This window comes from Patiria miniata, unplaced genomic scaffold (assembly GCF_015706575.1).
Source record: "Patiria miniata isolate m_02_andy unplaced genomic scaffold, ASM1570657v1 HiC_scaffold_1, whole genome shotgun sequence".
Classification (NCBI taxonomy): Eukaryota; Metazoa; Echinodermata; class Asteroidea; order Valvatida; family Asterinidae; genus Patiria; species Patiria miniata.
This window is the reverse complement of record NW_024037047.1, coordinates 16,262,418-16,334,506: the sequence shown is the minus strand read 5'-3', so window position 1 is coordinate 16,334,506 and position 72,089 is coordinate 16,262,418. Positions and strand designations below refer to the sequence as shown.

General features: G+C 39.3%; 1 protein-coding gene across 1 annotated transcript; it reads left to right on the top strand.

Annotated features, from left to right (window-relative positions):
* The first annotated feature begins 46,097 nt into the window (after nt 1-46,097).
* On the top strand, nt 46,098-66,214 carry LOC119730866 (apoptosis regulator BAX-like). The gene is made up of 5 exons (XM_038203930.1): nt 46,098-46,266; nt 59,874-60,105; nt 62,917-63,052; nt 64,206-64,316; nt 66,110-66,214. The coding sequence occupies exons 1-5, from the start codon at nt 46,098-46,100 to the stop codon at nt 66,212-66,214; spliced, it is 753 nt and encodes a 250-aa protein (XP_038059858.1).
* The last annotated feature ends 5,875 nt before the right edge of the window (nt 66,215-72,089 follow it).

The window sequence follows — 72,089 nt, the reverse complement described above, 5'->3', positions numbered from 1 at the left end:
ATTGTTTAAGTTATCTTCCAAAAGTACAATTATTACTTAAATCCCCTTAAAACAATGAACTTGTTGAAGTAGCCGTTATTAAATGTAGTCAATGTATAGCTATAGTTAGTCATTTAAACTGTTACCTGAAGATGAGTATTCCGTGTTCAATGTAAAATAAAATACAGTACCAAAATAGCCAGGACTATGTACAACCTACAACCCAATACAATGACATCAAAAGTATGAATGCAATTTAGAAAATTCCAAGTTGTAATTTACTTAGCAATATTCATTTCATGTCAAGAAATGTTTCTAACCAGCTTTATCTGTTCCTTGTTTTTGAAGCCCAATTTTTTTTTAAATCATAACCAGCAGGAGGCTTAAGTACGGTGCATCAACGTTAACATGACATTGGGAAATATTATTACACTTACAGGTAGGCCTACATATGAATAGTACAATTGGGCTGCTAAAGATCTGGGTCAAGCACGTAAACGCGCAACGTGTGGTTAAATTTATGTGTCTACAGATCATATAACTTAGCGTACACTTTATGTTGTATTATCCCCCTCAATGCCATCATGCTTTTAAATCGCGTCAACTTAATTGAAATGGACGTCCATAGAATTTAATAGGCCATGGTCAAAAAAGTGTGCCGCTTTTTCTGTTGACAGTTTTTTTCCTGTTGACAGTTATTTTCCTGATATTCGCCTTTAGGCAACAGTTTATAATCTGGACGCCAAACTGGCCAAATTGCTGGACGATCAGTACCAACCGAACTTGACAAGATGTCCAACCTTGGAAGACCTCTATGTTGCAAATCTGAAGAGCATTCGATGGTATGAGTCCCGGTCCCAAACCAATTTGTAGCGTGTGCTATCCCCTGGCATCCTGCAAAAGAAAATACTCAAAGCAGCAGCTATCCTTTGCAAACATATCTATCTTTTAAATGTATTCATTTATTTTTAGCTGTTTCGGTTACAACAGAAACAGCTCTTGTTTTCGTTAAATTTTTTTTTTTTTTTTTTTTTTTTTTTTAGCTGTTTCGGTTACAACCGAAACAGCTCTTGTTTTCGTTAGTTTTTTTTTTTCTTTTTTTTTTTTTTTTTTTTTTTTTTAGCTGTTTCGGTTACAACCGAAACAGCTCTTGTTTTCGTTAAAGTTTTTTTTTTTTTTTTTTTTTTTTTTAAGCTGTTTCGGTGACACACCGAAACAGCTCTTGTTTTCGTTAAGATATTTAGCTGTTTCGGTAACACACCGAAACAGCTCTTGTTTTCGTTAAGATTTTTTTTTTTTTTTTTTTTTTTTTTTTTTTTTTTTTTTTTTTTTTACCCCCCCCTCCTTTTTCAGACTTTTTCTCCATAGGTTTAACACACGTTTCTTCTACCAATCCACTTTGCCACTTTTTTAAATCCGATTCATTTCAGACTTGGTACATACTTAGACCACCACCCACAGATGGTCCTAGAAGAAATTTGTGATCGTGACGTCATCAGGTGTCAGGTTACGTCACATTAAAGATGCATTTTTCCCCATATGTTTTGTACACGTTTTAAAACACACCAGTTTGGCATCTTCGTAAATCCGATCGACTTTAAACTTAATTCATACTTAGACCACCAACCACAGATGGTTCTAGACGAAATTCGTGATCGTGACGTCATCAAGTGTCAGGTTACGTCACATTAAAGATGCATTTTTCCCCATGGGGTTTGTACATGTATTAAAATGCTCCATTTCGGCACTTTCGTAAATCCGATCGACGTTACACTTGGTACACACTTAGACCACCACCCACAGATGGTCCAAGAAGAAAATTTGTGATCGTGGCGTCATCAGGTGTTCGGTTACGTCATATTAAAGATGCGTTTTTCCCCATATGTTTTGTACACGTTTTAAAACACTCCACTTTGGCACCTTCGTAAATCCGATCGACCTCAGTCTTGATACATTTTTAGACCACCACCCAAAGATGGTCCTAGAAGAAATGCGCGATCGTGACGTCATCAGGTGTTGGGTTACATCACATTAAAGATGCATTTTTCCCCATAGGGTTTGTACACGTTTTAAAACACTCTACTTTGGCACTTTTGTAAATTATGCGATCGACGTTAGACCTGGTACACACTTAGACTACCACCCGCAGATGGTCCTAGAAGAAATTCGTGATCGTACCAATGCCGAGATGGGTTATAGATGAAAATTCATGTGATGTCATCATCAAATGTCATGTGACGTCCCTTAAAGGGGCATTTTGTTCTTCATAGGCCTATATTTACAGACATATATGTTCGATTTGGTTATAACTTGACATGTACGTATAATGTGCTGTTATAGATGACATTTTTAGTGACTCACTGATTGTTCATCACGTGCACAGAGTATTTTGAATATCCGAAACAGCTTGTGTTTGTCCACAAACACATCTCTAGTTTTTTTTCTTTTTTTTTCTTTTTAGCTGTTTCGGTTACACACCGAAACAGCTCTTGTTTTCGTTAAGATTTTTTTTTTTCTTTTTTTCTTTTTTTAGCTGTTTCGGTGACCCACCGAAACAGCTCTTGTTTTCGTTAAGATTTTTTTTTTTTTTTTTTTTTTTTCTCCTTTTTCAGACTTTTTCTCCATAGGTTTAACACACGTTTCTTCCACCAGTTCACTTTGCCACTTTTTCAAATCCGATTGATTTCAGACTTGATACATACTTAGACCACCACCCACAGATGGTCCTAGAAGAAATTCGTGACCGTGACGTCATCAGGTGTCGGGTTACGTCATATTAAAGATGCATTTTTCCCCATATGTTTTGTACACGTTATAAAACACTCCACTTTGGCCTCTTCGTAAATCCGATCGACCTCAGACTTAATACATACTTCAACCACCACCCACAGATGGTCCTAGAAGAAATGTGTGATCGTGACGTCATCTGGTGTTGGGTAACGTCACATTAAAGATGCATTTTCCCCATAGGGTTTGTACACGTTATAAAACACTCCACTTTGGCACTTTTGTAAATCCGATCGACGTCAGACTTGGTACACACTTAAACTACCACCCACAGATGGTCCTAGAAGAAATTTGTGATCGTGACGTCATCAGGTGTTGGGTTACGTCACATTAAAGATGCATTTTTCCCCATAGGGTTTGTACACGTTTTAAAACATTCTACTTTGGCACTTTCGTAAATCCGATCGACGTTAGACTTGGTACACACTTAGACTACCACCTACAGATGGTCCTAGAAGAAATTCAGGATCGTGACATCATCAGGTGTAAGGTTACTTCACATTAAAGATGCATTTTTCCCCATAGGGTTTGTACACGTTTTTCTTCAAATCATACTTTGGCACTATATGTCTGATTGACTTTTCACTTGGCAGATGACATTCGAAGTGACTTCATCAAGTGTTCATCACGTGCACAGAGTATTTCAAATATCCGAAACAGCTTGTGTTTGTCACAAACACATTTCTAGTTTTTAGCTGTTTCGGTGACCCACCGAAACAGCTCTTGTTTTCGTTAAGATTTTTTTTTTCTTTTTAGCTGTTTCGGTGACACACCGAAACAGCTCTTGTTTTCGTTAAGATTTTTTTTTTTTTTTTTTTTTTTTAGCTGTTTCGGTGACTCACCGAAACAGCTATTGTTTTCGTTAAGATTTTTTTTTTTTTTTTTTTTAGTTGTTTCGGTGACTCACCGAAACAGCTATTGTTTTCGTTAAGATTTTTTTTTTTCTTTTTTTTTTTTTTTTTCTCCTTTTTCAGACTTTTTCTCCATAGGTTTAACACACGTTTCTTCCACCAGTCCACTTTGCCACTTTTTCAAATCCGATTGATTTCAGACTTGATACATACTCAGACCACCACCCACAGATGGTCCTAGAAGAAATTCGTGACCGTGACGTCATCAGGTGTCGGGTTACGTCACATTAAAGATGTATTTTTCCCCATATGTTTTGTACACGTTTTAAAACACTCCACTTTGGCCTCTTCGTAAATCCAACCGACCTCAGACTTGATACATACTTAGACCACCACTCACAGATGGTCCTAGAAGAAATTCGTGATCGTGACGTCATCTGGTGTTGGGTTACGTCACATTAAAGACGCGTTTTTATCCATAGGGTTTGTACACGTTATAAAACACTCCACTTTGGCACTTCTGTAAATCCGATCGATGTCAGACTTGGTACACACTTAGATTACCACCCACAGATGGTCATAGAAGAAATTCGTGATCGTGACGTCATCAGGTGTTGGATTACGTCACATTAAAGATGCATTTTTCCCCATAGGGTTTGTACACGTATTAAAACATTCTACTTTGGCACTTTTGTAAATCTGATCGACGTTAGACTTGGTACACACTTAGACTACCACCTACAGATGGTCCTAGAAGAAATTCGTGATCGTGACATCATCAGGTGTAAGGTTACTTCACATTAAAGATGCATTTTTCCCCATAGGGTTTGTACACATTTTTTCTTCAAATCATACTTTGGCACTATATGTCTGATTGACTTTTCACTTGGCAGATGACATTCGAAGTGACTTCATCAAGTGTTCATCACGTGCACAGAGTATTTCAAATATCCGAAACAGCTTGTGTTTGTCCACAAACACATTTCTAGTTTTTTTTTTTTCTCCTTTTTCAGACTTTTTCTCCATAGGTTTAACACACGTTTCTTCCACCAGTCCACTTTGCCACTTTTTTAAATCCGATTGATTCGAGACTTGGTACATACTTAGAACACCACCCACAGATGGTCCTAGAAGAAATTTGTGATCGTGACGTCATCAGGTGTCAGGTTACGTCACATTAAAGATGCATTTTTCCCCATAGGGTTTGTACATGTGTTAAAACACTTCATTTCGGCACTATTGTAAATCCGATCGACGTTACACTTGGTACAGACTTAGACCATTACCCACAAATGGTCCTTGAAGAAATTCGTGATCGTGACGTCATCAGGTGTCACGTTACTTCACATTAAAGATGCACATTTTCCCCATATGTTTTGTTCACGTTTTAAAACACTCCACCTTGGCACCTTCATAAATGCGATCGACCTCAGACTTAATACATACTTAGACCACCACCCACAGATGGTCCAAGAAGAAATGTGTGATCGTGGCGTCATCAGGTGTTGGGTTACGTCACATTAAAAATGCCTTTTCCCCATATGCTTTGTACACGTTTTAAAACACTTTACATTGGCACTTTTGTAATTATGCGATCGACGTTAGACCTGGTACACACTTAGACTACCACCCACAGATGGTCCTAGAAGAAATTCGTGATCGTACCAATTCCGAGATGGGTTATAGATGAAAATTCATGTGATGTCATCATCAAATGTCATGTGACGTCCCTTAAAGGGGCATTTTGTTCTTCATTGGCCTATATTTACAGACCTATATGTTCGATTTGGTTATAACTTGACATGTACGTATAATGTGCTGTTATAGATGACATTTTTAGTGACGTCAATGATTGTTCATCACGTGCATAGAGTATATCGAATATCCGAAACAGCTTGTGTTTGTCCACAAACACATCTCTAGTTTTTTGTTTTTTTTCTCCTTTTTCAGACTTTTTCTCCATAGGTTTAACACACGTTTCTTCCACCAGTCCACTTCGCCACTATTTTAAATCAGATTGATTTGAGACTTGGTACATACTTAGAACACCACCCACAGATGGTCCTAGAAGAAATTTGTGATCGTGACGTCATCAGGTGTCAGGTTACGTCACACTAAAGATGCATTTTTCCCCATATGTTTTGTACACGTTTTAAAACACTCCAGTTTGGCATCTTCGTAAATCCGATCGACTTTAAACTTAATTCATACTTAGACCACCACCCACAGATGGTTCTAGACGAAATTCGTGATCGTGACGTCATCAAGTGTCAGGTTACGTCACATTAAAGATGCATTTTTCCCCATAGGGTTTGTACATGTGTTAAAACGCTCCATTTCGGCACTTTTGTAAATCCGATCGACGTTACACTTGGTATACACTGAGACCAATACCCACAGATGGTCCTTGAAGAAATTCGTGATTGTGACGTCATCAGGTGTCACGTTACTTCACATTAAAGATGCACATTTTCCCCATATGTTTTGTTCACGTTTTAAAACACTCCACCTTGGCACCTTCATAAATGCGATCGACCTCAGACTTAATACATACTTAGACCACCACCCACATATGGTCCAAGAAGAAATGTGTGATCGTGGCGTCATCAGGTGTTGGGTTACGTCACATTAAAGATGCACATTTTCCCCATGTGTTTTGTACACGTTTTAAAGCACTCTACATTTGCACTTTTGTAAATTATGCGATCGACGTTAGAGCTGGTACACACTTAGACTATACCACCCACAGATGGTCCTAGAAGAAATTCGTGATCGTACCAATGCCGAGATAGGTTATAGATGAAAATTCATGTGATGCCATCATCAAATGTCATGTGACGTCCCTTAAAGGGGCATTTTGTTCTTTATAGGCCTATATTTACAGACCTATATGTTCGATTTGGTTATAACTTGACATGTACGTATAATGTGCTGTTATAGATGACATTTTTAGTGACGTCACTGATTGTTCATCACGTGCATAGAGTATATCGAATATCCGAAACAGCTTGTGTTTGTCCACAAACACATCTCTAGTTTTTTTTTTTTCTCCTTTTTCAGCCTTTTTCTCCATAGGTTTAACACACGTTTCTTCCACCAGTCCACTTTGCCACTTTTTCAAATCCGATTGATTTCAGACTTGATACATACTTAGACCACCACCCACAGATGGTCCTAGAAGAAATTCGTGACCGTGACGTCATCAGGTGTCGGGTTACGTCACATTAAAGATGCATTTTTCCCCATATGTTTTGTACACGTTTTAAAACACTCCACTCTGGCCTCTTCGTAAATCCGATCAACCTCAGACTTGATACATACTTAGACCACCACCCACAGATGGTTCTAGAAGAAATTTGTGATCGTGACGTCATCTGGTGTTGGGTTACGTCACATTAAAGATGCATTTTTCCCCATAGGGTTTGTACACGTTATAAAACCCTCCACTTTGGCACTTTTGTAAATCCGATCGACGTCAGACTTTGTACACACTTAGACTACCACCCACAGATGGTCCTAGAAGAAATTTGTGATCGTGACGTCATCAGGTGTTGGGTTACGTCACATTAAAGATGTATTTTTCCCCATTGGGTTTGTACACGTTATAAAACACTCCACTTTGGCACTTTCGTAAATCCGATCGACGTCAGACTTGGTACACACTTAGACTACCACCTACAGATGGTCCTAGAAGAAATTCGTGATTGTGACATCATCAGGTGTAAGGTTACTTCACATTAAAGATGCATTTTTCCCCATAGGGTTTGTACATGTTTTTCTTCAAATCATACTTTGGCACTATATGTCTGATTGACTTTTCACTTGGCAGATGACATTCGAAGTGACTTCATCAAGTGTTCATCACGTGCACAGAGTATTTCAAATATCCGAAACAGCTTGTGTTTGTCCACAAACACATTTCTAGTTTTTTTTTTTCTCCTTTTTCAGACTTTTTCTCCATAGGTTTAACACACGTTTCTTCCACCAGTCCACTTTGCCACTTTTTCAAATCCGATTGATTTCAGACTTGATACATACTTAGACCACCACCCACAGATGGTCCTAGAAGAAATTCGTGACCGTGACGTCATCAGGTGTCGGGTTACGTAACATTAAAGATGCATTTTTCCCCATATGTTTTGTACACGTTTTAAAACACTCCACTTTGGCCTCTTCGTAAATCCGATCGACCTCAGACTTGATACATACTTAGACCACCACCGACAGATGGTCCTAGAAGAAATTTGTGATCGTGACGTCATCAGGTGTTGGGTTACGTCACATTAAAGATGCATTTTTCCCCATAGAGTTTGTACACGTTTTAAAACACTCCACTTTGTCACTTTTGTAAATCCGATCCACGTTAGACTTGGTACACACTTAGACTACCACCCACAGATGGTCCTAGAAGAAATTCGTGATCGTGACATCATCAGGTGTAAGGTTACTTCACATTAAAGATGCATTTTTCCCCGTAGGTTTTGTACACGTTTTTCTTCAAATCATACTTTGGCACTATATGTCTGATTGACTTTTCACTTGGCAGATGACATTCGAAGTGACTTTATCAAGTGTTCATCATGTGCACAGAGTATTTTAAATATCCGAAACAGCTTGTGTTTGTCCACAAACACATTTCTAGTTGTTTTTTTTCTCCTTTTTCAGACTTTTTCTCCATAGGTTTAACACACGTTTCTTCCACCAGTCCACTTTGCCACTTTTTCAAATCCGATTGATTTCAGACTTAATACATACTTAGACCACCACCCACAGATGGTCCTAGAAGAAATTCGTGACCGTGACGTCATCAGGTGTCGGGTTACGTAACATTAAAGATGCATTTTTCCCCATATGTTTTGTACACGTTTTAAAACACTCCACTTTGGCCTCTTCGTAAATCCAATCGACCTCAGACTTGATACATACTTAGACCACCACCCACAGATGGTCCTAGAAGAAATTTGTGATCGTGACGTCATCAGGTGTTGGGTTACGTCACATTAAAGATGCATTTTTCCCCATAGGGTTTGTACACGTTATAAAACACTCCACTTTGGCACTTTTGTAAATCCGATCGACCTCAGACTTGATACATACTTAGACCACCACCCACAGATGGTCCTAGAAGAAATTTGTGATCGTGATGTCATCAGGTGTTGGGTTACGTTACATTAAAGATGCATTTTTCCCCATAGGGTTTGTACACGTTTTAAAACATTCTACTTTGGCACTTTTGTAAATCCGATCCACGTTAGACTTGGTACACACTTAGACTACCACCCACAGATGGTCCTAGAAGAAATTCGTGATCGTGACATCATCAGGTGTAAGGTTACTTCACATTAAAGATGCATTTTTCCCCGTAGGTTTTGTACACGTTTTTCTTCAAATCATACTTTGGCACTGTATGTCTGATTGACTTTTCACTTGGCAGATGACATTCGAAGTGACTTCATCAAGTGTTCATCATGTGCACAGAGTATTTTAAATATCCGAAACAGCTTGTGTTTGTCCACAAACACATTTCTAGTTTTTTTCTTTTTCTCTTTCAGACTCTTCTCCATAGGGTTTGTACACGTTTTTTCTTCAGCAAGGGCACTGTGGCAGTTTCTTAAATTGCATCAACCTCAGACTTGGCACACACTTAGACCACCATCCACAGATGGTCCTAGAAGAAATTCGTAATCATGACGTCATCAAGTGTCAAGTTACGTAACATTAAAGGTGCATTTTTTGTCCATAGGGTTTGTACACGTTCTTTTCTCAATAGGGTTTGTACACGTTCTTTTCTCCATAGGTTTTGTACACGTTCTTTTCTCCATAGGGTTTGTACACGTTCTTTTCTCCATAGGATTTGTACACGTTCTTTTCTCCATAGGGTTTGTACACGTTCTTTTCTCCATAGGCATTGTGCACGTTGTTTTCTCCATAGGCTTTGTACCCATGGGGTCGGACAACTCGACCGTTATCCAACTTGACATTTTGACAGCGTGCGTGTGCATGCCTTGCCGCCCTACAGCTGGCCAGGTCTACACGGTACAGTCATGATGCCACAGATTTATGCGGCTTACGTAAATGTGACAAACTTGTAGTTGGGTATGTGAGTTGGGATAATCATGATTTATCAGAAGTTAACAACTTTAAAGAATTTCTTAAATGTTAATGTGGGATTTTGGGGGATTTGTTCAAGTGCGCCACGTTAGGAACACTGGGAAGAATTCCATATAAGCCTCCACCTCTATGGGCCATGACAGGAAACGTCAAAGTATATTTAAAGGAAATCTTGATTTTTTTCCCCTCCTAAATTTCCGTTTCTTCGTCAGATTTACAACTTTTGATACTTTTCAAGTCATATCTAGGAAAATAACTGGAGTCCGTATATGGAATTCTTTCCAAGACGTCATTAAATTTAATTCCCTTCTCGTCTGCTCAGTACTATTGGTATTTTAGCTCCCAACATGAATCATGTTACTGTTGAAGTTGTTTGCTGCCCTCTAGTGTTTCCTGTGATGAAATGCCCAAAAATGTACGCGACGTGCAACTGCATTGGTCCGGCACTCATGGCCATAGCCAGGACAATACATGTAAGGCCAAAATCACAGATCGACACAAGCAAAATAACACGCAGGCCAAATTTCATGACAGGCCACTCCGTGTTGGAGGTTAGCCATGGCTTTTAGGGGGCTATAGATACAAACAGGATTACATGTTTTCTTCAGCTAATAATTATATTTTGGCAGTTTGCTAAAGCTGATCGACATTAGATTTAACAATACCACACACTGATGGCTCAAAAACAATTTTCGTCACAATGACGTATGTACCATTGTACAGTATCACCTGACGGCTATAGTTCTCAAGATTCTCTATCTCTAGGACGTACCAGTCCGATTGGGTTCAAAGCTGGTACATGTTATTCCAGGGTGTGTTATGAGTACAAAACCACATTTACGTCATGATCACACCATGATGACGCCTTAATGACGTCATCGCATACCATGTGACCAAACATTCAAGTTATAGTATTTATTATATTTTACACCATTTATCTCTGAAAGTGCTAGTTCCATTGGCTTCGAACTTGGATTTGCTTCAAACATTATCACGTCATGTGCCGTCATTAAAGGGATAATTGTCAGGGCCTATATTGTACGGTATTTGTATAACTAGAGATTCCATTTGCATGTAACTAATGTACGTATCAAATATCTATGAAATTTGAGGTGATGTCGTCATGTCATCAACACACCTCACAGCCGAAACAGCTTGCGTTTGTCCACAAACGCATACCTCTAGTTTTTTTTTCTTTTTCTCTTTCAGACTCTTCTCCATAGGGTTTGTACACGTTTTTTCTTCAGCAAGGGCACTGTGGCAGTTTCTTAAATTGCATCAACCTCAGACTTGGCACACACTTAGACCACCATCCACAGATGGTCCTAGAAGAAATTCGTAATCATGACGTCATCAAGTGTCAAGTTACGTAACATTAAAGGTGCATTTTTTGTCCATAGGGTTTGTACACGTTCTTTCCTCAATAGGGTTTGTACACGTTCTTTTCTCCATAGGTTTTGTACACGTTCTTTTCTCCATAGGGTTTGTACACGTTCTTTTCTCCATAGGATTTGTACACGTTTTTTTCTTCATAGGGTTTGTACACGTTCTTTTCTCCATAGGCATTGTGCACGTTGTTTTCTCCATAGGCTTTGTACCCATGGGGTCGGACAACTCGACCGTTATCCAACTTGACATTTTGACAGCGTGCGTGTGCATGCCTTGCCGCCCTACAGCTGGCCAGGTCTACACGGTACAGTCATGATGCCACAGATTTATGCGGCTTACGTAAATGTGACAAACTTGTAGTTGGGTATGTGAGTTGGGATAATCATGATTTATCAGAAGTTAACAACTTTAAAGAATTTCTTAAATGTTAATGTGGGATTTTGGGGGATTTGTTCAAGTGCGCCACGTTAGGAACACTGGGAAGAATTCCATATAAGCCTCCACCTCTATGGGCCATGACAGGAAACGTCAAAGTATATTTAAAGGAAATCTTGATTTTTTTCCCCTCCTAAATTTCCGTTTCTTCGTCAGATTTACAACTTTTGATACTTTTCAAGTCATATCTAGGAAAATAACTGGAGTCCGTATATGGAATTCTTTCCAAGACGTCATTAAATTTAATTCCCTTCTCGTCTGCTCAGTACTATTGGTATTTTCACTCCCAACATGAATCATGTTACTGTTGAAGTTGTTTGCTGCCCTCTAGTGTTTCCTGTGATGAAATGCCCAAAAATGTACGCGACGTGCAACTGCATTGGTCCGGCACTCATGGCCATAGCCAGGACAATACATGTAAGGCCAAAATCACAGATTGACACAAGCAAAATAACACGCAGGCCAAATTTCATGACAGGCCACTCCGTGTTGGAGGTTAGCCATGGCTTTTAGGGGGCTATAGATACAAACAGGATTACATGTTTTCTTCAGCTAATAATTATATTTTGGCAGTTTGCTAAAGCTGATCGACATTAGATTTAACAATACCACACACTGATGGCTCAAAAACAATTTTCGTCACAATGACGTATGTACCATTGTACAGTATCACCTGACGGCTATAGTTCTCAAGATTCTCTATCTCTAGGACGTACCAGTCCGATTGGGTTCAAAGCTGGTACATGTTATTCCAGGGTGTGTTATGAGTACAAAACCACATTTACGTCATGATCACACCATGATGACGCCTTAATGACGTCATCGCATACATGTGACCAAACATTCAAGTTATAGTATTTATTATATTTTACACCATTTATCTCTGAAAGTGCTAGTTCCATTGGCTTCGAACTTGGATTTGCTTCAAACATTATCACGTCATGTGCCGTCATTAAAGGGATAATTGTCAGGGCCTATATTGTACGGTATTTGTATAACTAGAGATTCCATTTGCATGTAACTAATGTACGTATCAAATATCTATGAAATTTGAGGTGATGTCGTCATGTCATCAACACACCTCACAGCCGAAACAGCTTGCGTTTGTCCACAAACGCATACCTCTAGTTTGTTTATGTGTTCGTTAGGTTGTTTATTTGTTGGGGTGTTGGGGTGTTTGTTTTATTTGTTTTGTCAGGGTGTTTGTTATCATTATTATCATTATTATTATATAATCTACAGCATCCCACAAATGGGCGACAGGTTTTTTTTTGGGTTTTTTTATTTATTTGGCAAGTCACATCTGGATTTTGGCAACATGCCATGTGGGGGTGACAAATTGGAGTCACCCTATTGTTAGATCGACCCTTAGGACAAGGAATGTTTGTGTTGCAAATTATCTAGCTCGAGAAAATCACCAAATTTCGTGAAGAAAGGATAAGAGGTAAACTTCGATTAGGTGATAGTTTAGGTTTGTGCACAAGTCTATGGTAAAGTCTCGCTGCTATAGCATTAGTAGAAATTATTACTATTTAATTATTAAATTTTGTAGTATAGTATTTCATTATAATTTTAAATGTTAGTGTTAATTCCTTTGGCTTCACAAGTTGGCCCAGGTGACAGAAAAGGATGTCAAGCTAAACAGGAGAGAAACTATACCTCGAATGAATAGGTCCCCTTAATTGTGTGAAAAAGAATCTAGCATTTTGCTGCAATCATACAAGGTTGGGTTAATTACACATTGTCAAGCGGAGCCTACTGCGTTTTTGGACTCGTTGGCCAGGTTCCTTGGGTACCTGCTCCGAAAGCAGCTGCTCTGACAAACAGCGATCATGTCATGTTTGGCTAAAATCGCAAATTTATGTGGAAGTATTATCTTATCTTAGGAACTGTCAAGATTAATCATGCCAGTGGGGACACTGTCACTCCTCTTCTTCTTCTTCTTCTTCTTCTTTTTAAATTTGCATTAAAGTGCTGTCTTTACATTTAATTGTGTAGGCCCTACCATTAATATCATCATGATTATGTTTATAACTATGTAATTGGCATGACATGCACTGGCTAAAAACTGCTCAGGTTGCACCGTGGTGTTATTATAGACCCCGGGCCCCTATTTATTGTATTAGGAACCAATGCCGAAAGATCCACGCCGAACTGGCCTTTCATCCACGGCGTGCACGTAGTGCGTCTGTGCGCGCGCGTGGACTTATCACATTTGTATCAATATTTATATCTCCCTTGGAAGTTACATCAACTTCTGCCTATGAACAGCACTTTTGGCTTGATGCCAGCAATGGATGGCCAGCTGCAATGTGGGCAATCAAATTGTTTACTAATTCCATACCATAGCAACCATCCGCTAATTAACAGAGAGTTTGAAACTCAGCCAGCCGTGTGTTCGTGGAGAATAATGTATTTTATCTTTCAGTGATAAAATGAATTACCAAATAAATTATATAATAAATAATTAAAGCGTGCCAAAAATTATACATAAATAATGAGGTACCAAATAAATTATATATAAATAAATAAAGTCGGCAAAAATTATATATAAATAATGAGGTACCAAATAAATTATATATAAATAAATAAAGTGGGCAAAAATTATATATAAATAAAAAGGTTACAAATAAATTATAAATAAATAAAAAAAGTGTGCCAATATTATATGTAAATAATAAGTTTGCAAATAAATTATATATAAATAAAAAAAGTGTGCCAAAATTATATATAAATGATAAGTTTGCAAATAAATTATATATAAATAAAAAAAGTGTGCAAAAATTATATATAAATAATAAGTTTGCAAATAAATTATTTATAAATAAAAAAAAGTTTGCAAAAATTATATATATATAATAAGGTTGCAAATAAATTATATATAAATAATTCTAGTTTGCCCAAAATTATATGTAAATAATTAGGTTGCAAAAAAAATTATATATAAATAATGCAGTGGCAAATAAATTTATTTACATATAATGCAAACTGCCAAACAATTATTTACATATAATTGTCCGGGAAACTGAATTATATAATAAATAATGAATTATATATAAATAATTTTGTTAAATAATTTATTTACACATGGCGCCTCATAGATAAAATACAAATATCTGTACCCGATGCCAAATAAAAAATCAGAAGCATAACTCAATCTTTTGGTTTGAAATATCACAAACCGCTAACTTAATAGATCAAATAGGAAAGTATAAAAATCAAATTCACTGAGAAACAAATGCTTGCCTCAAAGTAGTAATAAAAGTAACACCCTTGTTGGTTACTACTATTGAGAAACACGACACCCTTGATGGGTGCTACTGTTGAGAAAGGCGACACCCTTGATGGGTGCTACTATTGAGAAAGACGATACCCTTGAATTTCGATGCATTTTGACGATATCATTTCACGGACAAATCGACTAAAAATTAGGTCATGAAATTTCCGGTTTTTTTTCGAGAATGACGAAAGTCTCCCAAATGTTGAGGTAATCAAACGAAAGAGTGAACCTTTATCTACCAAAAATCTCGTGAGCGGGATGTCGTTAATGTTTTAAGAATTCGATGTATACACCAAATGTTTCGAACAACCTCCATTTTTCACAACACGAAAAGATCGTCGCCATTGTAAAGCAAAGACCGAGGAACCCAAACACGGTGTGACTTTGTGACCCATACGACCACTGATTGGTCCAGCTCGAGTATGGCCTGCTTAATATTCATAAGTCAATCATTGCATTGTGAATAACACGTGAGAACGGGCTATTCACAATGTTTTAAGGCCAACGTACGTCGGCGTACGTATACTTACGTTCGTTTACACGCGTACATGTGATTGCAAATCATGAAATCTCGCAAAAGTCTTCATATTTCAACCAGCGATTTGGACCATACATTAGAAGTCTCCTGCACGTGTTGCACATGAAAACGAAGCGTATACTTTCCTCTATCTACTGAGCCTTGCCGTTTCTTTCGGCTTTTTTTTTTTTTTTAAATCGAATGTTCACCTAAAAACTATCGGCCCTCGATTTTGTGGATAAAAAAATATGATTTTGTTTGACAGGCCGTAACAACACTTTATATTTGTCAAAAGCAGTTATTTTTTGTATCACAATAAAGCATGCGATTTCAACTTTTCACTTATTTAGCCATCTTGGCCAAACAGTGCATGTATCCAGGCACTTTCCGTGTTTTTTTGTAGTCTCGAATATAATATTTCGTAAAATCTCACGTACGCTTTTTGGCCATGCGTGCTTGACCTCGGGACAAGAAACTGAGGTCAAACAGGGCTGTGTGCGTGACACGGCCACTGACTGCCAACGATTTTGTTCAACGTCAGGCGAGGATCCAGGATTTCTTTAGACGGGGGGGGGGGGGGGGGGGGGGGGACACGTTCAGAGTATTTGCTCCGAGAATTAATGCGAGCGCGAAGCCCTTAGGGCCCTGTCACACTTCTGCGTATCCTAATTCATTATGAGTTGCGCATTGACTTTTTTCATACGCAGTCGTACGCACAATACGCACCTCATATGCATCTCTATCGTTTTATGTAAGTTTTATGTAAGCAGGCATACGCATGGTACGGCCCACTACGCTGGATAGTTTTGGGCATGCACAAAACTACGCTGCGTACGCTGTTACGCAGGTCATAAGTTATAAATACGCAGCGCATCGGTCCCGCATCGGTCGAGCGCGGTACGAGTACGCTATGTGTTCGTGAGGGATAAGCCGTTCATACGCGGCAATACGCTGACCTCCTATATTGGACGTATACATAGCGACGTATTTCACGAATTAGTACCGCTCGTCCTGCAAGCGGGCAGCGCATTGTACATTGTACATTGTACTGAGAAACGCACAGATGGCGAACTTGCGCACTGCACACGCAACTCATACGCAACTCATACGCATCTCATACGCAGTGGATGCGCTGAATTCGTTACTTGTTCGCTAGATGTGGTCGCACATATGTCAAAGTAATCAAAATATGTCGACGTTTTTGATCGTACGGCTGCGTATTGAAAATTGTTGATAAGGAACTCATAAGGAATTGGGATACGCAAAAGTGTGACAGGGGCTTTACGGCGTGGGGTCCGGGGCCCGCTTAAGGGCCCCGGGAAATTTTGGATTCTAGGTGCTCTGTGGTGCAATCTGAGGCGATCTCTGGCGCCTCTTTCCCTGAGTTATTTGAGTAAAATGTTTTAAGTTAAATAAGGATTTTTTTCATTGTTTTAATACTTGTATACTCTTTCTTTAACAAGCCTTTTAAGTTTCTTCTTAAATGTCTTTCACTTAATAACCATTTTCGTCTGCATAATTGTTTTTTTGAAACGGAATTGTATAGACTTAGTTTGTAAAATCTTTGCAAGGATGCTTTCTAATGTTTTGTATCAAGTATTTTAATTTTCAGTTTATCAATAAGATAAGATTTTCTACGAACATTTTCTACGGAAACGGACATGTCTTGGACTCCTTGAAAGCGCGTGGAAGAAATGCTGGCAAATTGTTATACGAAAACACACCCCTTGACCAATAGTGTGGTCCAAAGAGCAGCGTTCAACGGGTATGTCGCGCTCATCGCGCTAAACACAGCACATCAGCTGTCACACGTGCGTGTTTTTCGTACCGGTACGTACGCTCATATGAATCGCCATTTCATAACCCATATACCATGCAGGGTTACATGGAGTACGTACGGTGGGATCGCGGTTTACTTCGAAGCTTCTCGAGTTCCCTGTGTCATACTGCCAAGTACACAATGTTTGCAGGCCGCTGATGTTTAATATCAGCGCCGGCATTTTTGTTAGAAGGTTGCCCTCCTCCTTCCCTCCATTTCTCTCACCTCACCCTTCCCCCCCCCCTGTTCTTTTCATATTTTTTTTTTTTGTGGACTCAATTTGACGGGAGGCACGTGCCCCCGCGGCCCACCCCTGGATCCGCGCTTACGTACGTACAGTTTTACTTCATGTTTTGAAATGCCCCTCCAGCAGTGGTATGGTATACAATGCATACCGCTTGCAAGTGGTTGTTTACATCTCATTATAATTATGGAGAGTGGACCGTACTGCGCAATGTGGCGCAGATCGCGGCGGTGCCGGTGTAGTGTGAATTTAGGACTCTCGAAATACAGATCATTGGTAGTGTTGCGCATGCCTAAGTGAAGGATCTGAACGTTTAACCTATAAAAGGGTAAAAAGGCACCAGATTTTCATAAGAGTCCAAATTTCAAGTGTTACCGGAAAAGTGTTTAGGACCAGCCAGCTGGTGTTTTTTCAACCGTGTAAAACCACCCACGTGACGGGCTGTCGACCAATGGGAATTGGTAGACTGTCTTACATGTAGGTGCGAGTATTTATGAATGTTTTTCATAGGTTTTCCAAGTTACCTTAACATTTTTACAACTCGAATTTCATAGAAAAAGATACTTTGATTTTGCTCCAGAACGTCTTTGCTTCATTGCTTGATATGATTTCATTTTGGTGCAATGTAATTCACAAATGCAGCATTCTTGATCTTCCTAGTTTGCGGATATGTCTAATGAAGATTTGGCGTTGAACAGAAGTAGCCAATTTGTTGTTATTATTCATTTAAATACTTCGGTTATTCAATTTTTTTGTAGGAAGCTGAACGTCACTGTCGAAATGTTTTTATTTCTTAAAATGAATTATTAAATATTTCCACCTTCCTTTCGTAATTCAGTTTAAAAGCTCATTAAACATTCTTGTTTTGCATATCGAAATGCATGACAATTGACATCATTCATAACATGTATACTTATGACTCATTTTGCGTGGATTACCTGTAGCTCCTCTGTAAGGGCAAACGGAGATTTTTATTTTTTTTTCATTTATGAATTCATTTCCTTACAATGAACATCAAAATCACATGTGAACATTAACATATTCACAGCGTCATTATAATTGTCGAATTCAATTCAACTCAAATCTCCACAGGTGACGAATTTCCCAATTATTGGACGAATTATAGAGTTAATGCCAAATCTGCAAATCGACATTGTACCAAGTATGAAACATATTTGTGTAAATTCGAAATCGGAAATATCCTTCCATGAAGCCCAACGACGTTCGCGTTGTGGAAAGAAAATTTAAAGTATCTTTCCGTGGAAATTGAGCGATAAATGTGTTAAAAGTAAGTGGAAAATCTACATGTGTATGAAACGTGCCCATTCCTATATTCCGCCACAGCGCATCACCTACATAGCGCTGCATGTGTAAAATGTGTGCGACTCGCGACTCGGACTCGAACCGAATTACTCAAGAATCAAACTCGACCCAAGTGACTCGTGACTCGGACTCGACCTAAATGACTCGAGACTCTGGCTTGGACTGGACTGAACTAGAGTGACGCAACACTACATACAAGTCGACAAATTATTTAGAGCATTGTTTTTTTTATTTGAAGGTTACAGGGACCGCAACATTAGTTTAGGGTGTCACGTTCCCCACAACCTTGTACTTATTTATATACCGGTATGCTGCTTAACCATACTTTTTGTCCAGGTGATATCATTGATGAGTTTTAACAAACGTTAGTCTAGACCTGGATAATGTTTTTTTTTCATATTGTCCGAAGATAATTATAATATAGATTTTCCAGGCTATTTGAAAACATTTTTTCATTCACATGCACCGACTCTAACATTAAATTTCGTCTGAGAAAAATGTCAAACACTTTTTTAACAAATCCTATTTAGTCATTTACCATTCAGTTTCAAAGTTTGGTCACCCTCTTCAGTCACCGGGTCGAGAATATTCGTCATAACAAATCAAATTTGTCTAACCTATTGCCGAATGCCTGGCAGCATTCAGAGATCAAATTCGTCTCATATAAATCAATTATATGAATTTGATTTCTGAATAACAAGGTTGGGCGTACACAACACGAAATCAAATACTCCGGGACGAAAACGTTTGCTCGTTGTTTGAATTTGCTTGAACTGAAAAGACGAAATTAAACATTGCAAGTGCACTAAATTGATGATGATGGGTGAATTCGAATGATAAACGTTTTATAATAGCCCCCCCCCCCCCGCCCCCGACTCCAAGCTGGTTGTGCACGGAGTCTATACACTCTTTTTTGTACTCTCCACAGGCTTCTCAATATGGTATCCTCAGATTCAAGCATAAGGACCATCATGACTGTAGGTGCGAAGTTGTTTGCTGACGGTAAGATAAACTGGGGACGGATTCTCTGCCTGTTCAGCTTTGCCAGCCTTATATGTGTCAAAGTGGTAAGCCAACATGAAACAAATTGTATCATTTTACAAGGAATCGATTTTCAATTGCGAGGAATTGAGCACAAATAAGGTCACTGGAATTACTGGTCCCTCTGTGTAGGTCAGCTTGACTACATGTACCTACCTCGGCTTCATGTCGGGAGACAGTCAAGCTGACCTATACCTCGGGACCAGTAATTTCCACTACTTCCCCTCAAACCGTGCTGTATTTGTATACTATGTTTAAGACCAGTTGGAGTCTGGATGCTGATAATTACCCTCGCCTTCGGCTCGAGTAATTATCACCCATCCAGACCCCAACCGGTCTTAAACTTAGTGTTTAATACCTCCCAAGCACACATTTATTACCTTAATAAATAGTTTTAAAAAACTGGACAATATGCTTTCAAGTATCCCTGTTTTTACCTTACTCCTACCTTTTTCTACTTTTGGTTGAAATTCCTACTTTTTCCGACATTTTTCCCACATTTCAAAACAAATAAAATCTCATTGAATATCTTTTCATAACAGTGTGATATGTAAACTTCACAATGAAGGGCTTGGGTGCAGTAAGTACGTTTCTTAATTCTCGAACAAAAACCTAACATGAACCTAAAGTTACGTTCAGCGTTGTAACCTTAGATTTGATTGGTTATGCCAGATTATGCCACCAGGGGCAGCACTGATCTGAGGACGTATAGGACAGCAGTGAACCTAACGCTTTGCGGCCTCCCTGTGATTGGCTGTCACTATGCACCGTATTAAACTATTAACATGATTTACGACCTCCTGTTTTACTGTAAGTCTCGTGATTTGCGTGCGTCCCTTTTGACTGAGACAATGGTATGTTTCATCAGACATCGCGCTACATACAATTCTTCTCCCATTGAAAAACGTGTTCCAAGATTTACATACTCCTCCGCGGTGTACTATACCCAGCACGATATTAGACGAAGGGGTACCCCCACCCCCTTCCATATCTTCCTATACCCTATGAAAACCCTAGACTATTGTTACCTAACACATCCCCTTTGATATCTCCAAAGTTATTCTGGTAACACAATGACCAACGCAAGGGGAGGGGGCCCCTCCGTCTCATACGGCGCTACATCATTGTACTGTAGAATCAATCAGGAGCCGTTACAACTTTCCTGGTGGCAGCACTCATAGATTTTGTATTAAAATGTATAGGCGCTGCCACTTGCAAAACTGCAACGGCGCCTGAACGAATTTACAGAAATAAAACGTTCAGGTAGATACCGATGTTGAGCTGAGGTTGCCCGAAGAGACTACTTGGTATGTCTCTTGAGCAACGGGGAGACAAGAGTCAGACACAAAGATGGTGACTGACTTGGCCCACAAACGTGGGAGGGATCAGCTCTATGAGCACACCTCTGAAAGACTCGGGCTCAAGGATAAAACCCCTAGCAGGGTCGACGCCAATCGACTTGGAACGCGAGCGTCTAGTCAAAGACGACTTGACGCTGTTCCTGTCTGGGCAAGGTGGCGTAGAACAGGGTAAGCCAAGTACTAATCCGTTCGTTTGTGATAGGGGAAAAGTTAACCCTACACAAGTGCACAGCAATCTGCTAAGTTTCGCAACTCGACCAGTCGAGGCGAAAGACGGCAGTTCGGCAAAAAAATGGACACCTCGGCAGTTGGTCCTTCGCCACTGAAACGGGAGGCACGTGTCCATGGTGACTGCGGTCTGAAGAGAAGTTTAGAACCACCAAATCGTAGGCCAAACATGCTTTTATATAAATATGCATTGTGTATTGTAATTCAGTAAATGAGGTTCAGTGAAGAATGTTGTGGTCATTGTAATGACCACGGTCGTTCATCGTGACCAAAGATTCTAGACAGAATGGATTATCACATTATCAAGCGATGCCGGTTTCGCTTCAATACAATGGGCAGATAGTGTCCGGGGCTGCCATGAAGTCAAGAAGTGAAACATGATGTAAATTAAATCTCATCCCCATAACCGTTCAGTTTCTCGCCACTTGAATGTTTGTACACAAACCTAAGGGCCCTGTCACACTTCTGCGTATCCTAATTCCTTATGAGTTGCGCATTGACATTTTTTTCATACGCAATCGTACGCACAATACGCACCTCATATGCATCTCTATCGTTTTGTGTAAGTTTTATGTACGCAGGCATACGCATGGTACGGCCCAGTACGCTGGATAGTTTTGGGCATGCACAAAACTACGCTGGGTACGCTGTTACGCAGGTCATAAGTTATAAATACGCAGCGCATCGGTTGAGCACGGTACGAGTACGCTATGTGTTCGTGGAGGATAAGCGGTTCATACGCAGTAATACGCTGACCTCCCGGCACGCTCCCCGTCAGCATGATGAACCGCCTATATTGGACGTATACATAGCGTACTTGCAGCGCAGATACAACGCACGCTGAACGAACTCATAGCGAATGCCGACGTGGTGCGTCCGGAAAACGCTCAGCATGCGCACTGCATACTGACCTATTCGCAGCCCAAAAAATAATGTTGTGCACTGCATACGCAAGGGAAACTCATAGAGCTATATTAAATTACTAGAGCGCTAACTTCCTGTACAAAGTAATGCCTGCTGGGCGCATCCGTGTTTGTGCACAAACCTATGGAGACCTAGAAATTTTGTACGGCTTGTGTACGGCTATTTGCATATCTGCATGTGTATTCCATACCAGTGCGTTATCGAAGTCAATATGCTTAAAACCGACACGCACGATCAGCAAATTGAGCGTGTCATTTTGCTCTACGCAAACAGCGCAACGCGTGCGCGTATTCGCTGCAGATGCCTTTTGCCGTCACTTTTTTCGAATTGTCAATGACGCACTTAAGTTGTTTGCGTGCATTCTACTTGCGCGTTGCATGTACATGTAGAATACACTTTGAAGATTCAATCCATCTAGTTTCATTATGTTCTACAAACACGCACATGAATTCAAAATGTCTGCGCCCAGGACGGCTTCACAGCGTCTCCGCGCACAGAATGGCGAGTAAGCGCTCTAGCTCTATTGGGAAACTCGAAATTGTGTACGTAGTTTGTACGTCTATTTGCATATCCGCGTTTGTATTCCATACAGTTGCGTGCGAAGCTGATACGCCCAAAACAAACGCGCACATCAGTAAATGAGCGTTTTATTTTGCTTTGCGCAATCCAGAGACACAAGTTGGGGAAATGAATTGGTTAGACTTTGTTTTTTGTTATATGTTTTGTTTTTGTTTATTCCACGTATAGGTCGCGAGGAAGTTTCTGGGGGATGTTGATGGCTGGGTCAAGGAGCTCATCGAAGCAACTGTTGGGTTACTGGTCACAAAGGCTGCTGACTGGATAATCAACAGGGGAGGCTGGGTAAAGACCTATTTCATAAAGCTCCTATTAAACAGAAATTGTTGCTTACTATTTTATTTGCAAATTTGAAATTGGCCAAAGATATTTCCCAACCTGCAAAAAACATTGCATTTGTAACTTTATTTCACTACAGAGACTATCAAACGCATAATAGTAGTCCAGTTTTCTGCTGCAGCTTGAGATCAGCGCAGTTTGGTATTTACCCTCACAGGTACCCATTTTACTCCTTGATGAAGAGAGGCAATGGTAGTAAAGTGTCCTGCCAAAGAACACAAACACCGTGTTTCCCATCAAGGTTGGAACAAGACTGGGACCTGAAGTGCATAAAACATGCAAAAGGAAATCACTGTTTTCACTGTGGAATGTTAAATTCAACAACAACCCTAAAAAACAGCCAATTTCGCATTGAGTCGATATAAAATTACAAAATATTTAAACTTTGCCTCTTGGCCTTCTTTCTTTCCTAGATGGCAGTAAAAGAATACATTGCAGCGAATGAACTCAATGCAACTTGGGGTTTTAATATACTGCTTGGGCTGTCAGCTCTTGTGATAGGCTACGGATTCTACGAAGTCAACAAAGGATAGCAGGTAAAATATGATGAGGAAATAAACCAAAAAAATGAAAATACAGGGTGAGAAAAAATAGTAAACCCAAATGGCGCCCCTATTGTTAAAGGAATCTAGAATGTGAAGCCCCAATTAATAAGCTTTCTTTTAGTACAAGAATCTTTCAAATCACTGGTACTTTATGAGTTATGAAATTTTAAACACAAACAAAATTGCATAATTTTGTCCATGGATCACGTTTAAGGCAAGTAATATTTCAGTGAAATGAAACCATGTCGTATCCTGAACATGATAAAATAACCCCATAAGTCTCCGGGTAGCCAAGTATAGGTTTCCCCGGCCAATTTTGCAAAAATAGCATTCCAATTCATCTTGATAGTGGCCAATTTGAAGCGAAGTAGTGCCCTGCTGTCATTCCCGTGGTTCGTAGTAGATTTCAGGCGTTCAAGTTCGTTTTCCTAAATTGAAGTTATGTCATTCGGTTTGAGTGATCATTCAATTATTTAGCAGTCGGTTTTGGCTTAGGGTTATTTGCATGAGATTTCTGTTTTCGATTTCATTTCCGCGCGTTTTATTTAGCACTTTTTGCATTCAAAATGAAAAGTATACGATGCGAGTGTTTTCATTTCTTTCACCTTTTGAGTATTTCTGCTTCATGTCGTGGTCCTTTTTTTGTGTTCTGGGCCCCTCCTCTTGGCAGGTTTTCCAGTCTGCAGCAGTAGATCTGTTTATGCCAAGATTGTCTGCAAGTTCAAGATGGACTTGGGCATTGCCACCGAAGGCTGCGATCAAATGACCACATTTGAAATTCTCATGTAACGCCAATGAGCTGGCATATTGATATTTCTAGTGCTTCAATCTAACAGTTTGCATGGTGATCAGAGTAGTGGCAGAGTCTTGTAGGAGGTTTAGACTCCTATATCTATATCTCCAATTGGAACACAAGCACTCCATCTTATTCTAACAAACGACGGAACGACATGGACTTATTGCGAATTATATACTTTGCTTACTTTCCACATAATGCTTGCTTAATGTGAATTCGAATGACCAAACTTACACAGCTGGAAGTTCCGACGAATTTGGATGCTCGTTTGTGCAATTTAAAATTTCAAATCCATTTTTTGAAACTGTATGATTAAATGTGAAATTCATGCTTCTAATGTGAAATTGATTGGTGTTTTTAGGAAATTGAATGTTGATCTCAACGTGTATTCAAATTCGTGCGAAAATGGGTGCTTGGTCGCCAACTTGGCCGGGAAAACCTATAGAAGGCAGGGCAAGATAATACATTCTTGACATTTTAAAGCATGTTGTTGTTACATCGGAAGCAGAAGGTGTTGAAAGAAAGGTAATAATTAAAGACAGTACCAGTTGTCATGGTTGTGAGTGTGTTCTGATATGTTTTTTTTACTCCTCAGCCGAGAAGCTCCAGGCCATCGCCTAGGGCGTCCGTCCGTCCGTCTGTTCGTTCTGACCAGACCACCCTTGTGGGGTGATGTTCCTTTCAGAACACATCACCCCACTTTTTACACAATGGAAAAACATCATCCCCGAAAGGGAATCTTTAGAAAAAGGGATAATGGGAACACAATGCTATCACCCCACAAGTCCGTCTGGCTAGAACGTCCGTTCTTTGTCCGTATGTCTCCCCACAATTCAGTCTGGCTCTGATGTCCGTATGTCCGTCCGTCTGTCCATTTGGCAGGAGTGTCCGGGCAGCTTAGTTTCCGGATGATAACTTGAGTTAGAAATGTTGTTTAGGATTGTAACTTCGGTTGGGGGTTGCCCTTATGAGTAGGCAAGTTGGGATTGGTTTAGAGGTCAATAAGTCAAGGGTCAAGGTCACCGTGGTGCGTTAAAAGTAAATTGTTTCCGGATGATAACTTGAGTTAGAAATGAGAGTTTGGTGTCTAAGTTTAATAGGGCGTTGCCCTTGGAAGTAGGCAAGTTTGAATTGGTTTTGGGGTCATAATGTCCAAGGTCAAGGTCACTATGGTGAGTTTCGTGTATATGGTTTCTCGATGATAACTTGAGTTAGAAATGAGATGTTGTTGTCTAACTATAGTAGAGGGTTGCCCTTGGGAGTAGGCAAGTTGGGATTGTTTTTGGGGTCAAAAGGTATAAGGTCAAGGTCAACGTAATGAGTTAAAGGTAAATGGTTTCCAGATGATAATTTGAGTTAGAAATCACATTTTGCTGTTTAACTTTCGTAGGGGGTCGCCCTTGGGTACAGGTATGTAGGGATTGGTTTTGGGGTTAAAAGGTCAAAGGTTAAGGTCACCGTGGTGAGTAAATGGTTTTCGGATGATAACTTGAGTTACAAATGAACATTTAACCCAGCAAACACATAATACTGTGATAACTTTTTTGTAAAGTTGTACCGATGTTATATCTATAACATTCGAAAATAACATTTTAATGACTATAGAAACATCATGACACATACACAAACATTTTAATAACGTGATTTAAATGCTTCAAATTTGACCTTTTATCAGGTTTGTTAAAGCGATATCATCAAAACGCTTTTACCAAATGTTTTTAAAAAGATTTATGAAGGAAATTTCATGACATACTCAAAAATGTTTTCAAAACGTAATTAAAATGACTCATATTTGACGTTTTATCAGGTATGATAAAGTGATATTATCAAAAACTTTTTACCAAATGTTTTAAAAAGATTGATCGATGTAATATAATATGCACCACTATATATATATGTTAAAAGTTACAAGTTCATACCATATACCGTTTAGGAGAAAACCCGCGGAAACTTATTGTCTGGAAAAAAAAGAACTAGAGGTTCGTTTTTGTTGTTACAAACGCAGAGAGGTCGGGCAGGCATTTTTTCCAATAAACACTGCCGTGTTAAGTTATGAATATTTGAACAAAGGATCACGAAATTAAATCCTTTCCAGTACAATTATTTGGTGGTAAAAGTCAGTAAATATTACACAAGTTATTATTGGCTTGATGATGTCATTATTCAAAAAGGAGAAGTGAATACTGATTTAGTTCAGAGTGGATAAATGTTCATTGTGAAGTTAAATGACGTATGGAAGTATGGAAAATATACGTGTATTTATTCATAACAACTAACTTCCGGTTTGATGATGTCACAGTATTTGGAAACAAAAAGTGAACATTGTAATGGATATCGTTACTTGGGCTACGAAAATATACGACATGGATCGAATGTTTTATTTTAAAGTAAATTTGAAATATGGTCGTTTTCAAATTCTCATAGAAGTAACTTCCGGTTTTATGACGTCATCACTTTTAAACCTTTCCAAGTTATTTGTGGTTAATCAAAGAACATCAAGGAGCGATTTGGTAAAATTTGAACGGATGGTTTTCAAATAAGAAAGAGAAAACGCTGTTTTATGTGGCGCCCTTTCGAAAGATAACGTCATCACACTTTTTTGTCTGGCATTCCTCACTTAACACTATCATAATTTATATGTGTGTTGTAAAATGCTTCAGCCTTTAAATTACATTCTGTTTTCATTGCACTTCCGGTTATACTGGAAGTGATGGTCAAGCGATTTTGTGTCCGGGGACAAGAAATGTTTCTCACGGCATAGTCTACAACCTCACAAAAAAACGAACACGATACCCTATTTAGTTCAAAAGATATAGCGCAAACTATTTGTAAGAATTTGCCCTTAAATCGCTTGTAATTTGATACCTGATGACGTCATGATGACGTAACAAAAGTTATAACATCTTTGTATTGTGTTACAAGTTCACATTAGGTTTCTGGATCATACCGTTAACCGTTTGGAAGAAATTCTGCTTTGTTTGGATTTCATGCTTAGGTGTTCATTTTGAATTCACCTAACTTTGACCTTTCGGTAGACCCGGAAGTAAGGGTCAAGCGATTCACGTACACGACAAAAAATGTTTATCACTTCATGGTCTATCCGATTACAGAATACAAACATTATTGATTATTTTGTGCAGAGTTATAGGTGAAAGTAATTGGTCACCTTTTCAGCTAAAATCGCTTGTAATTTGACACCCGATGACGTCATCATGACGTCAGAGTAATATGCACCACCAGTGGCGTAGCCAGGAATTTTTCAGTAGGGGGGGAGGGCGCCGGGGGGGGGCTGGAACATTTCATGGGGGGGGGGCGTCAAGCAGGGGCGTCAATCGCTTCTAAAAAATTGGGGGGGGGGACATACCTTGATCATAACTGATTGATATGATGAAGCGCGAAGCCCTTACGGCGTGGGGTTCGGGGCCCGCTTGAGGGCCCCGAAAAAAATTGGATTCTAGATGTTCTGTGGTGTGATTTGAAGTAATTTCTTACGACTTTCCACCATGCTTTAACTAATATTTTCTTGGCAAAAGATAATTTTTTGAACATCGTTTTCGAGGTTGGAGACATTGAATCAGCTATCGGTATTCTGAGCTATTGGCGGGGGGGGGGGGGGGGGGTTCGGGGCCCGCTTAAGGGCCCCGAAATTTTTTTTCGATGCTCTGTGGTGTGATCTGAGGCAATGTCTTACCACTTTAACCAATAATTATCTTAGCTCAAAAGATAATAATTTAAACCTAATTTTCGAGGTTTTCTCAGCTAAAGTCATGAGAACATTTTGTGAACATTGTTTTCGAGGTTGGAGTCATTGAATCAGCTACCAGAATTCTGAGTTATAGGCGTGGGGTTCTGGGCCCGTTTAAGGGCCCCGAAAAATGTTGGATTCTAAATGCTCTGTGGTGCTATCTGAGGCAATTTCTGACCACTTTAACCAATATTTTCTAAGCAAAAGATATATTGTAGTACATAATAGGGCCCATGGCATCAAATAGATAAATGATATTTTTTTAGAAACTCAAAATCTCAGTGGGGGGGGGGGGGGGGGGGCGACTGGGGGGGGGGGCGACAAGGTTTCATGGTGGGGGGGGGGCTTGCCCCCCCCCCCCACGCCCCCCGATGGCTTCGCCACTGTGCACCACTAGGCACGAGGGTCGATATATATTGAAAGTTGTAAGTTCATATTATGAACTGTTTAGGAGAAAAGTCGCTGAGAAGTATTGTCCAGAAAAAAAAGAAAGATTTATCAACACAATAACAGAGAGTGGTCGGGTTGTGCCCGACCACTCAAAGAAAGAAAGAAGATTAATCGTAACAACTCCAATCAGTGGTCGGGTTGTCACTCAATGAGATGTTTGTGTCTAATTTTGGTAGGGTGTTGCCCTTGGGTACAGGCAAGTTGGGATTGGTTTTTGGGTCCATAGGTCAAAGGTCAAAGTCAGCGGGGTGAGTCAAAGGTTACTGGTTTCCGGACGATAACTTGAGTTACAAATCACAATTTGCTGTCTAACTTTGGTAGGAGGTTGCCCTTTGGTACAGGCAAGTTGGGATTGGTTTTGGGGTTAAAAGGCCAAAGGTCAAGATCACCTTGGTGAGTAAAAGGTAAATGGTTTCCGGATGATAACTTGAGTTAGAAATTAAATGTTGGTATCTAACTTTGGTTGCCATTGGGTACAGGCATGTTCGGATTGGTTCTGGGGTCAATTAAGGTCAAGGTCACCATATTGAGTTAAATGTTAATGGTTTCCGGATAATAACTTGACTCTCGCTGAGGGTTTTCAATAGCAACGCTGTTTTTTTGTGTGTTTTTTTTTGCTACGTTAACTGTTTTCGTTTTGCTGACTTACCTTTATGCTGATCCGTGGACAACACTATAAAACTGTGTTTATGTTTAAACGTGAACAATACAGTCATAAGCGATACGAACGATTCTTTTACTAAAATGAAGCTATTTTTGGTTTTTGTTACATCCTAGATCTTGAACGCGCTGCATGCAGAACGTCTTTTAACAAAAAGGGGGCGCCATTTGGCTTTCCTTCTTCCCCCCCCCCTTTTTTTGACTCGCCCTGTAGTCATGCCTTCATATTACAACCTGCAGCTCGGTGATTTGGAGTAATTAACGGCGTTGTAGTCAAGTTTGGTCACAAGTAAATCACACGTCCTTCCACAAATCCAGTCAAAAATAACAAGGGATGAACAATGACTAGGATCGTTTGTCACAGTTCATTTGTGACTTGACTTCAGATGGAGGACTTGTGATTGATGTGACAACAGTAAAACAAAAAAACCCCGAAATTTCAAAGGTTAACACATTTCGAACATTGCTTGTCCTGCCATTTTACTCCATTTTCAGGCCATGTACTGTGCACGGTCGGTATGGTGTGTTCAAAATCTCGAATGGAGATCATTTCAGTGGTTCTCTTGCGCTTGATCGTTGCCAAATGTTCAAAGTTTTCCACCCATGTGACGGGCTCTTGAACAATAGGAATAGGTTAAGTGTCTCGAATATGAATGGTTGTTAATAATTGTCATGTTTTCTTTCTTTTTTTCTTTCTCAAAACAGTTTCTGCATCAACATTGTAATATTGATGTCCGTTGATACTGTCTTCTCTGATGTCAAGGATCAAAGTCTTTAAAACCCTTACAAAGTGGACAATGTTTCACCGCGCTTTTAATATTTTTCTACTGGATTTTGTAGTAGGGGTGGGTATTAGCCAATAGTTTATACTTAATATGAATATAATATACAGTTAAACGTGGCTACAGTGGCCACCCTAGGGACCGGTTGAATGTGGCCATAATGAACAGGTGAACACAGTGGAAAGGTTTTGTAATACATGTATATTGTACATGTACAATAATGTTATCTCTATCAAGGTAGCCAGAGTGACAGGTTTGATTGTATGATGAATTCAGAGAAAACACATACAACACTTACAATATTACGTTTCCATATACTCAGAAGTCAGGGGTCAATATTCATGCTGACTTACATATTTATGAGACTCCATGGCTCTATTAAAAATCGTCCATCGTGACGTCTGGTTTGGTTGTTATATTGTCCAAATATAGCTTCAGATTTGCTGCATATGTAGTTTGTGGGAGCTTTCAGGGGTTCTTCATCAAGCAGAATATATCACTAATTTGGGGCAAGGAAAGGGCAGTGTCTCGGGCATGCCGAACCTCAATTAGTTATAACCGAGCAGTCTTGGTCTGGTCATCTAAATCGGTAGATTCCATGTACTCATCAATCTGGTCTGAAGCTGTAAATGGTCCACCCATACCTTTGAGTTTATCAAGGTCTGATCTGGGTTCTTTCTGCGATCAACAGCTATATTTGCTATAATTGTGTTCCAGTCCCTTTTTCTCTACAGTTAATCATGTGCAGTATTCCACTTGCTCAGTACTTCTGGCAAAGTAACTTTGGCTTCACTCGAATACTCTCGAAAAAAACCTGATGATATTCTCTGTATAATAAGATCAACAGATTTGGCTTTGACTTGGGCTGATGGAAGCACTAGCAAGCTGCTTTGCTCCCCTGATTGAAAGTTCGTAGTTGATGTATCCCACACTGCATTTTGCATCCAGATTGTGAATGGGTGCCTGGTCTAATTTTTCAGAATCCATCTTGCAACAGTGCATGTTTGCTGTCCACTTGGTAATCGCTAAAGCCAAATATATGTGCATCAGCCGAGGATCACTGCTGGAAGGCTGGTATCAACTTCATGTATGTTGTGGCTGCTGATGTTGTAAGGGAGAGAAAGGGCTCAATAAGATGCATGCCAATTAAGACACCTGCACAGCACATTACTTTAAGAAGTCAAGTTCTAAGAAACACCTCACAATGCAAGCAAGCTGGTTTGTTACTCCATGAACATACTTCTGAAGAAATGATGCCACGTCTTCATAATGATACAAAGCAATGACACATGTCAGCGTAAATCTGTTGAATCGTTCATCCTTGAGACTGACATATTTGTTTTGTCGTGGAGAAATATAAATGTGGATGTCAAACTCCTAGCTTTGTTCCAGGGCTTGTCATCGAAGTCTAACTAGAAGATTAACTAGGCGAGTGAGGCAATCCAAGGCTTGTTCGGTGACACTTGATGCAGTCGTGGTAGCATTTACAAGAAACGATGAATACATTTTGTCTGTGCTGATCATGTGGACTGGTTTCCACCTCAGTCCACTGCTTTGTGATGACTCTGTTAAACATAAGGGAAGGGTGAACATTGCAAAACAAATGTTCAGGAACATGTTCGGAGTCTAGTTTATTTGCCACCATGTCATCAACTTCACAATGTGAGCAGTTTGATCAGTAATTACAAAATCAATCTTTTCAAATAAAGTTTTTGATTCTGTGCCACTTGCAGCTTGCAATCTCATGGACTGCTTGCTAGTTTAAGATTTGCAGGGTTCTCTCATGTTTCTGATGCAACATTCAATGTCGGGAGTGATCTGTATTTTCCATTTACTGTGATGCCTTGAACTGAAAGAGAGCCAGCACCTTGTTTGTTTAGAGCCATCTTCTAAGTAAGTTACCGTAGCAACTCCGTCTGAAGCCATAATTTATTTTACAATTGTATCCAGCACCATGGCTTCTATGCTTTTGCCAGCCATGCGGTGCTCTTCTCGGGCAGGGTATTAGGGTCAGTGATTTCTGACTCGCTGTGAAATGTCCAGGTTCTCCCAAACATTGTATTTGCAACTGTCACTACATCACCCTGGGCCTGTTTTTTCAGACATATGGTAACAACTTTTCAGCAGATCAACAGTCTCATAGAACTCGGGTTTTACTTTTCTTATCCCTTACTGGACATGTCTGTATTTGTCTGCCATGTCATCATCTTGAATACTACGTGTAGTTGAGTATGGACTTGATAGACGACGCCTTCTTCCTTGGGACAAGAAGGTGTGTGGGGTCTGTCACTATCATCAGAATTCCAAGAAAGTAGATTTGCTGAGTCCATTTCAAAACCAGAAATGGCTGGACCTGCCTCATCACTTTTAGAGAGAGTAGAGATGTCGTTATCTCGGTCCATCTGTTTTTGTACATACAAGTACTCGTGCCTCCTTGATAGGCTTCCCAAATCATTTTGGTTGCGATCTGATTTTTTTCTCTCCATTTTCTGTTCAAAAAGTCTTGGCAAAACATCTTTCTCTCCGTTCTTTGGCCATCAAGAAATTGAACTCCGTGTCACTCATTTTCAGTCCATGTTCACTTTCGCACTTTTTTTCTGACTTCATCGTCTCTGCAGCAAATATCAAAGAGCCGACATGCCTGCTTGTTAAATTCCTCAACATTTTGGAAGTATCGTTTGTTCTGTCTGCCTTTCCTTGTTTGACAAAGTGAAATGAACTCATCATTAAATGCTGAAATGTGCCTGTGTATGTGTTTCTCATGAATAGTGTAAATGTTACAAAAAGATCCAATGCTCTTTAAGCATCTTTGTCAGCAGATTTGAGGCCTCTATAGTCTTGATCTTTGGGCTTGTCCAGCTCTTTGAGGACTCATTGGGTACATCATATTCAAAATTATGTCCTTTTTGGTGGGGAGAACTCCATTTGGAAATTCTACTCGCTCGTGATAGCCCAAGTTGCCTAAACTCTTTGTGGCTTTAGACCTGGTAATGAATGATCTGTTCCATGATTGTTCATGAAGAATTGCCAGGAAACAAAAAGAAACAAAATAAATAAAGTTAAAAAAATGTGCATAGACTGAAACAAATGCTACTTAGAAAAACAGTCATCATGCAATGACAGATGTTGTAACTCACCTTTTTAAAACAACATGCTGTCAATATATAATATGATCTGATAATGAATAATAATCTAAACCAGATTTCAACATTGGCAAGGTGTGTGGAGGTCACAAACTTTTAATAATTATGACCACGCAACAGTTACTTATGTTATCACCATGTACCGTACCAACATGACCAATCAATCAGTCATACTCATAAAAATGTACGTAGGACTACATCATGTTTACAAAATTAGAATTAGGAAGGCATGCCTTGACTTTATGTACACTTAATGAACAATATTTGGAAAAACACTTACTCAATTATGGAACAAACTCGATGAATTGCAAAACCTACTTAAAATTGTCAACAAACTATGGAAAGCTGCTCTCAAGTCAACCTCGTCCCCAGTGCTATTTTTTTTCCAACCAAGTTTCCAATAGTAAGCCCTGGATAGGAAACTTTCTTCCTGTATCCTGATTCGATACCGCAATTTGCTAGTTATGGATTTATATCTTGTAGTTGGTGTTGTTATTTCCAACGTGCATTACGTGTTTTCACGATCATTGTAATTATAATGTTCACGCCTTCTCAAAAACAATCCTTCCCTTACCAGTTTGCTCATATTAATATGAAATGTGATACTGCATATTGGCGGTCCAGATTTAAGATAACATTTTAACTTCCAAAAAATCGTGTTTTCATGACTCGCGGCGTGACGAATTGATGCTGTTTTTACCCCAGACACGGCATGCCAAAACAAACACTAATGTGATCCAATACCAGGGTGAGAGCGCAGGTAGTGGTGGGTGCGTACTGCTCAGCACCCTGGGGACGAGGTTGGTCACCGTGGTATAGGTGGTTTTTTTGTGTTAACATAGGCGCCATTTTGTATGGGCTGCCGTAAGCGCATAAATTGAAGCCGTGGTTGGCAACATATTTTTTCAAAAAAGTCCTCATAACGCCATCAAAACATAGTAGAAAGGCATATGTAGGAATTATTTTGTAGCCTTGTTGAAAATGTTGTACATGTATTTTCAAGTATCAAATATTATTTTGGTGATCTATAATAACTCTTCTTCATTTTTGCAGTGTTGGACCTTCCATAGTTTTGCAGGCCCTGGTTGGCAAAAATGCAGTTTGCCAACCAAGCGCAGAAAGGTCTATTTAACAATTATAGTCTGGCACCTTGCGGTTTGCCCTCCTTACAGTTAGTATGGAGTCAGAAAACATGTCATTTTGGGCTGCATGTACAGGGGGTTGCACTTTTCAAATGTTTGTTTTAATGTTTAATTGTTGTTTTTAGTAGGCTACTACATATTTTGATTGGGGCAGAATTTTAAAAAGTAAAAAAATGTGTACTGCATGAATAATGATTTCTTCAGATATATCTTGGGCAAACTAATAAAAAGAACAACGGATAATATACCGTTTTATAATAATAAGAAGAAGAATGGGTTTTGTAGTAGCTATAAGATTTGTACTGCATTAATAGATATATTTTTCTGCATTAAAATAAATAAATGGGCAAATAAATAAAAAGAAAATCGTAAAATATACGGGTTTTTTATAATTCCTTTTTTGAAGGACGTCAGTATTGATAATTGATCAGGAAAATAAATTGATGCGTGGATTTAACTTGTGGTGTTGAAGAATTGTCATTAATGTTAATTGGCTGACCAGGGCACAATGGTGTCCATCATTAACATACTAACTTAAAAACAGACACTTTCATTAAAGCTAAATATACTCTGTAATGGGTATATAATAATATTGTGCCATAGGGTAAAGGTGTGACGTTTACACATTTTAGCGTTTTAAATGTAAACAAATTCTAAGCCTGTTTACAAATTTCACCTCCCAAAAAGTGACCTACGTTCACGTGATCTTCATTTGAGTTAAAAATACATAGCACAAATAATTAACGATGTTTTCAAACCTATTTATTTCACAAAGCCTTGGAAGCACCACAGTGATCGATTATATTCGGGGTCCACTTTAATGGAACACACAACACACTTGTTCTCCAGACAATAACTCACGAAATACGTCTTGTGATGAATTGAATGTTGTTTACTGATAGTCGTGATGTCGTTAATAAGTCTGTGAAATTGTAAAAGGAAATGTCGAACATTCAATCTGATACCACTAAAACAATTCAGTGAGATCAGCACAAAAAATAAATTCGAATTACAATCAACTTTAATCTTGTGATGAATTGAAGTCTTGCTTCTGATTAGTCGTTATGTCGTGAAGAAGTCTGTGAAATTGTCAAATGTCAATCACAACCTAAAATTCAACGAAAACAAATTATTGTGGTGAGCACAAAAGATGCAATATTTATTAAGGTCAATTTTAATGGAACAAAACAACATACTTATCAAATACAACATTTAATACAACCAAAACAATAGAGTGAGGTCAGCACGAACAATCAAACCCAAATTAATGTCAACTTTAATGGAACAAAAATACAACATACTCGTTGTGGAGACGATAACTCCAGAAATACCTGTCATGTTCAATTGAAATCTGGTTTGTGCATTTGTCGTGATGTCTTTAAAAATCGTATAAAATTTCAGAAGGACATATCAAATACCAGATTTTATACAATCGAAAAGATAGAGTGAGATCAGCGAACAATCAAATCGAAATTAATGTCAACTTTAATGCAACAATAAACGACATACTCGTTGTGGAGACGATAACTCCAGAAATACCTCATGTAATCAATTGATATTCATTGGTAATGATGTCGTAAAGAAGTTTCTGAAATTTCAGTAGGACACATCAAACACTAAATGTAGTATAGCTCGGAGATACAGATGACGATTGAAACGCGCGTACCTCTAGGAGCGACCACTAATGCAATAAGATCGCCCCTAGAGGTACAGAATGGCGATAGAAACGTGCGTACCGTTATGGGCGACCACCAATGCAATGAGACCGCCCCTAGAGGTACAGAATGGCGATAGAAACGCGCCTACCTCTAGGGGCAACCATAATTGCAAAAGGATCGCTCCTAGAGGTACGGATGACGATAAAAACGTGCGTGCCTCTAGGGGCGACGAACACTGCAATAAGATCGCCTCTAGAGGTACAGATGACGAGTAGAAACGCGCGTACCTCTTGGGGCGACCATAAATGCAATAAGATCGCCCCTAGAGGTACAGATGGCGATACAAACGCGCGTACCTTTAGGGGCGACGAATAATGCAGTAAGATCGCCCCTAGAGTTACAGATGACGATAGAAACGCGCGTACCTTTAGGGGCGACCATGAATGCAATGAGATTGCCCCTAGAGGTACTTATAACGATAGAAACGGGCCAACCTCTAGGGGCGACCATAAATGCAAAAAAGATCGCCCGGAAATTTAGATGACGATAGAAACGCGCGTACCTTTAGGGGCGACAAACAATGCAAGAAGATTGCCCCTAGAGATACAGATGACGATAGAAACGCGCGTACCTCTAGGGGCGAGCATAAATGCAATAAGATCTTCCGGAAATACAGATGACGATAGAAACGCGCGTACCTTTAGGGGCGACAAACAATGCAAAAAGATCGCCCCTAGAGGTACAGATAACGAGTAGAAACGTGCGTACCTCTAGGGGCGACCATAAAAGCAATAAGATCGCCCAGAAATACATATTACGATAGAAACACGCGTACCTTTAGGGGTGACGAAAAATGCAATAAGATCGCCCCTAGACGTACAGATGACGATAGAAACACGCGTACCGATAGGGGCGAGGATAAATGCAATAGGATCGCCCCTAAAGGTACAAATGACGAGTAGAAACGCGCGTACCTTTAGGGGCGACCATAAATGCAATAAGATCGCCCGGAATTACAGATGACGATAGAAACGCGCGTACCGATAGGGGCGAGGATAAATGCAATAGGATCGCCCCTAGAGGTACAAATGACGAGTAGAAACGCGCGTACCTTTAGGGGCGGGAATAAATGCAATAAGATCGCCCCTAATTACAGATGACGATAGAAACGCGCGTACCTCTTGGGGTGACCATCAATGCAATGAGATTGCCCCTAGAGGTACAGATGACGAGTGAAACGCGCATACCTCTGGGAAAATCCAAGCCAAATCAACTTTAATGAAACAAATACAACATACTCGCTGTGGACACGATTACTCCAGAAATACTTTTCATGTTCAATTGAAATTTGATTTGTGCATTTGTTGGGATGTTTTAAAAATTCCTGTGAAATTTCAGAAGGAAATGTCAAACACTAAATGTAATACAACTAAAACCATAGAGTGTGGTCAGCGCGAAAAAAGCCAATCCAAATTAATGTCAACTTTAATTGAACAATTACACGATACTATGTTGTGGAGATGACAACTCCAGAAATACCTCATGTAATCAATTGAAATTTTATTTGTGCATTTATCGTGATGTCTTAAAAAAACGTTTAAAATTTCAGAAGGAAATATTAAAGACTAAATTTAATACAACCAAACTACAGGGTGAGGTCAGCGTGAAAAATCCAATCGCAATTAATGTCAACTGTAAGGGAACAAAACAACATTCTCGTGGAGACGATAACTCCAGAAATACCCCCTTATGTTCATTTAAAATTTAAATTGTACATTTTTCGTGATGTCTTTCAGTAGCCTAAAGAATTTCAGAAGGGCATATCAAATACTAGATCTAATACAACCAAAACAATAGAGTGTGGTCAGCGCAAAAAATCCAATCCAAATGAATATCATTTTTAATGAAACAAATACAACATACTATGTTGTGGAGATGATAATTCAATAAATGCCTCATGTAATCAATTGATATGTTGTCTATTCATTGGTTATGATGTCGTTAAGAAGTCTGTGAAATTTCATTAGGACATATCAAACACTTCATTTAATATACCCAAAATAGCGTGTGGGCAGCGCGAAAAATCCAATCCAAATTAACGTCAACTTTAATGCAACAAAACTACATACTCATTTTTCAGACAATAACTCCAGAAATACTTATGATAAATTACAAATTTATTTATTGATTGGTCGTTATGTCGTAAAGAAGTTTTTGAAATTGCATAAGGAAATGTCAAGCAGGAAATTAAATACAACAAAAACAATAGAGGGTGATCAGCGCGAAAAGTCCAAACCAAATTTAAAGTCAAATTTAACGGAACAAAAACAACAAACTCGTTGTGGAGACGATAACTCCAGAAATACCTCTTTTGTTCAATTGAAATGTGGTTTGTGCATTTGTTGTGATGTATTAAAGAAGCCTAAAAAATTTCTTTAGGACATATCGAACACTAGATTTAATACAACCAAAACAATTAAGTGAGGTCGCCCAAAAAACCAATAGAAATTAAATGTCAACTTTAATGCACCAAAATAACATACTCGTTGCGGAGACGATATCTCCAGAAATACCTCTTATGTTCCATTAAAATTTGGTTTGTGCATTTGCTGTGATGTCTTACAAAATCCTCTACAATTTCAGAAGGATATCAAATACTAGATTTAATACAACCAAAACTACAGAGTGAGGTCAGCGCGAAAAGTCATATCGCAATTAATGTTAACTTATAACGGAACAAAACAACTTTTTCGTTGGGGAGACGATAACTCCAGAAACACCTATTATTTCGATGGAAATTTGGTTTGTGCATTCGCCGTGATGTTGTTAAGAATCCTCTAGAATTTCACAAGGACGTATCAAATACTAAATTTTCTCCGTGATGACAAAAAGGTTTTTTTGGCGACTTTAAGATTGGTTTGTCTTAATATTTTATAGGCTTATTTAACCTGTCCTCAATTATAATGAAGAAATGTTTCAAACCAGTACGACAGGTATTTAAGAACTTATTGTTGAAGCAATGCGTGGGCTGTTTCTACGGGTTCAATACTCAGGAAGATTTCTGTACACTGAGATTTCCTTTGGGTTAAGTTTTTCTCCGTGATGACAAAAAAGTGTTTTGGTGACTACAACATTAGTTTGTCTTAATACTTTATAGGCTTATTTTACCTGTCCTCAACAATAATTAATAGAAATTTCAAATCAGTACGACAGGTTTTGAAGAACTTATTGTTCAAGCAATGCGTGGGCTGCTTGTGCGTGTTCAATATACTCATGAAGATTTTCTATACACTGAGACTTTCTTTGGGTAAAGTTTTTCTCCGTGATGACAAAAGAGGTTTTTTTTAAAGACTACAACATTGGTTTGTCTCAATATTTTATCGGCTTATTTTACCTGACCTCAACAATAATTAAAGGAAATTTCAATTCAGTACGACAGGTTTTGAAGAACTTATTGTTCAAGCAATGCGTGGGCTGCTTCTGCGTGTTCTGTACTTAGGAACATTTTCTGTCTACTGAGACTTCTTTAGGGTAAGATTTTTTTCTCCGAGATGACAAAAGAGTTTTTTGGTGACTACAACATTGGTTTGTTTTAATATTTCATAGACTTATTTTACATGTCCTCAACAATAATTAACGAAAATTTTAAACAAGTACAACACGTATTTAATAAGTTATTGTTCAAGCAATGCGTGGGGCTTGTTCTTGCGTGTGAAAACCAAAACAAAGGGGTAGTTAGATCTCTGGGTGCTTGCTGAGAAGCCACTCTCGGGTTGCTGCATCAACATCAACATCGATCAGGCCTTGGTACTCATTTGGGGGGCGATAGAGGGGGCACTCGGAGATGATGTGGTCAGCAGTCTGCTGCTCCGCTCCACATTCGCAAGCTGGGCTCTGGGATAGGCCCCACCTCCACATGTCAGCATTGAAACGCCCGACTCCGGTTCGGAGCCTGTTTAGTTTAACCCATGCCTGTCGTGGGAAATCAGATCCTGGGCAACTTCTGGATGTTACAGGAATGTATCTATGCAGATGGTTAGGGGATGACTGCCACTTCTGTGTCCACATCCTGGCCATCCAGTGGGCCTTTGACTCAGTGGGTGGGATAGTTGACAATAGATCCTTTCCACTTGAGGCAAAGGGGCGCCGGGATTTGAGTCTGGGTTGTGTCTGTTCCCTGCTGATAGCTTGGTGGAGGAGGTGATCTGGATCCATGGCGCGTCGGGCCAGTGCCATGCTTGCTGCCTGCCTACGGAGCTCAGCTGGTGGGATGCCTGCAAGCACAGGGAGCTGCTCAACTGGTGTAGGTTGTAAGCATCCAGTGATTGTGCGCAGGGTGCAGCTAAGGCTCACATCTACCAGGCTGGTGTGTCTGCTCCTACTCCATGCTGGTGCACAATACTCAGCCGGCGCGTACACAAGTGCCAGGGCAGAGGTGCGGAGTGTTGATGGACTTGTTCCCCATCCTGTGCCCACGAGTTTACGGATGAGAGCACTGCGTGCCATGACCTTGTCTCGGAGTCCGGCAAGATGTTGTCGGTAGGAGAGTGTCCTATCCAGCTTGACACCAAGATATGTGGTTGTTGTCTGGAAGTCCAAGCGCCTCCTGTTGATGTACACATCCAGCTCACGTTTTGCTTCCTTGTTGTTCAGATGGAAGGCTGTAGAGACTGTCTTACCCTCACTCAGCTTCAGTCGCCACTGTCTCAGTTTTAGGGCCAAGGTGCTCATGTCCTGGCTCAGGGTGCTTTCAATCATCTTCCGCTCTCTGTGTGTTGTCAGGATGGCCAGGTCGTCGGCATATCCGTACTTCTTAGAGATTGTATCAGGGAGGTCATGGGTGTACACGTTGAACAGCATTGGAGCCAGGACGGATCCCTGTGGAACGCCATTTTTGAGCCGGCGTGGTCTACTTTGTTGCCCGTCGCTGGTCTTGAGCACGAAGCTGCGGTTTGAGATCAGCTCCACAACAAAGTGTACCATCTGTCTGTCTGGCAGCATCCGTAGAAGTTTTAAAGTCAACCCACGGTGCCATACAGTGTCATACGCGGCGGTCAGGTCTATGAGTACAGCGCCAGCTGTCTCTTTGGCCTCGAAGCAATCCTCGATGTCCTGAGTGAGCAGGGTTACCTGGTCCACGGTGGATCGTCCTTTGCGGAAGCCAGCCTGTTCTCGGGGCAGCTAGGGATCAATGATGGGATTGATGCGTCCGTGAATCATCCTTTCAAGCAGCTTGTATGGAACACACAGGAGTGAAATAGGCCTGTAGCTTTTGGGGTCGTCCCTGGGCTTGTTAGGTTTTGGGAGGGCGATGACAGTTGCCTTGCGCCAGATTTGGGGGATTTTGCATCTTTCCATCGAGGTGGACAAGTACCGACGTAACCACTCGGTTGCAGCATCTCCTGCATGTAAGATGAACTCTGGGTGGATATCGTCTGGTCCTGGGGCCTTACCCGCCTTCATTGACTTCAGTGCTTCGACCAGTTCTTCTGTGGTGAAGGGGTTGGTGATGTTCACGTCCCCACCGTCAACCTTCTATAGCTCAGCAACTTCCTTTCCGACCTGTCTTGAGAAGTTTCGGTCTGGGTTGGTAAAACGACCATTCTGAAGTAGTTGCGATGCAATTGCATTAGCACTCACGGGGCATTTGTCAGGTTTAGATGTGTTCCATCCTGTGAGGCGGTTGATGGTGTGCCAGGCTTTTCGGCTGGAGTGTGTGAAGTCAATGGATTCAACTGTCTCTGTCCAACGATCTTGGCGTTTCTCATCCAGGCGCTTCATCAGGATGTTGGCTGTGGCATCAGATCCCCCTTTAAATGTAGCTGCTGTGTGATGCGTGGGGCTGTGTCTGCGGGTTCAATACTCAGGAAGATGTTCTGTACACTGAGACTTTCTTTGGGTAAAGTTTTTCTCCATGATGACAAAAGAGTTTTTTTGGAGACTACAACATTGGTGTGTCTCAATATTTTAGAGGCTTATTTTACCTGTCCTCAGTAATAATTAAAAAAAAAATTTAAACCAGTACGACAGGTATTTAAGAACGTATTGTTTAAGCAATGCGTGGGCTGTTTCTGCGCGTTCAATATACAAGTACTCAGGAAGATTTTCTGTACACTGAGTCTTCCTTTTGGTAAAGTTTTTCTTCGTGATGACAAAAAAGTTTTTTGGGGGATTATAATATTGGTTTGTCTTAATATTATATAGACTTATTTAACCGGTCCTCAACAATAAATAAGCGATATTTCAAACCAGTACGACAGGTATTTAATAATGTATTGTTCAAGCAATAGGTGGGCTGTTTCTGCGCGTTCCATACTTAGGAAGGTTTTGTGTACACTGAGACTTCCTTTGGGTAGGATTTTCTCCGTGATGACAAAAAAGTTTTTTTAGTGACTGCACCATTGGTTTGTCGTAATATTTTATACGCTTAGTTAACCAGGCATGCAACTGGGAAATCAAAAAAAAAGAAAGGAAATTCAAATTTTTCCCGGACTTTGTACAGTGTTTTTCTATTTTCAATGGTACACATGTGAAGTAAAAAAAAGAGGAAATCAGCTGATCCGAGGAAAAGTTGCATTCCTGGTTAACCTGTCCTCAACAATAATTAAGGGAAATTTCGATTCAGTACGACATAAATACTTGATAGGCGCATAAGCACATCGTACGACCGAGGACCGTTTTCAACAAAAGACCCAACGCTCGATCGATCGACGGAAAGGATATTTTGTTCTCCCTTTGTGTGTCTGTCTTCGATCGTAAAGCTTTCAACATAATCCACAAACTCGTCATGTCTTGGTCTAATAAACATTTTTATTCAACAGCTCACACATTTTCAGCGCCCATTATTAATGTTCCAACAAAGAGAAATAAGGTGAACTATTTTCGGCCTCTTTTGAACCAATGGGTCGAAATATATAAATGCCCCAAAAACCAACAGGACGAATATCTGTTATAATACACATTAAGTGATTCCTTACCATAATGCCTCAGCATTCTACCGAACTACCCGTAGGACTGCAACGTGAACCCAAACTCGAAGATTTTTACGAGCCTAGCGACCAACAAATAGAAAGAGAACTGGTGTTTATCGCGGGGGGGGGGAACGCTATTGGTGGGCCCTTTTTGGCTTACAGATACCTTTAAATTTAAAACTCGTATAAATAAAATGAATGCGTATGGAAAAAGCTCAATCCCAGCAGGCTATTAAAAGTACCCAGATCTATCAAGGGTGAGAGAAAAGAGGTGGTCATTACCCACAATCCCAGTAGTATATCGGCGGGGCAAATGCTGAGGGTCAAGTTTCCTCAATTGGGTGTAGACGACGTGATCGTACCCGGCACTTGTAAACTAGCTTTCAATTTAGAACTCGCTGGTGGGGGCGACAACAATAGAAGCATTTTTGGCAATTTGGCCAGAAATTTAGTCAGCGAAATCAGCGTCAGACTTCAAGGTCACGAAATCGTAAGTTATCGTCACGCCGACGTGTATCACAACTTGAAAGACAATTGGCTCAACAGCTCGACAACTCGAAACATGGCGTACTCGGGCATAGAAAAAGCATCGGTGACTGTAGAAGGTAAACCCAATCAACTCTACAGTCAAGGCATGTTTCAGTATCAACACTGGAACAAAATTATCAAGTTCTTTGGAGACAGCGATACCGAAAGCGGGCGTGGAGTATCCAAAGACTTAAATTTGACGGGTTGTGACCTCGGAGACTACCTAAAAAACAAGTACGGTCTGTGGCTCGATTTTAAAAGTAACGACGACAATTCCACTCACGGATCTGGTAGGAAACTTGGAGACGGAGGAGGCATCAACGTCCCATTTAACAGAGAAGCCGAAAGTCAAAGTGACTTAACGATTTACGTATTTTTGGTCATGGATGCTCAATTGAACTTGGAAGACGGGGATTTTAAATCTCTGTTAAGTTTTGGATTTTGGATCTGTTAGAGTCAGACTATAAAAATACATTTGAAGCGAAAGTCATCATTTGCCCTACCATATTTAAAAACAAAACGTACATCGAAAGAAAGTGGATTCAAGCAGATCCCGAGGTATATCTCTGTGATCCGGAATTGTACAAGATGACGCTCAACGAAGCGATCGATTTTTACAGGAAAATATTCGAAGGTGTTGCTACGCTGTTTATCTTGGACGATTGCTCTTCGGATCAAGAGATTAAATATCGTAAAAAGACGTGCGCTCAAGCAAGATGGCGTTTAGCGGAAGACGCGTCAATCACAGCTGTTGGTTACTGACTCAAAAGTACAATAGCGTTTTAAAAGATTATAGAGAAAACACGGCTTGGTTAGCGTTATTTTACTGCAAAGATAAAACATCGTTTGATCAAGCGTTAGACGAAAATGACGTCGTACCGATTTAAGAACGAGATTATATAAAACGACGTTTGAGAGATGTGAAATATAGTAAATTGGTCGTATACACCGAACCTCCAGTTAGTTACGAGCTACTCAGGTAATTATAACTTACTACTGAGGTCTTTACAACTAACTACTGAGGTGTTTACAACTAACTACTGAGTTGTTAACAACTAACAACTGAGGTGTTTACAACTAACTATTGAGGTGTTTACAACTAACTACTGAGGTGTTTACAACTACCTACTGAGGTATTTACAACTAACTATTGAGGTGTTTACAACTACCTTTTGAACTAGCTTTATATTAAATGATAGCAATGTTCGAGTACTTACAATTTCTGGCTATTATAATTATCTCTCTTAATCTATCGTTTAACACCTACGAGTATCTCCGCATCTGCAACGTTGTTGCTTCAGCGATATTAAAATTAAACTCCTTTCTAATAAGATGGAGGACCTAAAACTTGCTTTAACGAACGAACAAGATCACAACGCAGAACATAAAGATCGTTTGTGCGGTGTCGTAGCAGCCGGAAACTCTAGAAAGTACTTGGGAAAGGAATATACCGTTAAATATATCGAAGCTCTTGACAGTAAAGAACTCGAAAAGCTATATCATCTGTACGAAACTAAATTTGGAAATGAAATTGTTCAAACAGTTGGTAAATACACTTTAAGTCTATTTTCGCGAGTGTTATCCGTTGTTACACCCGTACAAGTTTTAGGATATAACGTCACTACAGATTCTGAAGAAGAACTCACCAACGACTTGAGTTCTGATCATATTATAAGTGCGAGTATGGCTGGTATGTTGAGCGACGTTTGTTACAAGTACGGAACTTTATATTACCCTTAGTAGCTACGATTATCACAACAAAACATTTGAAATTTAACAAACCTAATATAATAAATGGAAGATCAGAAAGCAGCGACAGCAACGCCAGCGGCTCAACCAGCAGAGACAGAGACGCCCCAACCAGTAAAAACAACGTTATCACCGACTGTAATGAGAGTGACCAAGACTTAAAATCCTAAACGAACAGCAGGGTAAAGCTTTAGCCGAGCACAATAGACAGATGAAATTAAAATTAGCAAAAATGGATGTAACATCGGACGAAGCTACGAGCTTACCAGACTACAGCTCTTGGGCGATGTGGGGAGCTATAGTGTCGATAATAGGAGTGGGGTTGCTGGTACTAAAAAGTAAGGCATCTGCGCCGGTAGTACAGCCAGTGCCGGTAGTAACGCAACCCACTACACCCGGCGCCCCCAAAACGCTAGACATGGAATAAACAGCAATTTAAAAATTGTTATATTAAAAACGATTGGTAACTTTGACACCAGCGGAATAGCAAATACGATTTATCATGGAGCCGTCATATCGGGTCTTTCGATGGGATACACCATAGTAGGAACTAAACTACTCAGAATAAAAGCGCCGGATTTAAACAAACTAAGCGTAGAAGATATTGCTAAATTGACGGGTGGTATAAGTGGAGCTCTAGCCACGTAAAATTGGTTGGTGACCCAGGGTATACTACCGGGCAGTATTGTCAAAACGGCGTAATTTAAATAGTTTTATTAAATAAATGGCTGAGGGAGGATTTGACATGGATCCCGTTGAGTATAACGAATACGAGGATCCACCTGACATTATCTTAGATGATGAAGAAGTAGCAGAGACCAATGTAGATGAAGATGACAATTTTGTTAATACCCAACTTCCACCACTAGACATAGAAAGCGTCCTCGACACGGGTACAATAAGCACTTTATCTATAAAACTAATAAAAGAAGATGCTGATGCATTTTACAAACAAAATAAAATAGATCCCCCGTTTATCGACCCCAATGGTTTTAAATTGGGTAAAGATAAAAATCTATAAATATTTACGGTCTTTAATGCTTCATGTATGGCTTTATCATGCACTGTGTCCAACTTTGGGACTTGTTGGGGGTAACAAAGTTAGTTGCCTTATGACACTCTAAATCTTCAATATAAAATAGAAGTACATATAATTGCTTTAACACAAAATACCTAGTTATATATATCCTTGATTTTGTAAACAAGTCCGGCACGGTGATACAACTAGGGTTCGGTGCATTCCTGTACAGACAACGGTAAAGGGGTATTAAGGCTTGAAATCATGTTTAGTCAGTCAACTTCATTGACTTCTTTCACGTACAGATATATGAAGCTCCCGCACATGCCGTGCGCTGCCAATTAAGTCCCATTGTCCGAGGGAGTCTGCGTTCCCCCTTCTGTTGCGCAACTCCTGGCAAGCAATATTTAGAACGCTCAATAATCCATCCCCCACTGTACATGCAGGTAGGTTAAATCGGTGAAAGATAATCGATATAATGAACACGTCTTGAAAGAATTACGTCTTTATGGATTAGGGAAACAGCGCTATCTGATCGGACGGTGTAAATATACAATGTGTAGGATGCAGTCAGTCCCTTAATACAGATGTACGTGTGCATACTGTACACACCGTACCGACTGAGCCGACGCTGAAAGTTTGTATTTTCTACGACCACCGCACACAGATATACGTACATAGATGGTTCTGGTGGTATGTGGAAGAATATTGTGCAATTGGTATTGCACCTGGATAACATACACAATATGACAAGGCAAATATCGGTGCAAAAGCACGGAGTTATTTATTTGCTCCATGATCGGTGCGGTCATCGAGGGGTGATCGACCATCGGTCTCCATATAGAACGCATGGATTCATTAGCTCTCTGATCTATTATTAACACAATTCCTGCATGGTTAAAACAATCATCGGACTATACCGTGCAAGTACGCTGTTCACCGGTGAGTGTTTGTTTACTTCAAATACATACATTAATTTTTTCAAACTTTTTTAAAACTCGACCACCCGACAGTTTCGTTGACTTTTTTCACGTATGAAACGCAGAGGTTAATAATTAGTGACGATATTCCTTAATATAACTCTGACAACATCTCTACACTATGCCTAACACCACGGCCTACGGTGGCCCCTTTCGAGAAATATCGATCTGTTCCGGCTAACCCCCAAGGAGTGATCAATAATTACTTCCGGCCACTTACAGTCCTATTGTCCGTCAGAATACCCACTTACCACACGCGAGCGCACGTGCGTCAACAGATCCATTGTTCATATGATTATCTGGGATCGATACTCACTTCCGGCCACCTACGTCAACAGTCTATTGATCTGAGAGGATTAAGTACTGCCGGCCACAGGTGGCCGTGTTGCGTAAACCGCATGTAATACACGTGTAGATACATATCTACATGTATACTGTATTGTTAGGGCTAAGGTCAAAATGTTCTATAAATTTTTATATTTCCCCATACATATATGCAATCTTTCCCATAGAATAGGTCAAACTGTACTCGGTTCCTTACCCACACCTATTTCCTATTCATCCCATCCATTCATTAGGGGTCAAACTGTGCCAGAAATTCCTAACCCCATTAATTCATATTTATATCTGTATCTACATATTTACATATTTATGTGACCTTTACATATTTCTATGCCCAAGGTCAAACTGTACCAGACAGTCCCCCTACACTACTGCTAGGTAACGTGAGCATAATATTATTCTGTCAAGATGCCGCTTGTTACACAATAATCACACGATTTCTCAGATTTGTGACTTGAGCTTGACATGTGTGCTTGATGCAGATTATGGATCTGCATGTCGCCCCCTGAAAATCAGTGTCTACATGTACAATTGCGCAAAAAGCGATCTTAAAATGCTAATTTGCGACGTCACGGTAAGTTTTGCAAAAGTTTAACATTTTCAACTACGGCGATAGATCGAAAGTTCACCCTGCATCGCCAGCGTAGTTCCCCCTACAGGGGTCCTTCCCAGGCGCGGATCGGTGGGCCGCGGGGGCACGTGCCCCCCGTCAAATTGAGTCCACAAAAAAATAAAATGAATAAAACAGGGAGAAAAAAGAGGGGGAGGTGAGAGAAATGGAGGGAAGGAGGAGGGCAACCTTCTAACAAAAATACCGACGCCGATATTAAATATCAGCGGCCTGCAAACATTGTGTACTGGCCGTATGACACAGGGAACTCGAGAAGCTTCGAAGTTAACCGCGATCCCACCGTACGTACTCCATAAGTTACCCTGCATAGTATATCGGTTATGAAATGCGATTCATATGAGCGTTCGTACCGGTACGAAAAACACGCACGTGTGACAGCCGATGTGCTGTATTTAGCGCGATGAGCGCGACATACACGTTGAACGCTTCTCTTTGGACCACACTATTGGTCAAGGGGTGTGTTTTCGTATAACAATTTGCCAACATTTCTTCCACGCGCTTTCAAGGAGTCCAAAACATGTCCGTTTCCGTAGAAAATCTTATCTTATTGATAAACTGAAAATGTATACTTGATACAAAACTTACATTAGAAAGCATCCTTGCAAAAGTTTACAAACTAAGTCTGTACAGTTCCGTTTTAAAAATAAAATGCACGAAAACAATTATGCAGACGAAATGTTATCAAGTGAAAAACAGAAGAAACTTAAAAGGCTTGTTAAAGCAAGAGTATAAATTAAACCAATGAAAAATATCCTTATGTAACTTAAAACATTTTGCTGAAATAACTCGGGGAAAGAGGGGCCAGATTTCGCCTCAGATTGCACAGTTTACAATCTAAGTCAATACAAGTCCTTTTTTTTCTAAATACAATGCAAGAAATTATGAAGACGAAAAAACATGGTTTGCAATTTTGAAGTACACAGTAGCTTAAAATTTGTAAAAACAAGAGTATATTTTTAAAAGATACCTTACAAGATTATCAACTTTTGCACAAATAATTCAGGGGGAAAGGTGCCAGGATCGCCTCAGATTGCACCACAGAGCATCTAGAATCCAAAATTTCCCGGGACTCTTAAGCGGGCCCCGGACCCCACGCCGTAAGGGCTTCGCGCTCGCTACATTAGTCCTCGGAGGAAATGTTCTAAAGGTGTGCCCCCCGTCTAAAGAAATCCTGGATCCGCGTCTGCTTCCGGACCCCTTGAATAGGAAAATTAGCGTGCAAAAAATTCAGAAAATCACCCTCGAAGGTTTCGAAAAAGAAAAGACCTTTGTGAAATTGTTATTAGCATCGCAATTTATGGAAACTGTAACTCAATTTGAATAAACTTGAAATTGAGTTTCAGTAATTTTCATAGATTGCGATGCTAGTAACAATTTCACAAAGGTCTTTTCTTTTTCAAGGCCTTCGAGAGTGATTTTCTTAATAAAGAAATCAGTGTACCAAAAATAGTTGCAACCAATTTCTGTGTTGAATCAGGACACAGGAAGAACGTTTCCTATCCAGGGCTTACTATTGGAAACGAGGTTGGAAATAAAGTAAACACTGGGGACGAGGTTGCAACAACGACGACAAAATATAACCGTAATTTTGTGAAGTGCACACGACCGTTTGCACAGCGTAAATGAAGTCACGATGTTTGCTTTACTCCGGTAATGGGCAATTAACCGGAATGTTATGGAATCCAAAATGTTACGTTAAAAAATCGAATAAAAAGTCATTTATTGAAACAATTTCAATTAAACATTCCATAACAAGTGACAATTGATTTGTTATTTTGCCGTTCTACTCGTAATATGTGTGCACGTCCTTTGTAACTGAACTATGAAAGCACAATGTGGACAGCTGTGTGTCGCGAACAAAGAGCGTCAAAAAGAGCCGAGTATCTAATTCATGCACATTAATTGACCCCGCTGGTATTTTTGTCAAGTAAGGCACTCCGAAAATTCTTCCTCCAGTTCCCTCTTGTCGAATACTTGTAACCAGATACGGTGGCCCACAACTGTCACGGCAAGCGCAAAAGCGCCGCGGCAAGCGCAAAAGCGCCACGGGTTTATTGGGAAGGGGCGTAATCATACATACCGGTACTACATCAAAAAATAAAATGGGAAGGAGAATGGCCGCCACCAGTATTAATCACAGAATTTAATTCTTTGAGAAGTGATTTTATGGCTGAGAAAATAGCAAGTAAAACCGGTCAGTGCAAGCAACGTTCAGGGAATAATTCGTCGATATTAATTTGTTGTAGGATAATTCCAAGATTATTCCAAAAGAGTTGCTGCCGTGAATCAGAGTTTATAAAGGAGAGGGACTCGCTATCAGCACCATTAGGGCCGTTCCTCATTTCTTTACATTTCTTGGGATGCAAACAATTACGAGGACGGGAGGCTCTGTGAGCTAATGCATTTTTTTTGAAGAGTTTTATGATCATTCTCTTAGAGTTTTGTTCCGAAGGAGGTCCATTAGGATTTGCACATTTTCCTCATCCAGATTTTGTTTTGGTTGGATGGGGGAGATTGAACAGTCCTTGAATCGTACCATGCAGGCCATCTTTTTATGTTTTTGTGTCGTTTATATGCTCGGAGGGGTTTGGTCGGGAAGAGCGCACTGAGATATTCATTCTCGCTTATCAAGTTCCAGTTCTTTACAAAAGCCATACTTCTTTCTGCTTTCAGCTCAATAGAAAAGGTCTTCACCCGCTTATTTTGCACTTTGCTACTTTGCCGGGAATGAAATATTCTTTGGCTGATTTAGTTTTATGATTTTTTGGCTTCTTTAAAGTCTCCGCGCCATGCTCAAGCAGACTCTATAATTATGGTCGTGTATAGTCAGTGTTAGCTGAGCGAGTTCTGCAAGAGAGCGTGGAAATTGTGGTCCGGCTGAATTCCGTTGTGTTTATTGGGAAGGAGCATAATCATACATGCCGCTACTACATCAAAAAATAAAATGGGAAGGAGAATGGTCACCACCATGAATTCTTATTAATCACAGACTTTAATTCTTTGAGAAGTGATTTTATGGCTGAGAAAATAGCAAGGAAAACCGGTCAGTGCAAGCAACGTTCAGGGAATAAATCGTCGATATTAATTTGTTGTAGGATAATTCCAAGATTATTCCAAGAGAGTTGCTGCCGTGAATCAGAGTTTATAAAGGAGAGGGAAAGTGGGACTCGCTATCAGCACCATCATGGCCGTTCCTCATTTCTTTACATTTCGTGGGATGCAAACAATTACGAGGACGGGAGGCTCTGTGAGCTGATGCATTTTTTGAAGAGGTATTTTTTCCTTCCGACTAGCATGCAGAGAAGAGTTCCGTTAATTTGAGCTTTAGTTCACCGGTGTGTAGGCACACAAGTGAGCTGCCCAGAGTGTATGAGTTAAGTTTTTTTTTTCTTTTTCAGTATATCATACACATCTAGGAAGTCACTTAAGGCTCTCCTGCAGGGCTGCGGTAGTGGGTGGGTAAGGCTTTTTGTAACGGTCGGCACTCGCACCCACAGGGTTACTTTCATTGTCGTCATTTCAATCCTAAATTTCAGTTGTACCGTCGTTAGGGGGGGGGGGGGGGTTCGCAAGTGTGCTGAATGGATCGAATACGAATTCCTGGTGGCGGCCATTCTCCTCCCCATTTTAATTTTTGATGTAGTAGCGGCATGTATGATTACGCCCCTTCCCAATAAACCCGTGGCGCTTTTGCTTTCGCCGTGTCGCTTTTGCTTTCGCAGTGGCGCTTTTGCGCTTGCCGCGGCGCTTTTGCGCTTGCCGTGACAGTTGTGGGCCACCGTAACCAGGCAACAAAAACGACACGAACTCATGAACACGATAAACACAACGGGGAACACAACATTGTCAACCTTGTCCCCAGTGCATACTTTATTTCAAACCTCGTTTCCAATAGTAAGGGAGGGCAGGTAGAGGTGGGCGCGTACTGCTTAACACTCTGGGGACGAACGAGGTTGACACATTATTCGCTCGTACCCCCCGCCCTGCAAACAGGACGCTGGGATACTCTGGAATTCATGCTCTGATTGGTTGGATTTTACGTAACCTGTGACCTGCGCGTCATCACGGTTATGCCTCGGCAAGGTTTGAAACGGCCGTTAAGACTGATCCATTACTATTTTATTCCATAAGATTTGAGGCTTTGCATGGTGGGGTATCGGTATCGTTTCGGTTTGCGGTAACACCATGTGGTAATAACTACTGCTTAGAAAATATTAGTTCTGAGAAGAACTTGTCCTGCTTATTATCAACTTTGCTATGTAGTTTTTTGTTCTGTTTAGAACAGTATATTTTTTTCCAGTTTAGAGATGGTTTTTTTTCGTTGAAAAGCGTAATAATATAAGAAATTCTGTATAACTTATCTGTGTTGTAAATTTACAATTCCCGTGACTTGCTCAGGCTCCGTTTCGAATCACGAACGGTCGGATTGCATTATGCGACGCTCAAAATTGTGTCCACATGGTCCGCAATGAAACAGAAATCACATCCGGTATGGAACGCGTGCACTTATATGTCAGTTTTCGGATAGCATTTGCGTACATTGTCTAACTGCGGTGTTGAACAGCTGCAGCCAGATGTTTTATACATAGGTCATAGGCCATTTCCTTCACAAGATTCTGTGAAGCTCATCAGAGTATCCCAGCGCCCTGTTTGCAGGGCGGGGGGTACGAGCGAAGACACATTATTGCTTCGCATTAACGGCGCCCTCATGTGACGGGGAAAAAGGCCTGGCATTCGATGAACATTGAAGAACTCAATCGTGCACCGGTGCATGTACTAGTGACTACTGAATATTATTAATCTAAATTTAAGTCCCTCAAAAACGGTTAGCCCATGCAGATTGCTGAACATTAAGTTTGCTGGTGTTGGAAACGAAGGCAAGAGAATAAGGCAGTTACTTTTCGAGTTTACTGAGTCGTCAATCAGTCATGGCAGAAGGTGGTGGTGATTCTAGGGATTCCCCGATGGACGGTCATGATGGTAAGCAGGAAAAAGGCATCTTTATGTACATTTTTGGGGAGCCTAACTTAACTGTTTGTTCTGTTTTTAACACTACTTCCAAACTAGCTTACTGAGTCATCAATCAGTTATAGAACAGACTTTGACTTTCGATTTTATAAACGGTAATATGGATTCAATTTTAGTTAATTGCAGACATCGGTGCCCGCAGCCAATCTCCACCACCCCGTGACATTCCTCTAGTAAAGGCATTATGTGAAAAAATTAAGGGGTAACCTCAAACAAATTGCAACAGAAACCATTTTAAAAGGTTATTCTTCAGAAAAATCTCCTCTATAACATATTAAAAGTCTTAAGAAATCCGAGTGGTGGAAAGTAGTTTTCTAATGTGTTTCAATATCCACACCCAGTACCACTTTTTTGCGACTTTATAATGGAATATTTAGTGATGCTGCAACAATATATTTAATACTAAACTCAGAGAGTTGTTCTTGTTTTATTATTGAGATGCCCATTGACTTCAGAAAAGATCTGTAGATGACTTATATTCATTTATTATGCTGTAATATATATATACTATCTGCAATATGATATATATGAATCTATATATATATATATATATATATGTGTATAGTTAAATATCAAAATAGCGCGTTTACATCACTTTAAAATTACATGGCAAGTTTCGTGACTATCTAATTGGCACTAATCGATGTTTGCACTGATGAACATCAACTTCAACATAATCAAATTACTTAACATATATATGTCACTTCCAAATATTACAAGTGAAATGTTAGTTTAACAGTGACGAAGACAGTAAATTAAAAAATAGTACACTGATGTTACTTTTAAGCAGCTTTCTTGTGAAGCCCTTACACAGCTGCTGAAACAACCTGAAGGGGAAAAAAAAATGAAAATTACATAATTATAAACAAACAACTGGTAATGAATAAGTTTCATAATGCATAACCCAATTTATTGAAAATAGCAATGTTCAGTGGTTTGCTATACTACTTAGGTGGGAGGTAGTACAGGCAAAATACTTGAGTGAACGTCAAACAAATTGCAACAGAATTAATTTTTTTCACCACAGTGCATTTCTATAAGGTCCCTAAATTGACATACTAAAAGTCTTAAAAAAATCCAGGTGGTGGAAATATGCCTAATTTGCATAAATCCAAAATGGCCGCATATTTTAGGACTTTCGCACTGATTTGGTCATATTTCATATACTAGGTAGCTTTTTGAGGTATTTTAAACAATAATTTTAGTCCTTTTACATTGATTTACTCATTATTCTAGACCTTGGTAAGTTTCAATATCCCTATGTTTCCCAAATTTGCGATATGCCGATAATAATTTGCATAAATGCCATTTATTAATTTGCATAGATTAAAGTTAAGATTATGGCTGTCATGTGTGGACATGTCACAATTATATTTTCCCTGGTAATCCAAGTTCAGTCATGTACATAAATTATTTTCACACCATGGTGCATTGCTATAAGGTTCCTTAAAAAAAAAAAGAAATCCAAGTGGTGGAAATGTGCCTAATTTGCATAAATTCAAAATGGCCACTAATTAAATGATTTTTGATTTGGCCATAACTCTTGTCCTGCATTGCTTTTTGGAGTACTTTGAACAACAATTTGTCCTTTGACATTGATTGCATCATCATTCCAGTCCGAAGTACCTTTTGAGATCCTATGTTTCCTATGGGGTATAATATTTTTTGTTAGGTTTCTAGCTCTTGTCAAAGTTGGTATCCCTGTGTCGCAGAGCGAACCCTTGCGCCGCTCTACTCATACCAAAAATCAAGGAATAACTCAAGAGAACAGAGGATTCAACACAGGAGTTACAAATCCCATAAACAAAATATATATATTACGGGAAATAAATAAACCAAAAACCGCAAAACTCAATCCGAAAATACGTGGGCGAGGGTTTTATACCCCTCCCACATGGGTGCAAGCCCGGAATTGGTATGCAACAAAGGGAAAAGGAATTACGATTTGCATAATTTACCTAGCACCCACCTCCGAAGTTACATAACACTTCACGGCCGTAAAAAAAAATAGTGATTGATAAATCAACTCAGAAAATAAAAGGAATAATATTTTAACAGTCTTCCGACACCCTGTACATAAACACATTTCAGGGACAAAAATCCCTACTTTTAATCCACTAGTACACTGCAAAGGGATATCACATTTTGCAACACGTATGCCAACTTTGAGATGAGCCAAAAACCGAACAAAATATATATTGCTCCCAATTGTTTGATACTGTGTAGCGAACATCTTGGGGTTTAATTTTCATCCAAGTTTGTCTCAATGTCGGGTGATCCACTAGGCTAAATTCAAGGTCAAATTAAAGGTCAAAATGTCATTATACTTCAAATAACCCCGACATGAAAAAAAAAATGGTAAATTTGGATTTCTCATGATGTAACCTTTCAAAAGAAATTAAGATTAACAAATTTGGCTCACAGATTATAGAAATATGGTCATTTAAAATGGCAGCAATGTCCATTTTGACTAAAATTGCCTGGGCGGTAGCACGAAAACTGTTTGTCCGATGGTGCTAAAACTTAAAATTTCGGCTTTACAGCCGAAATTACCCAATAAACTAAATATGATCCAATTTGAAGAGGTTGGGGTTTCAAATTTAAAAGGTTTTTTTTGGGGGGGGGGGGTGATTTCACACTGAATGGTCTCAATGTCAAATGACAAAATGTTGTTTAAAGTACCCCGAAAAGCAACTTAGGACGAGAGTTATTACTAGATAGCATTTTATGTCGTATTTTGGCCACTGCATTTTTCTTTGTTAAAGAAGGAATTTTTCTCATATTTGGATAGACTTTACCTTCCTAAGCTGGAAATCTGTTGGTAACATTTTTTTCTATCTACCATGTGGCGGTCATCTTGGAATTCAAAATGGCCGCCATTTCGGGCCTAATTTGTATCTAACGTCGGACCTGATTGTCATAAGAAGTTCAGTTTGGTGGCAAACCCCATGTTTTTGATACCAAGGAACCCAAGAAAATCATTGTAGATGGGATATACTCCCAGTGGAGTACCCCATCAAAAATGATTAACTTGGGTTCCTTGGGATTTGCCACCAATAGTGACTTTATACGACATTCAAGTCCAAAATTAATATGCAAATAGTTCAGAATGGCGGCAATTATGAAATATCGCAGATGGCTGCCATCAACTGTAAGTACTCCGTCCACAGTGATTTACTTGAGTTCATTCAAATACATGGACTTCATAGGACATTCAGGTGCAATGTTATTATAAATGAAATCCAAGATGGCGGCTAATTTGAAAAAAAATCCAAGATGGCTGCCATCCATCTGGGATACATCATCAGCAATGGGTCATTAAGATTACTTGGTATCAAATGTATGGGGTTTGCACCGAAATTGACTTTGTACGCCTTTCGAGTCCAAATTTATTATGCAAATAAGCCGAAAATGGCGGCCATATATTTGAAATATCCAAGATGGCTGCCATCCATTTGGAGTACACCATAAACAATAATGTACTCAGGTTCCTTGGTATCAAAACATGGGGTTTGCCATCAAAATAAATCACATGTGACAATCAAGTCCGAAGTTACGATACAAATTAGGCTCGAAATGGCGGCCATTTTGAAATCCAAGATGGCCGCCACATGGTAGCTGGGAAAAAATGCATTTCCGGCTTAGGGAGGTAAACTCTTTCCAAATATGGCAAAAATTTCTTCTTAAACAAAAAAAGCAAATGTACATAACGGCTTTTATACTATTATGGCCGCAAATCATATGAACATCATGTAATTAGCGGCCTTTTGAATTTATGCAAATTAGGCATATTTCCACCACTTGGATTTTTAACAACTTTTTAGGGACCTTATAGCAATGCACTGTGTTGTGAAATTTGACTTGGATCATCAGGGAAAATTTAATTGGTACATGTCCATACATGGCATCCATTATTTTAACTTTAATTTAGGGAAATTGATATACGGCATTTATGCAAATTATATGGCATTTGGAAAATTTCGGAAACATAGGGATCTTGGAATTTACCTAGGACTAGAATAGTGAGTAAATCAATGTAAGAGGACTAAAACTGTTGTTTAAATTACTTCCAAAATTTACCTAGTATGAGAAATATGACCAAATCAATGCGAAAGTCCTAACATATGCGACCATTTTGGATTTATGCAAGTTAGGCATATTTCCACCACCTCGATTTCTTAAGACTTTTAGTATGTCATTTTAGGGACCTTATGGAAATGCACTGTGGTGAAAAACATTCTGTTGCAATTTGTTTGAGGTCAAACCTTATATTGCCTGTACTAAAACACAAAGCATTGTCCTCGAGAGTATATTAAAACAAGAGTGTGTACATGTACTATGTGCACATACTATCATTTGCTCACCTGTAGCTGAATATACATGGTATTTATATGATGATAGAGGTCGTGATGTATGTGCGTTTCCAAGATGGCTTCCATGCTCTCTGCGATTTCTCTGGATGTCGTCATCCTACTCTCAGGATGTCGTTATCCCCTAATAAATTATCTCAGGATGTCGTCATCCTACTCTCAGGATGTCGTCATCCCATAATAAATTATCTCAGGATGTCGTCATCCTACTTTCAGGATGTCGTCATCTCCTAATAAATTATCTCAGGATGTCATCATTTTATTTTCAGGATGTCGTCATCCCGTAATAAATTATCTCAGGATGTCGTCATTTTATTTTCAGGATGTCGTCATCCTCTAAGAAATGATCTCAGGATGCCGTCATCCTACTTTCATGATGTCGCCATCCCCTCATAAATTATTTCAGGATGTCGTCATCTTGCCTGTAATATTTCGTCAACCTGAGATAATAAAAGTCAGTATCTGAACAAGTCGGATGGCTCTTCCAGAGCTTCGTACATTTCAGTGTACAGTACTTGTCAACATTTGGTTACATATTTGTTTGGAAGTTTCTTGGAAATGTAACTTTGGCTTTCGCAATGAACGATACTTCTGTTATTCTGTTTAGAGTTTCCTGGTTTGTATATTTGTGTTTAGTTTCCAATTAACATTTACTCTGTCAGGTTTTTTTCACAACCAAAATCAAACGGCATGTGAATACGTTAGGCATAACACAATTTAAAGTGGGGAATGAAACACTGGACACAGTAGATGAGTACATATATTTGGGACAGAAGATCACATTTAAGGTTGGGAATTCAGAGGAGATTCAGAGGAGAATACAACTTGCATGGGCAAAATTTGGCAAGTTGAGTTACATATTCATGGACAGAAAAATACTGCAAAAGATGAAGCGTCAACTCTTCGACCAGTGCATCATCCCGGTTTTAACATATGGCGCTGAGACTTGGGCACCTTCAAAGAAATCAGAGCAAAAATTGCGAGTCACCGTACGGGCAATGGAAAGGATAATGATTGGGGTCACAAAGAGAGACAGAATAAGGAACGAAGATCTTAGAAGAAAGACAGGGGTGCAAGACATAATAGTTGAGATCAAAAAGAAAAAGTGGAGTTGGGCAGGACATGTCATGAGAAGAGACAACCACAGATGGACCCTGAAAGTAACGGATTGGACGCCATTATCTTTGAAGAGGCGAAGAGGAAGACAGCCTAAGAGATGGCGAGGTGAAATCTCTGATTTCATAGGGAAGAAATGGAAACAACTGGCAGGGGATCGAAAAGCTTGGAAAGTTAGTGGAGAGGCCTTCATCCAGCAGTTGATTGAATTAGGCTAATGATGAATACGTTAACTTGAATTATCTTTTAATGTGCAAAATCTGTACAAGTTATTCTATAAGTTGAAATTTATCTGGACTGGAATAACTTTCTGGGGAACTTTTGCAAATATTAAACAAAGGAGTGAACATATCACTGCTGCATGGTGCATTGTACGCGTAGTACATGCATTTCTCACCAAAAACACAAGTTTACTCGTAAGAAATTCGGCAAAACTCCATTACAGTGAACATACATCTAAAAGGGAAAAGAATAGTGATATTATTCATAGTTGAATTTCTCTCCATGTTACTCTTTGTGTCAGCGTTTTAATATATATACATGTACATCACATACTTTTTACACTATGTTTACTCACTGGTCTTGTCTTTCTATTCACATTTCTTATTCATGATCTGTTAACGTTCCCTCACTCTTTTAAATCACATACAAAAACAGTTATTCTAGGGTCATAAAGGTATCAATACAGTATAACCTAAAGAAGACAACAATGATGTAAATGAACGTTACCTGTGACACAGGTAAGTTGATATTGAAAAGGGTTATGGTGTCATGGTCAAGGTTGCGGGGCATTTATGCGTATTTAAAATAAAAGACAGTATCCCGTGTCTCTTCAGCGAGAACCCCCCTCCCTCAAAAAAGAAGAAGGAAATGAAATAAGAAAACCGTAGAAAACATTTTCAAAAGAAAGAGAAGGAAATATCACTCTTCGTGTGCCAGTCTATTTTGCATGTTGTTGAATGTTTTTAATATTGCATGTATTGCATGTTTTTAATACTCTATGCATTATATGTAGATAATGGAATGCGTCAGAGCCAGCGCCAGCACCCTGATTTCTTTGAACAAACCTTTGAGATACTACGTGTTTTCATGAATGATCAGTTTGAGAGAGATTCAATCAAGGGTGCTCCTAAACTGGATGAGCATGTAGGCTCTCTCTCACCTGAAGAGATAGAACAGTGCAGGGAAGTGGGATCCTGCCTGAGAGAAATTGGGGACACCTTGAATCAGGACGTGAGGTTCCAGAGGTACATATGACATAAATTTGCCTCTAATCTTTTAAAATCAACTAGGCACTTTTGGAGAATGTTGTGGGATTGAGGCTTATATAAAGACCGTTCAGTGCCTGTTGATTTCGGTGCCCAACTCGACCGTTGTAATACTCTTCCGTTGCCCAACTTGACTTCACACGTCCGATCAACTCGACCGCCCCGTTAATTACCAACTCGACCGTTTTACCAACCCGTCCGATAAAGTCTTTAAATTGCTATACTCGGGACAGTTACTACAAGGGCTTAAGAACTATTTCAAGAGGTTTTTTGTGTAATCATCATCAAAGTGGGTTGATCTTGCGGTGGTCCTGAGAGACATGTCGCTTCTCTATGGAATTCGTAGCTTAGGAGTGATTAGGCCTGCAGGCTTCGCGCGTGAAAAAAATAATCACGCGATCAAATCAATTTTTCGACAAGAACCGCCCCAAATGAAGCAGATTTCTGATAAAGTAGCATTAAGTATTTAGAGAACATATACAGTTATTTAAGGGAACTGAGTAAAAAAGAAAGAAAGACAACTTGCGAAAAGCGCGACTGCTAAAACATTCAAGGACAGCACTCACCGAAATGACTGACTTTTGACCCATCACAGTAACGCCACATCAAATCGATTGTCGTGCGTGTTGTTGGGCGGGTGTCATATCATGAAAATCCCACTCCTATGATTTTCAGGACTCGGACTGGACCCAAGTGACTCGAGACTCGGACTGGATCCAAGTGACTCGAGACTCGGACTCGGACCTGACCAAGTGACTCGAGACTTGGACTTGGACTCGACCCAAGTGACCCAAGACTCGGACTCGGACTTGACCGTGTGACTCGAGACTCGGATCTCGAACTCGAGCTAAATTACTCGAGACTCGGACTCTGACTCGACACAAGTAACTCGGACTGGACTAGAGTGACTCGATTACAACACTACATATATATACAAGTGAACAATTCTATGTTTCCCCGGCTATTTTAAAACATTCATCATTCAGATTCACCAACTCTAATATTCTTTTAATAAAACCAATTTAGTCATTTTACTGTTCAATTTCAAAGTTTGGTCACCCATTTTAGTCACCGGGTCCATAATATTCGTCATTACAGATCAAATCTGTCTAAGCTGTTGCCGAATGGCAGCATTCCGAGATCAAATTCGTCTTTTATAAATCAATTAGACGAATTTGATTTCTGAATAACACGATTCGGCGTAGTCGAGACGAGATCGAATACACCGGGTCGAAAACATGTGTTCATTGTTTGAATTTGTTTGGACAAAATTTGAAATTGTCTGACAAAAGACGCAATTAAACATTGAAAATGCACTTAATCGATGTTGCTGGATGAAATTGAATATAAGAATCGGTGAATTCGAACGAAACATGTTTTGAAATAGCCGGGAAAACCTATATTAAGAGAAACAAAAAATTGTAAATGAAGGTCACTGCGAACACAACTTTAATATACAGGGTGAGTAAAAAAAACGAGACCCAAATGTCGGGACCATTGTTTTAGTAAAGTTCTGCATGTAGCACTTTGAAAATCTGGGATACAAAAGCCCAATTCATAGGCTTTCTTTTTGACAAGAATCATTGAAATCACTCATGTACTTTTTAAGTTTTTAAGTTAATTTTAAACACAACCACCGTTTTAAAGTTCTGTCCACGGATCACACGAAGGTAAGTGTTCTTTTACCAAAATGAATTTAGAATTCCGTAACTTAAAAAGTACATGAATGATTTCAATAATTCTTGTACTAAAATATGATTTGGGCTTTTTTATCCAAGATTTTCAAAGTGCTACATGCAGAGCCTCACTAAAACAAAAGTCCCGACTTTTGGGTGTCACCCCTCAATCCTATACTTATTAATACCGGTTTATTTTATTTACTTTCTTTTTGGCCAGACACGTCATTGATGAGTTCTAACAAACGTTTGTCTTGAGCAGGGCAACTTGTTTTTATGTTGTCCCAAATATATTATAGGTTTTCCCGGCTAATTTGAAACACTTATCAATCGAATTCACCGTTTTCTAATTTTCAAATTCGTCCATCAACATCGATTTAACGCACTTCCAATGTTTAATTGCGTCTATTTTCAGAAAATTTCATGATTCCGTTCAAGCACACATTCACACAAAGAACACATGTTTTTGTCCCGAGTATTGATTTCGTCTCGTCCACTCCAAACTATTCAGAAATCAAATTCGTCTATATAATTGATTTGTATAAGACGAATTCCATCTCCGAATGCTGCCATTTTCGGCAACAACTGAGACGAATTTGATCTGCAATGACAAATATTCTCGACCCGGTGACTAAACAAGGTGACCAAACTTTGAAATTGAATGGTAAATGACTATTTTTTTTTTTTAAGTTTCTCAGACGAAATGGATTGAAAGAGTTGGTGAATTTGAATGAGAAATGTTTTACAATAGCCGGGAAGACCTATATTAAGCCAGTGGCGCGCCCCGAATTGGGCTGGGGGCTCACAATTTTTTTTTTTTTCAATTTGTTTTTTTAGAAGGCAGATTTTTTCCAAAAATGTTGCCCAAAATTGTTGCCGCATTTTTTTGGGGGGCGGGGGGGGGGGGGGGGTGGGGAAGAGGTTGATTCGGACTATTTTGGTGTCGCCATTTGCACCCCTGTTATACTACTGGACAAATTAATAGCCCACGTACATATCACCCCGGTCAAATCGTGGGACAACAAAAACAAATTACCCCCCCCCCCCCCCCCCTCAGCGACATCCATGCCGGTTGTGCACGGAGTCCATACACTCCATGTTGTACTCTCCGCAGGTTTATAGATTCAGTAACCCCAGATGAACCCATGAAGGCTATCATTGCTGTAGCTAAAGAGGCATTCGATGAAGGTGGGATAAACTGGGGACGGATTATCACCCTGTTCTACTTTGCCTACAAGATATGTGTCAAGGTGAGACAAGATGAAACAATGTCATTTTTACAAGGAATCGATTTTCATTCCCGAGGAATTGAAAGAACAAATATGGGAGTATGTTGAAGATTTATTTTTCTTCATATTGACTACCTGCAGCACGAATAAATTCAACCCGCGATTCAAGAATATAATTATAAAAAATATAGGTTTTGCCGGCCAATTTCGCAAAAATAATTTGAAGCGAATTAACTCCCTGCTGTAATTCTCGTAGTTCGTTTTCAGACGTTTATTTTTCTTTGCCAGACATGACATTTTCATGTTTAACACTTTCCAAATTGAAATTATGTCATTCGGTTTAAGTGTATGATCATTAGATTTAGCAATCTGTTTGGATCAGAGTTATTTGAATAAGAATCTACTCCATTGCGATATCTTCAAAGGCATACATGCATCTAATAAGAATAAGTCTTTACTACTTGTTTATTTCCTTACTTCTTCATAAATGTGTCATTTCTTTTGATTGTATCTTCGTAAAATATGTTAGGCATAATATTATGACACGGGTATTTATGGGTTATTGATTTGTGGCTTTTGACGTTTCCTTTTTTTTTTTATTCTAAGATTGTTTCTTTTCTTTTGTTTATTTTAAATAATGTTGTATTGTTGATCTTGGTAATCTTTACTTTTTTGTAACTCTTCTTTGAGATCAGTACTCTGCTTTGGTCGAAAAAAATGCCGGCGAATGTGCCAAATTGTGCTTGGGGACAGAAGAAAAATTCTCTAGAACACACCTGACTAATTTACTTTATACAAGTTTTGAATTGATCGATAACAGACGAATTTGATCTCTGAATGCTGCCATTCCACAACAGCCTGGACGAATTTGATCTGTAATGACGAATATTCTCGACACGGTACACTAAAGAGGTTGACCAAACTTTGAAACTGAATGGTAAATGAATAAATTGATTGTGGTAAAAGCCTGTGTTTTTTTTTCTCGGACGAAATTGAATGTCAGAGTTGGTGAATTTGAATGATTTTTTTTTTAAATAGCCGGGAAAACCTATATTAAAAGAATCGGACTCTATTTCAATTGAACTCGAAGCCACAGACACAACTTGGGGAAATTAATTGGTAAGACTCTGTTATTGTTATGTTATGTTTTTGTTTTTGTTTATTTCGTGTTTAGGTCTTGAAGTATCTGCCGGATGTTCCCAGCTGGGTCAATCAGCTCATCAAAGAAATAGTCACGTTACTGGTCACCAAGGCTGCTGACTGGATTATCAACCAGGGAGGCTGGGTAAAGACCAATTTTATAAAGCTACAAATTAAACAGAGAATGTTGCTCACAATTTAATTTGCGTAGCAAGCATCAGCTGGGAACCAGTCACAAACGATATATATCGCATGACATTTGGACTGGTAGCCTGCTTTTGCTAGGCAAAAACTTTCTGATTTTGAATTTAGCCAACGATATTTTCCAGCCCGCGGTGGTAAAGGTGTCTTCGCCGAGGTCGATTAGGTCCCTGTACGCCATTCAGAGGGTGGAATACAGGGCAGTCAGCCCTGTATCAGCTTTTCGCTGATTTCGCACCTGAGAATGAAGCCCAGTGATATTCATTTGAAGCCTAAGACCAGACTGGTACATATCCAACTTTTTGAGAAGATCGAGCCTTCGGTAGTCTGATAGCATATGACTATGGAAATGTGTTAAGTTAGAGACTGGGTCCCAGATTCTTTTTTTTTTTTCTTTTCTTTTTTCACACAGACAGTTGATTGATGCAGTACAGTTGATTCATATGCCAGTTTTGTTTTCGTGTTATTGCAAATGAGTTGGACCTATTGTTTCCACGACATTCACAATGGAATGTTAATTTCAACAACAACTCTAGAAAACGGCCAGTTTTGCATTGAGTGAATGTAAATTTACGAAATTAAACTTTTGCCGTTTGGCATTCTTTCTTTGCTTCCTAGGCGGCTATAAAGGACTACTTTGCAGCGAATAAATGCATTGCAACTTGGAGTTTTAATATATTGTCTGGCCTGTCGCTTCTCGTGCTAGGCTACACTTTCTTTAAAGTCAACAAAGGATAGCAGGTAAGATATGATGACAAAATAAACCAATAAATGAAAACACAGAGTGAGAAAAAAAGGAAACCCAAATGGCGCCTCCTATTGTGTAAAGAACCTAAGATGTGAAAACTCTCTTTTTGTACAAGAATCATTAAAATCACTGGTACTTTTGAGTTATACAATTTTGAACACAAACACAGTTTTATAATTTTGCCCATGGATCACTGTCAAGGTACATAATATTTCAGTAAAATGAAACTATGTCGTTTCATGAAAACCGTATTATCAGAATAATCGCACAAGTCTCCTGAGTGGCCGAGTACAAGGCAGGGCAAGACTATAAACTTTTGACCTCATAAAGCATGTTGTTTAAACATAGGAAGCAGACGGTGTTGAAATAAAGGTTATGGTAAGTGCCAGTTATCATTGTTATGAGAGTGTTCTAATGTGTTTTTGATACATTAAATGTTTTTGTTTTGCTGGAAGATCACTTACCTTTATTGTGATCCGTGGACTAGATTATAAAACAAAGTTTCTGTTTAAATGTCCATAACTTGAAAAGTACATGAGCGATATGAACGATTATTTTACTAAAATAAAGCGTATAAAAATTGGACTTTCATATCCTTGATCTGGAAATCGCTGAATGAAGAACTTCTTTCAAAACATAGGAGGCGCCATTTGGGTTTCCTTTCTTTTATTCGCCCTGTTGTCCTATCATTTAACAACCTGCAGTTCGGTGTTTGGCGTAATTAACAGTGTTGTCGAGTCAATCAAAGGTCTCTTGGTCACAAGTAAATCACATGCCCCTTTACAAGCCCATTCACAAGTAACAAGGGATCAACAGTGGCAAAGAACTGTTTCGGTCACAGTTCATTTGAACATCTTGTGACTTGACTTTAGAATAAAGAGACTTGCGATGAATTTGACAACAACAGTTAAAAAAAGAACAATTTTAAAAAGTCGAAAGGTTAACAAACGTCTAACATTTATCGTTCTGCCATTTTACTCCATGTTCAGGCCATTCCTTCGGTGTCCACGGTGGATGTGTTCAACATCTCGTATGGAGATCATATACAAGTGGTTCTCTTGCACTTGATCGTTGCCAACTGTTGCGGTGCTTAAAATGGGTGCTTGTTGCGTTGAGCACACAGCAGCGTAACCACTTTTAAGCACTGCTACTTAAACAGCGACAGTGTTTCCACCCATGTGACAATAGAAATAGGTTAAGTGTCCCAGGTCGTTTAATTTTGTCATTTTTCTTTCTATTTTATCTTTTCAAAATAGTTGCCACATCAACATCGTTTGTAATATACAGTTGTGTGGCCATAGTTTTGGGGCTTTTTGGTGTGGAGGTGGTCCACACTTTTCATTTCAGTTATCAATATCGATTTTGATCCGTCTATTGTAATTTAACCTTAATTGTGAATCAGGGGTATAGATGAGCACATCATTTGATGACAGTTTTTATACTTTTGTTCATTCCATGACAGCACCTGCTTACATTTTAGATTGTATCCTTTAACTTAACGTCTAAAGATCGAAAATTAAAAATAAAATATTGATGTCCGTTGGTACTGCCTTCTCTGATGTCAATAATCAGAGTTTTAAAAACCCTTTTCAAACCTTTTCAATATTTTTTCTACTGGCTTTTGTAGTAGCTTTTAAGATTTGTGCTGCATTAATAACTTCTTTAGATATATCTTGGGCAAACTAATAAAAATATAAACGGATAATATACTGGCTTTTTATAATATAGGTTTTCCCGGCTATTTCTAATTGTTTATCATTCGAATTCATCGTTTGTAATATTCAAATTCGTCCATCAACATCGATTTAGTGCGCTTCCCATGTTTAATTTCGTCTTGTGTCAGACAATTTCAAATTCAGTTCAAGCAAATTCAAACCGAGCACACGTTTTCCTCCCGGACTATTCGATTTCGTCTCGTTTACGCCAAACCTGGTTATTAAGAAATCAAATTCGTCTAATTGATTTTATATTAAACGGTTTCAATCTCTGAATGCTGCCATTCGGCAAGAGCTTAGACGAATTTGGTATGTTATGACGAATATTCTCGACCTGACGACTAAAGAGGGTGACCAAACTTTGAAATTGAATGTCAAATGACTGATTCATAGGTTTACCCGGCTATTTTTAAAGATTTTTTATTCAAATTCACCAACTGTAACATTCAATTTCGTCCGAGAAAAATTCCACACGCTTTTACCAAAACCAATCTAGTTATTTACCTTTCAAACTTAAAGTGTTTAGTCACCGTGTTGAAAATATTCGTCATTACAGATCAATGTCATCTAAGCTTTTGCCAGTAGGGAATCCAGTTTTGGATGTTGGGGGGGGGGAGCAACCGCACATCCGTGCCGAAATGTAGACATGTTTTGTTCTCCGGGCACTTGGCCTCCGTAAAATCATAAGGGGGGGGGGGGGGGGGCTGGTACCCACCTTCCAAATGGGGGCACTCTTCAAAAGTTACCATTATTATGCACACTGCAAATTATATACCCATTTTCACGGCGCATTGTAATGATTTTGAGCAGGTTTTCTTTTTTGAGATTTGGGATGTCGGACCATTAATTTAAATAGGCCTAAATGATAAACAAAAAACAATTGTGGAAAAAAAATGCCAAGGGGGTTGGGGGAAGAGTGCCCCCTCTGCCCCACCCCCTCTCAGGCTGTTGCCAAATGGCAGCATTCAGAGGCAGCATCTAATTCGTCTTATATAAATCAATTTAACGAATTTGATTTCTGAATAACAAGGTTTGTCGTAGACAAAACGAAATCGATTTCTCCGGGACGAAAACGTGTGCTCATTGTAGTTTTACATGTATTTGCTTGAACTAAATTTGTCATTGTCTGTCAAAAGACGAAATTAAATATTCGAAATGCACTAAATCGATGTTGATGGACGAATTTGAATATTAGAATCGGTGAATTTGAATGATAAACGTTTCAAAATAGCCGGGAAAACATATAATAAGAGTGGCTTTTGTAGTAGCTATAAGATTTGTACTGCATTAATAGATATATCCTTACTGCGTTAATAGATATATTTTGGGCAAATAAATAAAAAGAATATCGTATAATATACGTTTTTTTATAACTCCTTTTTTGAAGAACTTCAGAATTAATAAGTAATAACTCAAGGTAAAGGTTTTGCCCTTAACCAACGTTTAAACACTGTATACTCAGTGTGTTACCTCCCGAGTGAAAGTTGGAAAAAAATCACTCGGGTGGGACTCGAACCCACGACCTCCTGCTTTCTAGTGCAGATGTCTTCCATCTTATAATTGATAAGTTATAAGGAAAATAAATTGATGATTGAAAAAAATACTGTTTTCTGAATACCCTGTGTGGATATAATTGGTGGTTATGAAGAACTGTCATTAATGTTAATTGGCTGACCAGTGCACAATGGTGTCCATCATTAACATACTAACTTAAAAACAGACTGACACTTTCATTAAAGCTAAATATACCTTGTTATGGGTCTATAACAATATTGTGCCATTGGGTAAAGGTTTGATGTTTACATATTTTAACGTTTTAAATGAAAACAAATTCTAAACCCGTTTACAAATTTCACCCCCCAAAAAGTGACCTACGTTCACGTGATCTTCATTTGAGTTAAAAATACATAGCAGAAATAATTAACGATGTTTTCAAACCTATTTATTTCACAAAGCCTTGGAAGCACCAAAGTGATCGACTATATTCGAGGTCCAATTTAATGGAACACACAACACACTTGTTTTCCAGGCAATAACTCGAGAAATACCTCTTGTGATGAATTGAAATTTTGTTTACTGCTTAGTCGTGATGTCGTTAATAAGTCTGTGAAATTGTTAAAGGAAATGTCGAACATTCAATCTTATACCACTAAAACAATTCAGTGAGGTCAGCACAAAAAGTAAATTCGAATTACAATCAACTTTAATGGAACTAAAACAACATGCTCATTGTCAAGACAAAAAAATCCAGCAATACTTCTTGTGATGAATTGAAGTCTTGCTTCTGATTAGTCGTTATGTCGTGAAGAAGTCTGTGAAATTGTCAAATGTCAATCACAACCTAAAATTCAACGAAAACAAATTATTGTGGTGAGCACAAAAGATGCAGTATTTATTAAGGTCAATTTTAATGGAACAAAACAACATACTTATCAAATACAACATTTAATACAACCAAAACAATAGAGTGAGGTCAGCACAAACAATCAAACCCAAATTCATGTCAACTTTAATGGAACAAAAGTACAACATACTCGTTGTGGAGACGATAACTCCAGAAATACCTGTCATGTTCAATTGAAATCTGGTTTGTGCATTTGTCGTGATGTCTTTGAGAATCGTATAAAATTTCAGAAGGACATATCAAATACCAGATTTTATACAATCGAAAAATAGAGTGAGATCAGCGAACAATCAAATCGAAATTAATGTCAACTTTAATGCAACAATAAACGACATACTCGTTGTGGAGACGATAACTCCAGAAATACCTCATGTAATCAATTGATATTCATTGGTTATGATGTCGTAAAGAAGTTTCTGAAATTTCATCAGGACACATCAAACACTAAATGTAGTATAGCTCAGAGATACAGATGACGATTGAAACGCGCGTACCTCGAGGGGCGACCACTAATCCAATAAGATCGCCCCTAGAGGTACAGAATGGCGATAGAAACGCGCGTACCTCTATATATAAGGGCAACCATAATTGCAAAAGGATCGCTCCTAGAGGTACGGATGACGATAAAAACGCGCGTGCATCTAGGGGCGACGAACACTGCAATAAGATCGCCCCTAGAGGTACAGATGACGAGTAGAAACGCGCGTACCTCTAGGGGCGACCATAAATGCAATAAGATCGCCCGGAAATACAGATTACGATAGAAACGCACGTACCTTTAGGGGCGACAAACAATGCAAAAAGATCGCCCCTAGAGTTACGGTTAACGAGTAGAAACGTGCGTACCTCTAGGGGCGACCATAAAAGCAATAAGATCGCCCAGAAATACAGATGACGATAGAAACACGCGTACCTTTAGGGGCGACGAACAATGCAATAAGATCGACCCTAGAGGGAAAAGATGACGATAAAATGCGCGTACCAATAGTGGCGAGCATAAATGCAATAAGATCGCCCCTAGAGATACAGATGACGAAAAGAAACGCGCGTACCTCTAGGGGCGACCATGAATGCAATAAGATCGCCCGAAAAAACAGATGACGATAGAAACGCGCGTACCTTTAGGGGCGACCATAAATGCTATAAGATCGCCCAGAATTACAGATGACGATAGAAACGCGCGTACCGATAGGGGCGAGGATAAATGCAATAGGATCGCCCCTAGAGGTACAAATGACGAGTAGAAACGCGCGTACCTTTAGGGGCGACCATAAATGTAATAAGATCTCCCCTAGATGCACAGATGACGACAGAAACGCGCGTACCGATAGGGGCGAGGATAAATGCAATAGGATCGCCCCTAGAGGTACAAATGACGAGTAGAAACGCGCGTACCTTTAGGGGCGACCATAAATGCAATAAGATCTCCCCTAGATGCACAGATGACGACAGAAACGCGCGTACCGATAGGGGCGAGGATAAATGCAATAGGATCGCCCCTAGAGGTACAAATGACGAGTAGAAACGCGCGTACCTTTAGGGGCGACCATAAATGCAATAAGATCTCCCCTACAGGTACTGATGACGATAGAAACGCGCGTACTTCTAGGGGCGACCACAATTGCAACGGATCGCCCCTAGAGGTACTGATGACGATAGAAACGCGCGTACCTCTTGGGGTGACCATCAATGCATCAATCGCCCCTAGAGGTACAGATGACGAGTAAAACGGGCGTGCCTCTAGGGGCGACCATTCATGCAATAAGATCGCCTGAAGGTACAGATGACGACAGAAACGCGCGTAGCAATGAGATTGCCCCTAGAGGTAATGATAACGATAGAAACGCGCATACCTCTGAGAAAATCCAGGCCAAATCAACTTTAATGAAACAAATACAACATAATCGCTGTGGACACGATTAATCCAGAAATACTTTTCATGTTCAATTGAAATTTGATTTGTGCATTTGTTGGGATGTTTTAAAAATTCCTGTGAAATTTCAGAAGGAAATGTCAAACACTAAATGTAATGCAACCAAAACCATAGAGTGTGGTCAGCACGACAAAAGCCAATCCAAATTAATGTCAACTTTAATGGAACAAATACACGATACTATGTTGTGGAGATGACAACTCCAGAAATACGTCATGTAATCAATTGAAATTTTATTTGTGCATTTATCGTGATGTCTTAAATAAAAAAAATTGAAATTTCAGAAGGAAATATTAAAGACTAAATTTAATACAACCAAAACTACAGGGTGAGGTCAGCGCGAAAAATCCAATCGCAATTAATGTCAACTGTAAGGGAACAAAACAACATTCTTGTGGAGACGATAACTCCAGAAATACCCCTTATGTTCATTTAATATTTTAAATTGTACATCTCTCGTGATGTCTTAAAGTAGCCTATAGAATTTCAAAAGGGCATATCAAATATTAGATGTAATACAACCAAAACAATAGAGTGTGGTCAGCGCAAACAATCCAATCCAAATGAATATCAACTTTAATGAAAGAAATACAACATACTATGTTGTGGAGATGATAATTCAATAAATACCTCATGTAACTAATTGATATGTTGTCTATTCATTGGTTATGATGTCGTTAAGAAGTCTGTGAAACTTCATTAGGACATATCAAACACTTCATTTAATATACCCAAAATAGCGTGTGGGCAGCGCGAAAAATCCAATCCAAATTAACGTCAACTTTAATGCAACAAAACTACATACTCATTTTTCAGACAATAACTCCAGAAATACTTATGATAAATTGCAAATTTATTTATTGATTGGTCGTTATGTCGTAAAGAAGTTTTTGAAATTGCATAAGGAAATATCAAGC

Excerpts from the sequence above, each read along its gene's own strand:
- LOC119730866 (XM_038203930.1), top strand. The coding sequence starts at position 46,098 with ATGGCTGAGGGAGGATTTGACATGGATCCCGTTGAGTATAACGAATAC. Across the intron at positions 63,053-64,205 it reads CCTACAAGATATGTGTCAAG|GTCTTGAAGTATCTGCCGGA; the intron begins GTGAGACAAGAT and ends TTTCGTGTTTAG. Across the intron at positions 64,317-66,109 it reads TTATCAACCAGGGAGGCTGG|GCCATTCCTTCGGTGTCCAC; the intron begins GTAAAGACCAAT and ends CTCCATGTTCAG.